General features: G+C 38.2%; 2 protein-coding genes across 4 annotated transcripts; one reads left to right on the top strand and one right to left on the bottom strand.

Moving 5' to 3' along the window:
- Positions 1-3,452: 3,452 nt before the first annotated feature.
- On the bottom strand, positions 3,453-19,021 carry CHAC2 (ChaC glutathione specific gamma-glutamylcyclotransferase 2). The gene is made up of 3 exons (XM_070947689.1): positions 18,872-19,021; positions 9,748-9,783; positions 3,453-3,833 (listed from the first exon to the last, which is right to left on the bottom strand). The coding sequence occupies exons 1-3, from the start codon at positions 19,004-19,006 to the stop codon at positions 3,453-3,455; spliced, it is 552 nt and encodes a 183-aa protein (XP_070803790.1). The 5' UTR covers positions 19,007-19,021.
- Positions 19,022-19,379: 358 nt separating this feature from the next.
- On the top strand, positions 19,380-53,473 carry ASB3 (ankyrin repeat and SOCS box containing 3). 3 transcript variants are annotated; one of them, XM_070947676.1, is made up of 10 exons: positions 19,380-19,454; positions 22,252-22,448; positions 24,237-24,395; positions 28,865-28,977; positions 30,522-30,657; positions 31,385-31,562; positions 38,518-38,715; positions 39,494-39,742; positions 44,985-45,118; positions 52,587-53,473. In XM_070947676.1, the coding sequence occupies exons 2-10, from the start codon at positions 22,253-22,255 to the stop codon at positions 52,832-52,834; spliced, it is 1,611 nt and encodes a 536-aa protein (XP_070803777.1). In that variant the 5' UTR covers positions 19,380-19,454; position 22,252; the 3' UTR covers positions 52,835-53,473. The 3 variants fall into 3 exon arrangements, with proteins under 3 accessions (XP_070803777.1, XP_070803770.1, XP_070803763.1); XM_070947669.1 differs by lacking the exon at positions 19,380-19,454 and adding an exon at positions 19,888-19,975; XM_070947662.1 differs by lacking the exon at positions 19,380-19,454 and having other exon boundaries at positions 22,217-22,448; positions 52,587-52,846; positions 52,950-53,473.
- The last annotated feature ends 18,616 nt before the right edge of the window (positions 53,474-72,089 follow it).

The raw sequence follows: 72,089 nt of genomic DNA on the forward strand, positions 1-72,089 counted from the left end.
TCCCAAAATGGCATAGTTCCAAGATGGCACCAAGCCAGTATTATATAGGAAGGCTGCATGATGCATCAGCTATTTTTCTTTGGGAAAGGCAATCTTTGAAAGAGGTAAGTGCATGATGGCATGTGGGACCCAGCAAGATGGGAAGCAGGCTCATGTGAAACAGTGGGGTGGATGGGAGGAAGATAGGCAAGTAGGGGCAACTGCAGCATCCCTGATGTTGATTGTATGGGTGCCTGAATTGCGATCCCATGACCATGAGGCACTGCAGTGGCCATACATTTGGGTATAGGTCATAAGTCCCTTTATTCAGCGCCATTGTAATTCTGAATGGTCACTGAATCGTCAGAAGTTGAAGGATACCTGTAACTCATTTAAAATATGTAAGTGCATTTATCTTCTAGTAAAATAAGCCACCTTCTGATGCTGAAACAGGTTCCTAAGAGCGGTGCTGGCTTTTCAGTGTACATCTAATTTCAAGTTTAAAAGTCACTACATTTGACCTATAACTTTTTGCATATTTATATCATAGTACTGCATCACTAGTGTTGATGGCTGGGATCCAAAGATTTTCAGAATGCCCAATGGAATTGTATATATATTTTTTCAGAGCAGCAATCTATGGATTACAAACTTATTAAAATTCCACTTAATTTTTAAAGAAAGTACTTGACACGCAACATGAACTGCTACTTGGGAAATGAAAGTCGAACATTTCGTTGATTATATAGTACAATTCACATTTACTAGTTGCTGAGCTCTGCTTAATGTAATTGAATTACAATAAAATTGAATTAAAAATCAGTGATAATTTTTTTTTTGGTAGCTAAGTCCTATTTCTATATAGATGTTTTTATAATGATGTAATAAGAATTAATTATATTTAACCTAAATATGATTGATTTTACTGCGATCTGGAAATACCAGATCAGTTTATGGTTTGTATCAGAATTCCTTTTCATTGTGTAATCTCTTGATTAACTCCTTATTAAAACTATACCCTTCAGATTCAGACTTAGTTGTCACACTTTGTTGAATACAAGTGCCTTCAAAAACACAAACAACAGCACAGCATAACATTTGTGAGTATTTGTTAAACAGAGGAAGAAAACACTGTATGGGCTTAAATCATAGTTGTTGTATTACTAATGCAAAATCATACAAGTTTCATTATGAAAATGACAGAAACATAGAACCAGTTTATGCTTTTGTTGAAAGTTTAAAGAAAAGAACTGAAACTGTGAGATGTACATGCATAGTTGGGACGGAAACGTTTTTTGTTGTTATGAGATCATCATCAAGTTAACGCAGCAGATAACAATTTAGTAGAAGTTGAGAAAGTTTAAAAGTCCCGGCAATTTACTGTGCAACTTACCCTTGAACTCTTAAGTACAGAATCCCCCCAAAAAGAGGTACATTTAGCTAAATCAATCAATTTTATTTACAGCCAAAAGATCCAAAAGCAACTTAGAAACATAATCTAAATTTGACATTGGATATAATAGTTTAAATTTATATTGTGTTTGTAAGTTGCTTATGGGCCTTCTGGATGCAAATAAAACTGGCTGATTTGATTTAAACTAAATCAACGGTGTATGCTTACCTGGTGTAAATTTTAATTTGGACTCTCAAATAAATACTTTGACATGGTTTCAAAAATATTGTGACAGATGGCCTAGGTCTATGTAATACAATCTCAATAAACATCAAGTTCAAAGCACTATGGGAGAGAGATGCACAATTAGAATTTTTAAAGGGTATTTACTGGCCAGCTATAGTTTGAAATCCTTGTCTATGGGGGGAGTTATAATAACATTTGTATATGTCTTTAAGAGACATATAATAGCTCATGTATTTTCTTTTGTTTACTGACAGGTTTATCACTGCAGTGGTTATTTCAGTGAAAAATTCTAGCAAGCATTTCCAAATTGTTAATAGAAAATATAATTAAGTTAATTATAATAAGTTATCCGGTACAACTAAAACTATGCTAATTAATGATAACTAGACTTGGAAATTTGCAGCGTAAATTTTCGTTCAAAACCTATGCTGCAAGTTATGTGCCAATATTTTCTGAGGAAGTTTGACTTCCAAGGGAGCTTATTCCTTATTTAGATGCTTGCCAGATCTCTGCCAGTCCTTATAGAAACAATAATCCTGTTCTTCTGTTTGAGGCAAAAAGGAATTACTATAGAATAAGTGTCAAAAATGTGCTTTTATATTGCAAATGCTGATCCTCTGCTTTTCAAATGGGCTGGGCTACATAATCCATATACTTCCAAATTTTTCCAATTAGAGTATACAAAGAGAAGTGCAGTCTTCATAATGAAAGCTTTACAAATGCATAGAAATTTATAAAAACTAAGGATTGTCACTAAAAACAAAAATTGAAGAAGAAATATTCTTGTACCTCAATGTGTTATTGTGTGTTTAGAAGCAAGAAGTTGTGCATTAGGTATTGGTGACCACATCATGTTTGCATAGTAAAGGTTGAACAAAGGGTTATTGTGAATTTTAATTTATGGAGCTCTAATTACTGGGATAAGGGCAAATTTGACTATCTCTAAAAATGCCCAATGATTATGGATAGGAATTTTGTTACATTACTTATTACTCTAGATTCAAGTTGTTTCCCTGATTACAGTTATTTTCCAAAAAAATGAGAGAAAGCCTTGTGATACCAGTATATATCATCTCTGAAGATATTGAAACCATGAATACAAAGTGCTGTTTCCTTTCATTTGTAACTATTTGATCCTCTTATCACTAAGCAAATAGTTATATATAAATTATTGAATTTGGGCAAGTGAAACGAAATGATAAATATATAATAAGCAATACGTTTCAAACAGGTGTACAAATAATCCAGGCCCCTCATATAGATATAATTGCCATTTACAATGTAATCCCTACACATATTTACTTTGTACCATGTTGGACTTAATCCTAAACAAGTGTACAAAGAATTTTTCTCTCAGTGCTGTAATCCACAAATCCAATTGGAAACATTTTTGAAGGAATATACTGACATTTATGCCAACACACATCACTCAATCCTATGCATTTCTTTCTTTGTTGAAAGGACTTCCTTTTGTGCATAGGACTGCATCCATACCTAAGTGAAGAATCTAGTTCAAAACTTTTTTTTTTTGAAAGGAAAACAAAATCTAATAATTTAAAGTTAAGAAAGGTTCCCTTCAACTTAAATCAGGCCTAAGTTATTCAAATTTGAGAAATGAACAGAAAAGCATTTTTAAAACTTTATGGAAATTCAAAGTTCCTTCTTAAATTTAAATATCATTTTAAAAATCTCTATTGCCCAAGGACAGTGATGCCTCAATGAAATATGAAAATTAATTTTTTTAAAATTTTGATGGCTAATTTCCAAATTATATAAACAATATAAACGGAATAAACTTAGTCTGATAGTGAAGAAACTGTTTGCAAAGTGATTGTTATACAGGTTTGTTTTGCTCTTCTTCCAATAGTTTCTTTACCAGTTTCTCTAAAGTAAAAACATGTTCATCCACATCTTCTGGTACAAGATCCCTGAGGGAATTGCAAAGTTCAAATAGATATTCTGTATTTCTTCCACTAGGACCAACTGCATTAAAAATCTGTTCGGCAATTTCTTCTAGGGGTGCAGGTCCGAGGTAGTTAGGGTTTTCACAGGTTCCAATATATAATAGCACATTAAAAGGTTCCACTGCAGGATCTTTGGGATAGAAGACAATAGTTGTAGTCCTATATCCACCCTTCTCTCGAAAATCAAGATAGGCTTTTACTTCAACTTCTTGTCCTATTGGCAGTTTGTATGCAACACCCCATACACAGCCCTGTAGAAGAATACAACCAGAAAGATAAAGCATACAAAGATCAGACTCTATCAAAGAGTTGCAGAGGTCACTCTTTCAAACCATTATTGTCAGTAATGCATGCACATAACTTCTTTAATGAAAAACTAGAAAACGGGGTATTAATGAGGGAACTGCAAATTCTCAAATCCATGTTTCCAATTCTTCACTGGCTCTCTTCCTTTCTCATATTTTCTTCCAGGGTTTTACTATGGTTAAGAACTCTCTTTCTACTCTCTGACACATCTGTGCAGGTACTTCATCTAACAAGTACTGTTAATTTAGCAAGATAGGTTGATAGAGATAAGATAAAAATATTGCTAATTTCTAGTTATTTTAACTCTGCACTATTAGGATGACTACAGGGTATTGATTTGAAATAACTAGTTTACAATGATTGGAGTTTGTTTTGCAATACAAATGCTGGGGAAAGAAAGAGAAAAAAACCCAAGCTAAACTATTCTTTGCTTATAGAGGAAGCTGTCTGCTAACATAATAGGATCTAACTGCACAGCAGTATGAAAAAACTTACCAGAAAAGTACAGAAGAATTCACAGTGACAGACACTGTGTTGCATTTTGCTGATCTTGTCAAGTACAAAAGGTTGAAATCTGTAGCTGCCATTACTCTGATCTAAATTCGGCAGCATTACAGGACAACTAGTGGTGTTCAAACCTCCTTGTTTTCATGACATTTATATTTATTATCAAGAAAATATAAATACTGGGGGCGTATCACTGAGGTTCTTAGAAAAGATATACACAATTGAGGCTTCTGGGCTATATGCAGTGACCATATCCCTCCAAAACTTGCCTCCAATTGTATTTTTAAGAGAAACTGCTCAGTGCATCATAAGTAAATGGTACATATTTTAATGTAATGTATATTATATCACAATTAAACTATGGCAAAATTATTTTTATTTTTGTCTTAAGACACTTTTTAATCTTGGTTTCACTTAATTTTTTTTTACAGGGTCCCATCTAGCATACCATCTAGAAGTCCTTGGTGTGAACACTCCTAATGTAGAAGAAATAAAGATATATGATAGTAATACAAACTGAGCTTATTTTATTTTAGTTCACAGTTTTTACTTTACAAAACATTTCACATGTATTTTCAGTAATATTGCAATAATTTTGCAACACCCTGTAAGTTTTTATTTTTGCTCTTCGGATTTGAGAACACAAAGTTGAAAATTTAATTCACCTGTGAATTTGCAGCTGATTTGAGGATGGAAGTGAGATTTTCATGGTCGAGATTTTTAATTTCTGATCCTAGGCAAATTTACTTTAGGTAGGTTTAAGTAGGTTTAGTGGTACCTAGCTGTGTAAAACTGTAGTTTAAACATCAGTGTTGTAGTATTTAACAGCTGGACATAGAAAGGGAGCAGTTGTTATTTTCTTTGTACTATAAACAGAACATTACTTTCTAAAAAGATTTAAAATATAAACATTGAAATCAGAGTTAGCAGTTTTCAGCAACATGTTAAAATATAATGCTAATTATTCTGGGAAGGTAAATTTAAAAATAAATCAAGAAAATCATTCAAGTACAAGAGAAATTTACAGCGGCAAAAAGTATATTGAGGACACAACAGAACTGTGAGTTTGAAGGTTTTTTTTGAAGAAATATAATGGAATATGCTCTAAAGAACCGGCACTTCAGAGAGCAGACAATCTTAATATTTAGGGTTTTTTCTATATTTCTTTATTGACATTTTATATTAGAATAATACTGACCAAATATATCTAAAATCAAGTTGTGTTTATATGGGACAGGACACTAATTTCTTTATACAAAAAGTATAAATAGTTGCTTTACCATTCAACTGGATATTACTTCTTGCTCACCTATGGTAGAGTCCAACACAAACATATATACAACAGCAAGAAAATGCCACTAAGAGGGTGAATTTGACACAGGATGTGTCTATAAGCACTGTCTGACAACTTATTTTTCAGGCTACAATGTATCTCATCTGTGCTTTCACCAATCCTGAAAACATAAGATCCACAAGTGGAACTAGACATTATAGGGAGCATATATATTCTCTTCCCATTTCCCCCCCATATCTACTCTGTGAAACTAATAGTAAGCTTGTTTGAAAGTTAAATTATCTTTTATAACAACATCTCATTACATGTAGTACTTGCGTAACAACCATTTGTTCAGCAACTGAACTTTCAACAGCAGTGAATGGTAGTTATGGCTGTTCCTTGAAGTTACAGTTGTTGCAGTGCCAATTTTGAATTATTATTGAGGTTCATTTCACAGTCAACTAGATGTTTATATTGGATTTGGTACTTTTCCTCACTCACTGAGTCCTTCCCAAGGATCCGGGTTAGGCAATTGTTTGTTTATGTTTCATATTTCCTAACTGCCCATCTCACTAGAGCAGAGAGGGAAATGCTATTAGTAGTAACAAATAAGGATGTAAGCTGTTCCAAATAAAGCTGCCTTTTGCAATTGACTAATGGGGATTTTGTCAATGCCAATGTTTTTCAAGTGGTGCTCCAGGTGTTTTGGGATTGCACCCAAGGGTGCAATTGGAACATCTTTGTTTTCTTTTGCCACAGTCATTCTATTTGCATTTTCTTTGTTTTTGCATTTTGTGATTTTATCCAGTTCTTTCACAGTAGTTATAAAGCTAACGCTGCAGTGATTAAGTGAACCAATGGTTTTGCTGAAAATTTGAAATAAATGCTAGTTTTGGGCAAAACCGTCATAAAATGTGGTCATATGACTGCACGGCGTTGCAAATAGCCATAAATGTGACCTGGTTGCCAAGCACCTGAAGTTGTCATGTGACTGCAGGATGGAGTGGGATTGTTGAAACTCTGAATTTGGGTGGTAAATGGCTCCCTGCTAGGTTGATCATAACTTCCAAAGGTCACTGACAAGTCATAAATTGAGAACTAACTGTAAATGTAGAAATGACAGGCTTCTAAGTTTATAAAGAAATTTCCAGAGTGTCATTTGCCTTTCCTCTAATTTCATGAATTTAGTTTACAGGCAAATCTTCTTTGCTTCATAGATTATTTCTTAATTTCTAAAAGGAGAATCAGGATATATTTGGGAAGACATGGAGGAAAATAAGTGGGTGGGCCAATTGAAGTCAAAAATTCTGGTCTCAATTCTGGCCATTAAGTAAGGTCTACCTGTATCTTGGCAAGTATAAATAGAGAATTAATTTATATCTAAGAAAGTACTGTGTTTCCCCGAAAATAAGACCCTGTCTTATATTTTTTTGAACCCTGAAATAAGCGCTTGGCCTTATTGCCATGCGCTCAAAAGCCCGATTGGGCTTATTATCAGGGGATGTCTTATTTTGGGGGGGGGGGGGGAAACAGGGTAATTCTAACAATACTATCTGTCAAACACTAATGAACTTCTTTCTTCATTTCCATACCTCCATACCCTCAAAACTGTATGGCAATTACAAGAAACTGTATTGCAATTAGTGGTCTCATAAAAGTTATTTTTACTATTTAAACAAAAGGATTCAGTACCTCATTTTAGCATCTCCTTATTCTCAGCTATTTTCCAAGAGTCCTGATGCACCTTTCAGTACAGGTAGTCCTTGACTTACAACTACAATTGAGCCCAAAATTTCTGTTGCTAAGTGAGATGTGTTAAGTGAGTTTTGCCCCATTTTGTGACCTTTCTTGCCACAATTAAGTGAATCACTGCAATTGTTAAATTACTGTATTTTTCAGACTATAAGATGCACTGGTTTATAAGACGCACTAAGATTTCCAAGAAATAAGTAAGAAAAAAAAAGTTTTTGCCTTTCCCGGCCCCCAGGAGCACTGTGCAGGCCTCCCAAGCCCTCTGTGTGCCCCAATTTTCACCTGCTTTTGCGAAAATGGGGCGCACAGAGGGTTTGTGAGGCCTGCAGAATGCTGCTGGGGGAGGGCAAAAACGGTCCCGTTTTTGCAAAAAATGGGCAAAAAACAGGCCCATTTTTCCGAAAAATGGGGTGCACAGAGGGTTTGGGAGGTCTGCAGTGTGCTCCTGGGGGCTGAGGAGGGCAAAAACGTCCCTGTTTTTGTCCTCCTCAGCCCCCAAGAGCACTCTGCAGGCTTCTCAAACCCTCTGCACACCCTGTTTTTGCGAAAAACGGATCCATTTTTCACAAATATGGGACAAACAGGGCGGTGCTTTGGGAGGCCAAAAATGGCTGTATTTGGTGTATAAGACGCACCAACATTTCCACCCTTTTTTTGTGGGGGAGGGAAGTGCGTCTTATACTCCAAAAAATACAGTAGTAACATTGTTGTTAACTGAATCAGGTTTCCCCATTGTTTTTGCTTGTCAGAAGGTCGCAAAAGGCAATCTCATGATCCTGGGACTCTGCAATGGACATAAATATGAGTCAGTTGCCAAGCATCTGAATTTTGATCACGTGACCATGGGGATACCTCAATGGTCATCTGTGAAAAACACTCATAAGTCATTTTTTCCAGTGCTGTTTAACTCTGAATAGTCACTAAATGAACTGTTGTTAAATTGAGGACTACCTGTACAGGTAGTTCTTGATTTGCAACTGTTCAAAGTTAAAATGGATTGCAAAAAAAGGTACTTACAGCTTGGATTTGAAGTTTTAATCGCCACCCTCATCCATGGTCACATGCTTGCATTTTTGGCACTTGGCAACCAGCCCACATTTACAGCTGTTTGCAGCGTCCTGCAGTCACATGACTATGACTGATGATTATTTTTGCTGGAAACTAGCTTTGTTTCTGGTTTGCTGTAAAAAAATGCCCATTGAGGACAATTGAATTGTTTAATGATTGCAGTGGCCACTTTACAATTGCTGCTTTAACAACTGTTGCAAAAAAGGTCATAAAATCAGGTGCAGTCATGTTATTACTGCTTAATAGTGGTACAACTTGCAACAGTAACTGAGGACTAGCTATAAAAGCTGAATGAACATGGGGCAGGAAAGAAAAAAGAGATCTTAAAGGTGAACAGGAATCAATAGCCTCCCACCGGCCGGTTCGCTCCCACAGAGAGGGCCTCCTCAGGGTGCCGTCGGCCAGACAATGCTGGCTGACGACCCCCAGGAGGAGAGCCTTCTCTGTGGTGGCACCTACCCTATGGAACAATCTACCCCCAGAGATACGAGTGATCTCCGACCTCCGGATTTTTCGTCGGGCCCTAAAAACTTATTTTTTTCAGTTAGCCGGTCTGTCCTGATTTTAGGGTTAGTTTTAAAATTTTAATATTTATTTTAATTAACAAGTTTTAAATTATGGGCCAAATTTATAAATTATTTTAACTTTATTTTTTAACTGTGATGTTTGTATAGATGTTTTTTACCTGGCTGTTCACTGCCCTGAGTCCGAAAGGAGAAGGGCGGTATAGAAATTCGATTAAATAAATTTATTTGAAACCAGTATTAAGCATATTAAGAGATTTTTTTCAGGAAAATGGAACTAGTTTCTTCAAATGAATGATTTATAAACAGCTGTATACTATTTTGGCTGCTTCTCTATAGGAACAGGGCTTTTCTCTCTCAGAATTAGGAAGGCAGATGCTACATGCCACTATTGGCAACAATAATAACAATAATAATAACAATAATAATAACAATGTCCAGTGTGTGTCCCCCCCCTGTGAGTAGAGCCATAAATTAACTGGCTTTTAAATTGGGTTTTAAACCTCTTTAGATAAATTTGGATGTTTTTAATCTTTGAGCCTAAATTATTTAATCTGTTTCTTAATAGTTTTTAACTTCTATATGTATTTATATTTATTATGGCTGTTCACTGCCCTGAGTCCTTCGGGAGTAGGGCGGTATACAAATATGAAAAATAAATAAATAAATAAATAAATAAATATTGAGGACAAAACGTAATTTATACAATATGTAAAAATACAACTACTGTACCTCAGGATCTTCAATAAGTGTCACAACTCTTCCAGGCTAAAATTTAAAAACAAAACAAACAAAAATTCAGTAAAAACTTTCAGAACCAGTACAAAAGTGAAGTTTTTTAAAAACAAAAATCCAAACCACAGGATCATTAAATAAATGAAATACATATTTAAAGTATTTGAATTCTGCCATAGTGATGGTATATTTGCTGGCTGAGGAGCTTATATTTGCTAAGAATGCAGATTGTAACATAAATCCATTTGTAATCATTTTATTTATGTACAAGTGTTTTGTGTGCTTTTAGGCTGGTTTAATCAAGCAAAATAATTCACCTCAGTAGTAATAACAAACCACTAAGCAGTACCCATATGATTTTCAGGCACATTTATCATTGGTCCCTCAGCCCTTAAATGCCTGTTAAATATTTTCATAGACTTTAAAATATCAAGATGCTCATCTTATTTTAGAAGACAGCTACTTCCTTAAAAGGAGAGATCCAGGAGAGAATGCTTTTTTTGAAGTCCCTTCTATAGACATTTTTTGGGATGTGTGAATATTCTAACTGTGCTCCTTCTATTTGCCTTGTAGAGGCAGATTCTACCTCTCAAGTAGAAATGATTTCATAGATATCAAGGTCGCTTATCTTTAATTCTTGTAATTATAACTAATTATTAATTATTAATAATGTAATAATTAATTCTTACAGCATAATGAATTGCATCCAGAAATAAACTGGCAACTGTTGTAGTTTTTATAATATAGATGTTGTATGATAATGAGCCATATTGTCCTAGTGGTTAAGGTACCAGGCTAAAAATCAGGAGACTGACTTCTAGTCCCATTTTAGGTATGAAAGGTAGCTGGATGATTTTGGACCAGTCACTTAGCCCAATCCACCTCACAGAGTTATTGCAGAGAAAATAGGAGGTTGAAGGAGTATTAAGTATATTTGCTTCCTTAAGTTATTTATAAAAATAATATGTTGGACATAAATAAATAAAATTTAAATAAAAATAAATAAAAAGCTGCATTTTGTACCAGGGAAAAGTTTTTTTTTATTCACAAATTTGTCCCCAGGCAACTCTATCTTATCTGAGTTTTGTTTTTTTAAAAGATGAAAATGATGATAGTAAAAGCAGGAAGCTGGCATGCTACAAAGCACAAGCCTCTAGAACCATGTAGTCTTTGAGTCACACATATATCTTACCGGAAAATGAAACTTGGCTTTAGGAACTGGCTTGCCTTCTGATAAATGAGTATTGTGAGATTGGCTATGCATACAGTACTATAATAGCTATGTTCTGATAGCTCCCACTATGTTTTCAAAATTTTAAATTTGCCCCTAGCCCATAACTACTAGGTTTGCCTCCTGTTGTGTACTTGTAATAATCAATAAAGTCATATGAGTGATAAGATTTGCCTGAATGCTGTTGAGGTCTGGATGGAGAGCAGCAGGTTAAATCTAAACCCTGGCAAGACAGACTGGCTCTGGGTTAGGGGCTCTTTGGCTCTTGAAGAATGGCCATATTTGGTTGTGGATGGGGCTGTACCAGTGCTGAAATGTAAAATTTGTTACTACTGGTTCTATGGGCGTGGCTTGGTGGGGGGTAATGTGACTGAGTAAGTGTGGCCAACTTTTTTTTTTTTTTTACTTTTAAAACCATTTTTTCTACAACCTCTTTGGCCGAAGAGGTTGTAAAAAAATGCTTTTAAAAGCCTCTGATGATCAGGCAACTCAGCTGGGATCGTCAGAGGCTTTTAAAAGCCTCTGACGATCCCAGCTGAGCCGCGTGATCATCAGAGGCTTTTTTTTAAACTTTTAAAAGCATTTTTTCGGCCGAAGAGGTTGTAGAAAAAATGCTTTTAAAATTTTTTAAAAAAGCCTCTGATGATTGCACGGCTCAGCTGGGCATGGGGGGGGGGGCAGGGATTTTTGCTATCGGTTCTCCGAACCACCCGTCCCCATCGCTACTGGATCGGGTGATCCAGTCCGAATCGGGAGCATTTCACCACTGGGCTGCACTGCCCCGTACTGATCCATTGCATAATCAAGGAGTTCTGGACTCGTGACTCTTGCTTGAGGAGCCGGTGGCAGTCTCTACCCAGCAATGACCAACATGCCCTTCTTATAGTCACCCATGCCTTGATCATCACCCATCTGGACTGTTTTAACGCAGTTTACATAGTACAGTATCCTGGAGCTTCGTTTGGTTCAGAATGTAGTAGCTGAACAGTTTTATGCAAGCCTAAAGCTCTGCATGTATCATCTCTCTTATAGGAGTTGCAGTAGCTGCCAATATGCTGCCAGATACAATTCAAGGCGCTGGTTATCACCTTTAAAGCCCTATGTGGCTTGGGCTTTTTGAAGGACCACCTCCCCAATTATATTCACCTAGCCTTCCAGGACAGGAAGACAGGATATGTTATGGGTCCCATCAGTTGGGGCTGTACTTCTGGTGGGATCAAGAAAAAGGTCTTCTCAGTGGTGACCACCTCTCTATTGAATATCTTTCTTGCTGAGGTATGTCTGGCCCTCTATCCTGTTGCTTTTCTAAAAGGCAACAGGTCTGGGGACGCCAAATGAAGATGAAGCTATCAGGTACAAGAAATTGGGAACCAGGATAGAGTTCAAAATGCTACAAGTTTATTTTATGCTACCTATACATTAGAATCTGATCTATTAACAGTCAAGGTGAATTGGCTCCACGTAAGAGTTAACAGACTTCAAGGTCTTATGGAGGTATAGACATTCCTAACTGATTATATATTTGACCCCACCCTCAGGCTCAGCTGATCATCTCCTACAGGAGCCAATCGTGGTTAATTTGATTGTGTTGTTGCTGCCATGGGAGGAGGGGCTATGTGGTTTTATATTTGTGATTTTTAATGTTTTAAGCCTCTTGGGATCACCTAGATGTGAGTTTAATGGTCTTGTAAGTTTGTTTAATAAATTTGAAAAATGAGACTTGGCCTTAGAAATGTATTCATGTGTGCACTCATAAGAATGACCACATTTGTACGGGATCTTTGTGCCCAGTTGTCTGTCTGTGTTAAGATGAGGCCATCTGGTATCTAATAGCTAGGAAAAAACATTCTATAAAACAAAGCAAAATTATCCCTTAACTTCAATAACTGTTGGCAACCATTTATAGGCAAAGTTTATACATACTGTAGCAAAATTTTGCTATGTTTACAGAAATAAATTTAATTATTTAATAGATAATACAAATGAAAATATTAGAGTGCCTTGAAAATGTACATAAAAAGGGGTAATCAACTGATGATGAATTTCTGTGTAGAATTGACAATACAAAAGAACATGGGCTGTGGTTTCTATAGCACCCAAGTCACAGGGACAATATCTGCTTTCATATGGGGCTTTCCTATAGTTCCTTTAAAAAAACAGCTGTGGGAAAAATGGCATTGTGTTATCTTAGTTAAAAACTTTTTAAAAGGCCTAAGCTAAGGTGCTACTTATTAGTCTGAGTTCATGTCAACAATATAGGAATCTGTATTCATATTACTATTACTGTATTTGTGATTACTATTTCTCAACTTTTAAAAAGACAGAATCATTTACAATCTAGACATTAACTGATAACTAAATTAAGTCACTTTTTCATTAAATATTCAGAAGTACATAGGTACTGTTTTATCCAATCATGAAGATGCTTAAATGATTAATCTGAATGTTGTACATCGATTTTCTAATTTCTGTAGTATATTCCATTATCTACCTTAGTACTAATTTGTATTCCTTAAAATACTTTTTTGTTAATTTACTGTAGATGTTCTAAACTTATGCTGAAATCTTATAAGAAGCATATACTTTTAAATAAATTTTCAAAATTTGTTGTAAGGATTTCAGACTGGAGATGTCAATTTGCATAAAAAGCAAACATTATTTGAAAGGTGTAAGGTCTACTGAATATTAATGTTGTTGCATATTGTCTAATCCCAGAAGAATGCCAATTATTTTTAAGTATTGGCTCATTTATGTTGAAGTCAGTCAGTATTTCTGATGACTGACAAATCTGCTGCATATACAGCAGTAAATAACATAGCCTTGCCTTGTCAATGCCATTCTCCTAGATTGCTGGATGTTTCTGAACTCCATTGTTTCCTCTGCTCCACAAATACTATTTAGAATTTTATAAGCTCTATAATCCTTGTATAGTGAGAGGCACGCTGGGTTTCAAAGTACTGTAAAATTTAATATTTTTGTTCAAATATTTTTATTTTTTATGAAATAGAAAATAGGAAAGGCTTTACTTGTTTTAATCTTAATTCATAGATATTGTTATTAACCTATGGTAGGCAATGCTTTCTGGAAAGCATTTTCAAATAATAACTAGACCATAGCTTATTATCAGTCCTTTATATAGACTACAAATTCAAAATACAGTTTTCTGAGAAATTCCTGAAAATTGGAGAAGTATACATCAGTAGGCAATGAACAGCATATTGTTATAATTATACAGACACCTGCACTAATAACTGAAATCCTTTATTCTGAGGAAATTAATGGTTGTGATTCCAAAAAATATGTTTTTATCCTTAAACAGGAATGATTAAGTATTTGCATAAAAACAAACATTTTAAAATTTGACTAAATATATTTTAAAATCCCCCACACATTAACAGATAATCTAGATCAACACAACCAATTTTTTATAATGTCAAATTATTTAGAAGAGTGAAATCCAGTGCATCCTGGCGGTGCTTGAAATCAGCTATTTAAAATTCTGTTTAACCACAGGTAGCAGATTGTTAGTCCATGCTGCTTGCTTGCTTTGGTTTAACTCCACAGAATTTTGGTTCAAACTAAAAGGCCATTGGGCAATCTAATTCCTATGGGTAGCATATAAAAATGAATAGTAAGACACTTCTGTTGCTATAACTCAGTAGTTTGATTGAGAGTCTTACTTCCATGTTTCTGGATTGTTATAGGACAGAAACAAGTGAAAATTACTGGTTAGCGCACAACTCCATATAAATCATATGTAGAACCTTCAAAATGATTTATCCCTGGTGGTTTGTGGGAACTACCTGTACCACATATTACTCATATGCTATACAGACTTATTTATTTATTTATTTTAAAGATTTATATAGCCTCTTATTTTATACAGCATAATGGTGGACAGTTTACAAATACACAAAAAAACCAGCAGTGGCCCTAAAAATACACCCCTTATATATACCAACAACTTTATCAGGCTCCAGCCAGATGCTATCCCAACTTCGTTGGAAAAACAAAGTCTTCAAGGCTTTTCAGGAAACCAGGTGGGTTGGGGTCTGCTGGATCTCCGAGGGAAGGTTATTCCAAAGGGCAGAAGTACTACCAAGAAGGCAGACTACTTCAATCCTGCTAGATGGCAACATTTAAGGGAAGGAACCTGGAGCAAGACACTCTATCTGATCTGATGGAGAAGGCAAATAACCTCAAGTGGTTCCACAAATAGTCTGGCCCCATGCCATTCAGGGCTTTAAAGGAGATAATAAGAATCCTGAATTGCAGTCAAAAAGAAAATTGAAGATAGTATAGCTTGCATATCATCAGAGTACCATGGGCAAACCATGGGATGCCCAAAACTTCACATGCCACTGCATTCTGGATCATTTCTATCTTATGGGTTCTGTTTCAATGTAATGTTAAGATACAACCACTACGAAATACTATCTCTATTAAAAATGGAAGGAATAAAATAGCAAATAAAACCAATAAAAAATAGAGAAAGGAAGCATACTGGGCAACATGTCCTTGTCTTGGTTATACTACAATAGTAAATTTGTAAACATTTCAGAACTATCCATACTCCTACTGTACTATGAACGGCAATGTGCTTTAAACTTCATATAAGATCTATTAGATTCAACAAATACTTTCTGTACTTTTTGACCAATCATGCACTTTGATTTGCAAGTATTTTGGCCCTTTCCCCTTTACATAACAGTTTTGTTTCATTGGTAGTTTGGAGTTGTCTTAGATGAACTTGTTTTAGGTCAGATATATTTTCAGTTAGGCTAACTGTTGTAAATACTCAGCAGTCTCCTCCCAACAATAAAATTTGCTATTTCCTCCCTAATTATGAATTGCTAGGGTCATAAGGCTGAAAACAGCTCCAATCCATGAAAATTCCCATCACTATGCTTACAATGAACTACTTTTACTGGAATTCAATATTTCACTTCCTTCAAAAATAAAATTTTTCATTAATATCCAAAGTTCTATTTTTATCTCAGTCTGTTCACAGAACCATGTTCCAGTAGCCTACTGGATCATCTTTGGCAAACTTGAAACCTGTGGCATTGAGGGTTTTTTTTTGGAAACCAATGGTTTCCTCTTTGATAACCTTCCATTCAGATCATTCTTCTTCGGTGTCTGTCTAATGGTAGAATCATGAACTCTGACATCAGTGCATTGTTCAGTGCAAGAACGGCCTGATTCTTTGCTGTTCTCTGGGCTCTTTGTGATCTCCCAGAAAATTGAAAGGTTTGGTCTTGGGAAATTTTGTGTTGGATGACCAGGCTTGGAAGTAATAGACATGTTTCATTTTCTGCATTTGTACACTACCTGACTGAATTGATGGAGGCCATTCTAGTCTCATGAACACTAACAACACTTTTTCTTAGGGCTACAAAATTGAGCATGTTTACACAAATCTCGACTGTGAGAAACATTCTGATAATGACAGGCAATGTTTGTTTTATTAATAGGCTTACATGAGCTCTGAGGACATTGTAAGTCAAAGTGTTGCAGGATTATGGATAGCTCCAAAAGATTCATGTACTTTCTCTTCTCTTTTTTTCCTTCCTAGCATCTTTTTGCAAGTGCAGGATCCTGGACCAAATTCACCTAATCAGCCTTCATGTTCAAGGTGGGACTAGAAATCATAGTCTTCTGGTTTCTAGCCTGGAACCTCACCTACTAGACCAAACCGGTTCTTAGACTTTTCCTCATTTTGTTCTGTCGAAAAAAGATACTGAAGGATATTCATTTAATCAGAATTTTCTTATTAATTCTAGTATAATGGTAAAGAAGTAAAAAAATGGAAAATTAACAGCTAGTATAGTATTTTCTTATGATGATTTAATATAGTCAGACGTTAACATTGTTTCAAAGGCAGTCATAGAATGGGTGCAGAAACTGACCTTTCTAATGTGCCACTGAATTCATTGACACTTATTTCTTGGTAAGGATGCAATGGTTACAAACTAGGATGTTTTTAATGAACGAACTTTGGGCTCATATTATTGATACATTTATATAAAAAGGAGAAATGGGGACTGAAGCCGTATAAATGATGTAGAGACAAAACTATCAGTTGATCATGCAATGACATTTATTTAAATTAACTGGCTACCCAATTCCAACTAATTTTTCATTAGTTTTAATGTTGCTGACATATTCATTTTAATTGAAATCTAGTCTGAATTTATCAGTTGATTAGTAATAGATAAATTTATCTATTTATCTATAGATAAATTTATCTATAGATAAATGCAGTCAAAAAACTGAACACCATAGGCCTATCAACTGAAGTATGGAAAAAAATAACATTTATTCAAACAAAAGGACATTCTCTGAGAACATAAAGTGCGTTCAACCTTGGAAATCTTGGAACACTGCTTGGCTGCTAATTTTAGAAGAATTGTGGTCTGTCAGTTCTGTTATAGTATCACTTCAGAAAGTTGTAAATTGTTTCCCCAAATATACAGAAACCCTCTACACACAGGAATGAATTACACAGGACAGTAAGCTAGAAATCCAAGATTCTACCTTCCCATTTCAGAAGATTTTAAAATACTGGATGCACAGCTCATCTCACTACACAGAACACATTATGTTCTTGTTTTGCAATCAAAATCCACATGTAGTAAGTGGAAGTTGGTCTTTTTAAATGTTTGAAACAACTTCTTTCATCTTATATTATTTTATTTACTAGACAATCTCATTTGGCTTAGTGTAGCCTATTCAGAGAAAACATGGAGAATTGAGCTGTGCATCTCAATCCTGTGACACGTTTATTTCTTTTATGAAATAGTCTGAACTTTTTCTCAAATTACATTCAAGAACAAAATGGATGCATCCATTAAAAGACTTGCTGATGGCAAATGCCTTAAGACAATTTTAGAGGGAGACTATACTTTTCTTGATCTTTAACAACAAATATATGCTGCTCAGGAGATGATCATACCTGTTCATATTTGTACAATAAGCTAAATAATAACTGATTAAACTATACATGTTTAGCTAAAACTAAACAAATCCTGTTATGTCTTAGTATGTTGTGCGAATCAGGCCATCATTTTAAGCCATAATGTGATTTCTTTGTTTTGGTATAACATGTTGGAATTCAGCCAGGATTATCCATGGGTTTGGATTTAAATGCAAGGTCAGTAATTTTATTTTTAGCAGAAAATCAAATCTTGCCATTGAAGTTCTCTTCGTAGTGTGCTCAGAAGGAATCTGGGCAAATATAAATAAATTTATAGAAGATGACCCAAATATTGAAGTGTAGTGCAACCATTAAAAAAACGCAAAACCCTAGTTTGGGAACTTGGTCCTTTTCCTTGTTGCCTGCAAGATACACTGTCCTGTCTGCATTTCCCCAACGGGAAAAAAAACCCCCAATTGTACCCAAGTTGCATTGTTAACTATATTAGTATTCGAGGTTTGTCTGTGTATGGATAAAATAGACAAGTTAAAGACACCTTTCCTCTATTATTCCAACAATAATAAGCGCTGGGCTGTGCGTGTGAAAAGTGCACCTGGGTTCTGGAATCGCTCCACCCGTAAGTAAATTTATTTTACTCCAAACGTGGAAGATCTGACTCGGCAGTTATGCACACAAACATCAATCCGACCAGTGGGCACGCAGGCACTTGCCAAGCTCCTCTGCAACAGGATGCCTGGCGGGTGAGCTCTTGTCAGTCGCACAGGTCCACCTCCCCAAACCTTTTCCTTCTCTGGCCCACTTCGATTCCCACCCAGCTCCCATCTGGGAGATAACAAATTCTCCCCACTAACTAAAAGAGAGAGCGAGTCGTGGCATCTCTCAGTGCCCCACTGGCACCGAGCGGGTAACGAGATAGCCCCGCTTCTCCGCTCCGTCTGCCTACCGCAGCTCACCTTGCCCGGCACTCCACGGTGATCCGTGCTGCCTTGCCAGAACCGCCTGCTGTAGCCCGTGATGTATCCTACCATCTTGTCCTCGTAAGGAAAATCCACCTTCCAGATGAGAGAGCCATATCCGAACACCCACATGTTTCTAGCCCCGTCACTCTTTGCTTCGCTGACTGGGGAAGAGGGAGGGGACGGGCAACAGCGGCCCTGGGGGCTGCTAGGGCTTTGCATATTCTCTCCAGCCTTTGTTGAGCAGGCAGAGCACACAGCAGAGCGCAGGGCCCGCGCTCAAAAGAGCCCCAACCTCCGAGCGGGCTCCGCTTCCACTTAACCACGTGCCCCTCCACTGACTGTCTCGCCGGGAGAACTGGGGAGTCAGAGGCGCCGCTGGCTTTTTGCCGTAGACCGAGCTCAAACTACAGCTCCCGGCATCCCCTTCTGAGCCAGGAAAAGAAAGGCTGGGTGTCAGCGGGCTGCTCCTGCTTCGGCAAAGCTTCGGATGCTCTTTGGGAGAGCCGCTCCGAAGCCCCAAGCGCTTTCCTAGAAAGGGAGCCTCGCTCGGCCACGGCAGCCCCGGCGAAGATCTCGGGTGAGAAGAGCGGGCAAGGAAGGGAGCGGGGCCGTGACCGAGTCCATTGATCTGCTAGGCTCCTGCTCTTTCTTTGGCAAAGGCAGGAAGGAGAAGTGGCCGCCTCTCCTGGGAGGCGCGTTGGCTGCTTCGTCCTGCTCGGCGAGGGGCAAGCCGGATTGGCGACGGCTTGTTTGGCGCGGCCTTTTTTTTTTTTTTTTTTTTTAAACAAGACGCCTCCGCCATCTTACGGAATATCCCGCGCTGAGCCCGCCGAGGGAAGCATCTTCACCGCTTTCCCTTCAGGCTGCCCCGGCAACCGAGAGGGAAGAGGAATCGTCGTGGTGGCAAGAGGGTTGCGCCACTTTCCCCCTTTGAGGTTCTTGGGCCAGGCAGCGGGTTTTAACTTCAAAATAGGAAAGTGAGGATCCGGGTCCTGCAGCCCGCTGAGTCTCAAAGGAGGCGTCCTCGCCCTTTGCTTACTTTGCTGCACGAATTTAACCTGTAACTTTAGGCGATACTTGAGCTTTGAATCCAGTTGGGTCAGTGCCCTAATTCATATTCAGTTAATTATTGCATTTCTATCCCCTCTTCCTTCTGGGAGTTAATAAGAGTGCCCGATGTAGGGATCGCTGTTCACCTAACAACCTCTGAGAAAGGCCAATTTGAGTGTGATCAGCCCCAAGTCAGCCACTTTCTGGTCTCTTCAGCCCAAGCCATAATCAGTATTAATTCTTGCCTTAGCTGTGTATTCATACGTTGCACTTAGTGATGAATCAAACTACGGCTGGGTTCCTGGCACACTGAATTATAAACTATATAATTTATTATGTAGTCATGTACTATAGTGGATAAGTATACTGTGAGCCATAATGATTTTGATATTGGGTGAACTCATTCAAAGTATTGTTGGTGACAACAGAATTATTATTAAATGGAAGAGATTTTGCAGTTGTTTGTGATGAGTTTAAAAAGGGTAGCCTTCTAAGTTTTAAAATAAATTTCTAGAAAGCTGAATTTCTGACTTTCTTCTAGTTACGTAAATTTAGTTTATACAGTGTGTGAGTGACCTGTGAAAAGGGCCAGTTACCTCTGTTGATGCTGTGCAGCTGAAGTTCAACTCTCTTGAATCGAGTGGTTTTATTAGCTAGAAGTCATAAAATTCTTCACAGTGGCCCTTTCAGACTTATTATAAAAATTGTCTTTTCTATCTCTAATCAGATGCAATGAAGTGGGCAAAATATCTCAATTTGGTTGTTGGATTTTCACTGTGTAGATGCAAATGTGAACTCTTACTAGTGGTTGGACTCAAAATGGGTCTTCCTCTGTGATTTCATCTTGATAAACTCTTTGGTAAACCTTGTTTGGTAAACAAGGAGCAGTATTGGATCTGGGAGAAGAGAGAGATCACTCCAGTGTAATTTGGTCAAACTCCTCAGCTTCCCCTTTATTTTAATGGATAATCAGTCTTAATTTCCCTCAGATTCTTGGAAAACTGTGCAGGTGCCTTCTGAAACTTCATTGGATCCATTAGGCACCATGGGTTGACTGATCTGATAGATCACCCCTGTGAAGAGATGTTGCACAGCAAAACTCCTAAACAAAGAGTGATCTGAGTGTTGTTCCTTTTTTGTTTTTCATGTTCAGAGTACTACAGTAGCAAACAATGTGATCTCACTGAAAGTCAACAGTCCACAACAGTCCATTTCAGTCAACTTAAAATGTCAGCATGTAGTTGTTTCACTTAATCTTTCACTGTGTTGAACATGCTCATACTTCATACGTTGCATTTCCCACTATAATTCTGTCTTTGTATCTTTGCATTTTCTTTTTCTATGTGGCACCATTAGTGACTAGGTGTCCTGAAGAATTTAATCAATCTGACATGAACACACTGGAAAATCCTTAGCTCTTTCTCAGTAGCATGTTGAGTGCCATCCAGGGTGGATTTGATTTAAATCGAGTTGATTTAAATCACAATTTAAATCATGATTTAAATCACTAGTAAAAAGGCTTGATTTAAATCAACTCGATTTAAATCATAATTTTTAAAGAGCAACTGTCATCTCTGCTACTCCTTTGACCCAGTGTTGACTCACCGATAGTCCCAGTGTTGCAGAATATACAGCCTCATGCTACATAACTAAGCTCCATTTCATGCTGAATAAACAAAATTATTTATGTATCTTAAATAGAAAACTATCTTACGATAGATTTTTACCCCAAAAGTTTTTTATTAAAATAAATTTGATAAAAATAAAAAAAAAATCCGATTTAAATCAAAAAAATCCAATTTAAATAAAAAAAATGATTTTTTTGATTTCTTAAAAAAAATCATTGATTTTTATCCACCCTGGTGCCATCTGATCTCAGAGGCCCAGCACTAGCCTCTATATTGTCAGTCACCATAACTATCATCCAAACTACCCAAGTAGTTTTCTAGTAAAGTACAGGAGTGGTTTACCATTGTCTTTTCTCATACAATATGAAATGGTGCCTTTACTGTTGTTACTAAAGTGATTGTTCTCTTCAGCATTTTCCTACATTGCTACTGCCTAATACATGGGTCTGTTTGCTTTAGCTGGGATGCTCTTCACGCCTTGGTGATCCTGCTAGATGTATATACTCTGGGCATGGCCTTCTGATGTTCTTAATATGTTCTGAAAATAAATTTATTGTAGAGGTGCCTATCAGATATATTTGTGTACATTTATATTCTAATGAGGATAACTTTTGTTGAAATAAAACACTGTTGTATTCTTTTTCGATTACGTTTATGGACAATGCCTCTTCATTTTCTCCTACCCTAATTTGTTAGGATGGATTTTACCGAAGCCTATTCTGATAGATGTTCGGCTGTTGGGCTTGCAGCCAGAAAAGGCAATATTAAACTTTTGAAGAAACTAATCAAAAAGGGATACAGCATTGATGTTCCTGATAACAGAGGTTGGATGGCTATTCATGAAGCTGCATTTCAAAACACAAATGAATGTCTAAAGCTTTTAATTCAAGCAGGTAAGGAGAAATGTATCAGCAGTAGTGATATTTATGTGCTTTCTGTTTCAGAGTAATGGGAATTTTCAGAGACTCCAATTTTCTTCAGTAGATTACCGGTAATTTCTTTAAACAGGGATAGATATTTCAGAAATTACAAAAAGCATAAGATCTGACCCTTAAACCATACTCTCAGTAGCTTGAGCTACTGATACTCAAGGAGCAAAAGGTCAAAATTTGGCATTATGATTTTTGGGTTTTTTTCCTATCCTAAATAGCGAGCAAAACAGGCACATTAGAATTCCAGCATTATTTTAACACATTTAATCTAAATTCTTTCAAAATATGGCCAAATATTTTCCTGTCTCCCTCTAGTGTCATTATTGCTACTATGACTCTTGGAGGCTGAAATAATGTGTGATCTTCATTTCCATGATTGCCTTCTCTTGCTTTTAAAGGTGATTACTGCCACTTATTTTCAAATATAATTAAAATGAAGATAAAATTAAGCCTTATAGTATTAGTTCTCCAATTGACTCCAATTTCCCATCAGATATCTAATTTATGAAAAGTAGATTAATCATATCTGCCAATTGTCTGTGTACAGCATTGGAAAGCATCATTATAATTTACCATCTCTTGACTTACTTTTGCTAGGTCTTGAGCTGTTGTTTATAGCATTCCAGGCGAGAGGTATACTTACTGAAATTTTCAAGTCAATAATCACTGAGTTAGTGGGGTTTTTGAGGTCATCACCCCAACACCCTATTGTTATATTAATGAACAAATCGAGAAAGAACAGCTTCTCTGTTCTTCGGTCAACTATGTTTTTCAGGATAAGAGTTTTAAAATCTGTTAAAAAATCTGGGCAGCAAGAATAGATTTTTTTCAGCAAGATTTTTTTTTAAAGTATGGAAAATGTACCTGTGTTTTTGCTAAGTGCTATTGTTACATGCAAATCAACCCTTTATCATATTAGTAAAATGATTTCTTCCAAGGCTCTTTTAAAGAACCAAGATATATTACTTGAATTATTTTCTTCATGAGAGGTTTTTTGATATGATGATTTTTTGCTAAATTTTAACTTAATAAATGTTGAATAGGAGTAGAGAAACTTGTGTATCCTGGAAGCCACGCTTTATTCATCTTTGGAGATGCAAAAATTGTGGTTGATTATTATGATACTAGAGTGGAGGAGCAAATTAGGTTCACCATTGATTGATTGATTGATTGAAGTATTTAGAAAGTATTTAAATGCCCCACAAATGATTCAACAATGAAATGTTAGAGACTATGATTTGTATACCCTTGGTGTCAAAGTCCAATATTTCATTATATTTCAGTACTATTTCCTGTTGCCAAATAGTAATTGTAAGATTGTATGATATTTGTAGAAAAGAAAATAATTAATAAAAACAGCTAAAATGCAATACTGATCCTAAATTGGCATTGTAAGGGAATGCTTTCTAGGAAAGGGCTGTCTTTACTTTCTCAAGAGAAAGCAGGCAGGATAGGCAAAAAAATGTGCTCCTTTTTGCATATTTAGATTAGCAATAAATGCCTTGTACTAGTTCAGAGTGATTGTCCAAGTAGCTCAGAATTTCTTCCTAGGAACAACAGTAAGTTATGATTGTTTTAAATGAAGATGTGAACTGGAACTTTTTATGTGAGAAGCACATGCTTTGCCACCATGTTGTGATTCTGTTTATTTATGTAGATGGACTGCAGTTAGGAAGGGGTGGAAAATGGCAGCTTCTCCAACTTTTATGTATTATTCTTTTACTCAGTTTACTCTATTACAATTTGCAGCATCCTCTGCTAACTACATAAGATCCAAAACATTTGAGGGTACTTGTCCATTACATCTTTCTGCAAGTAGGGGAAATCTGGAATGTACTGCTATTCTTCTGGAATCTGGTGCTGATCCTAATGAAGTCACTAATGATGCTACCACACCCTTATTTCTAGGTGAGTATATTGTTATCAAAAAGTTACAAGGGAGAAAATTCCTCAAACATAGATGTTTAAGATTTCTTCTTTTCATAACTGATCATCATCACTTTAATTGTTCTAGCTATGTGCTTTGGCATAAACAAATAGAAATATAAAAATAACAAAAATGCCATCATTACTTTATATTAATTCAAAGTTTCAGCTAGTCATAGTTCTTGAATATACTGCAAATATAGCTGTTATTGGATTGCTTCCTTTATCAGTGTGCAGGAAATACAAATCCAACTATGGCAAGTGCATGGACACATCTGTGCAGTTTTGTACTGTGTAGTTTTCCATTTTCCCAACCGGTGTTGTCCAGTGCTCTTCAGTTTGAAGTTTGGGCAAGTGGTTCACAGTTGCTTCTCTTTTAGAAACGTTTTGCTATATGTAGGTAAGATGGATAGGTCATTTGGTTTCATATTTTCAATATAGCTGTTCATTCTTGAGAGTAACATTCTTAGGCTTTTGAACAGTTTTTGAAAGCAAGATTTGTGATTCAGTACATATGCGTGTGTTTTACATTATGATTAACTGTTTAAAAAGGCGAAAAGCTCACTGTAGCACTAGGACTGTGAAGGAATGATTGTGCAAAGTAAATGGCATTTTATATATGGTCCAAGCTTTTTGTTCTTTTTCTTCTGTTTTGAAGATCCTTCTCTCCCCCCCCCCTTGTTTGAATAATGATGAACCTATTTTAACACTTTGATAATTTTTGGATATTTCCTGTATCAGGGTGCCAGACCTAGGAGTCTTTGGAAGCTGGGGACAGCAAAAAAAGTCACTTCCTGTCCAACCGGGAGTTGGGAAATGGGCCATTTCAGGCCTCCGGAGGGCCTCAGGGGGTGGGGAAGGCTGTTTTCGCCCTCCCCAGATGCATAGAGAGGATCTGGAGCTAGGTGAGAAAGAAAAACGGGCCTTTCCCACCCATCCCCAGACCCTCCGGAGGCAGGAAACAACCTGTTTCCCTACTTCTGGTGGGCCCAGAATGCCTGAAAATCAGCTGGCCGGTGCGCGCATGCGCGCCAGAGCTGAGGTAGCATGCCCACTGATATGGCTACACATGCCACTTGTGGCATGCGTGCCATAGGTTCGCCATCATGGGTATAGGATCTCCTTGAGCAGGGGCTGGACTAGAGAACCTCCAAGGTCCCTTCCAGCTCTATTCTGATTCTGATAAGGAAGGTGCTTATTTTGCTTTGAACCAAAACCAGGATAGATTATTCTCATCATCTTTCAAATATGTTTCTTATTTTCCACATGTTGTTTAATACATTTGTTGCTATTTTTCAGGCAGGAAACTGCCTCCTTACAACATCAGTTACCAGTTCCTTGTACAAATGGTCAAAATTCTGTTGGTCATTTAGTTTTTTAGCTGAAAGGGAAGACAAGGTGTCTCATTTAAGTTCTTAGGCCCATACACCAAGATTTACTCCCAAAGACTGTATTGGAAAGGCAAGGTTGTGAAACATTTGGAGGATTATTCAGTAATTGAGCAAGTCATAGGACTAATGGAAATGACAATCTTTAAATAGGGAGGAATCAACTGCTATGTATGAACCAATAGGTGTCAGTGTTATCCAAGGAGCAGCAAAATGTTGAATTGATTTTAAACATCGTAGACTTCAGTGTGCTCTTATAAATTACAGCACTTGTTTCAAAAATTCAATGATGCTTTGACTAAGGAAGAAATCCTTTACTGGAAACTCAGAATTGTGTAATTGGTCTCTGGATAGGCTGCAAAATATCAGGATATCGGCAATGAGTAGTGGTGTAGGGAAATCACAAGGCTAGGGTTGAAAGTGATTATATGCTCTGGAAGGAATAGAATTTGCCTCAGTGCCTCTTGGACTGATGGTTGGATATGTTTGCATTATGTCTTAATTTTTTATTGGTTATCACTCTGATCTTTGGGCTAAAGAATTAGATTTATTGCAGTGGAAATAAAACAATGGGTTTGGAGGCTGCCAGGAGAAAAGACTCATTAGCCATACTAGCTTCAGAATTAATAATTCTTTACTTGTCAAGCTGAATTCAAGCCCACAGGCTAGTTTTAACTTGCTAGAACTATATTTCTCTATTGTGAACAATTGTTTCTTAAATAATTAGAGATTTTCTGCTGGATTAGAGATCTGTTATAGATTAGAATATTCTTACACAGAACTTTTCAGTTTATCCCCAATGTCAACATTGCTAGCTGGTTAGTATAGAGTAATATCGCTGTACATCGGTAGATATAAAAGAACTCTTTTTCTTTCTTTTCCTCAGAGTTATAGTAAAGCAAACACATATTCATTCCCCAATCTAGAAATCAGGGTGCTGATCTGTGTAAAGTAGCTATGGTACTGGTCTGGCTTATAAAATATGATAGTAGAAAATATATAATAAACTCCCCAAAGGTTCATTTTATATTGTGTGTACATATTAGTCAGTTTTGAATTATGCAAAATATGCCTGGGTTTCAAATTATTCATTAAAAGGAAATTTGATGTTTTGATGTCTTTTTTTTTGTTTCAAAAGATAAAAGAAGAGTATTGTGTTTGTTTGAAAAGAGAAACCTTTTTTTTCAAAACTCCATTCAGAGCAAAGCATTACAAGAGTGCTCTAAAAATCAGCCTGAAAGCCACAGCTCTCAATTGAACTTGGCTACTTCTAGAAATTCTGTCCAACATCTCTTTACTGTTGTAGCTTTTGTTGTTATTTGGTCTCAGCCACAATAAAATCTATTTTCAAAGAGTTCCTGACTTTGCATCTTCTTGATGCGTGAGGATTTGGGATTATGGAGTTAATACATAAGTGGGAGAGTCAAGTCTACATGGAGAATTATAAGTGATCAAGGCAAATTCCTGGCTTAATGTGAAATAGAAACTGTCTTGGCAGTGCAATAATCAGACAGGCAAAAACCTGGAAAGAAATAATATATTCTCACTTCTCCTTTGTTCAACTTTTTAAGATCATGCAAGTTTCTTTAAAAATGCTGTTCTTAACAATGCCTTTTAACCTTTTCCACCTGTATAGGATAGTAATGAACCTCCACAATTTATAAATTAAATGATTCATTAGAAGCTGCTACCACTGTTGGACCTTGTATCTTTAATCCTCTATTCACCACTTTTTCACTGTACAGTAATTTTGTTGCTGTCAATGAAGCATGCTTTTCTTAGTATTCATCCCTCTGTTCCTAGAGTTATGAATTTATATTGCAATAGACATATATCCATTAGATATATAATGCAAACTATCCAGAGTCACCTTGCAGTGAGATGGATGGCAAACAAATTAAATATCTGTCTGTCTGTCCGTCTGTCTGTCTGTCTGTCTGTCTGTCTGTCTGTCTGTCATCTATCATCTATCATCTATCATCTATCTATCTATCTCCAACATGTGCTGCTTGTGTATATCAATTTCTCTCTCTTTTCCCATTCTGTAACTCCCATCTCAATTCTGATCTGGAAGATCATCCGTCTCGATAAAATTTGCTGTATTGGAGGGAATAGAATAAAAAGAACCTTTCCAGTTACAAAATTTCTACTACTGAATTGAACATTGGGTGCAATCCAGAGAATCCACTTAACTTTTAAGTGCATATGCAATATAGCATTTTCATAATTTTTAAAAAGAAGTTTTCATTTTCTTTTTGTGAGAGAGAATAGCACAGATAATACAAGCATTCAGGATTTTTTCATTTTAGAAAAGTATTTGCACATTTCATGTAATATACATTATGTGTAAGATATTTAAAACTTGTTGCTGTCTGATCTTGAATTGCTGATGAAGCTACAGAAAATAATTGCAGTGATGCTGATGTTTCCAAAACTGCCTTAGCACGAATGAAAAACTATTGAATAATAATTGCATTTGTTGCCAGAGATGAAATCTATAACGTGCTGTTAGGAAGATAATTTAATATCTCTTTCTAGTTTTTTTTTAATTAACTGAAAGCCTAATGAAAGATGAATATTAAACAGACTTTTAAAATAATATATGGAGGTCAAAATCAGCTGAGAAAGTGATGCTTTCTATAGTGTGGGAGCAATACAGAAAAAAGAAAAAAAGAAAAAAAAAGCCCTTTCTTATTAACCATAAAAATGGGCCTCCTTTAAAAGGCATGTCTTCAGAAAGCCATCTCCCACATTTCTGAATAGTCTGACAAGTTACTCTTAAATAGTAAGGCCCTAAGAAGGAAGGAAGGAAGGAAGGAAGGAAGGAAGGATGGATTTCCAATGCTCTCTACCAGATTCTTACAAGGAAACTCAATGGGGAAGCTGCTTGAAGTTAGAGGTTGTTCTTACTCCCACTGGGTTTTTTTTTTGCTTTTTTTTTTTGCTTGCTCTTGGTCATTCTTTTTCTCTGTTTAGGTAAGAAAATATGTCTGAAATGATGACCCAGAGGGGTATGGGTTGTCTAGTATATAATAACAATAGCTTTTAACCCACTCTTTGAAGCTGTTGAAAACGAACATACTAATGTGATTAAGCTTCTCCTTCAACATGGAGCCAATCTTAATGGATCCCACTGCTGGTCTGAATGGAATTCTTTGCATCAGGCTGCTTTTCAGGTAAGCTATAAATCCATAATTTCATTTCCTCATGAATAAAAGTTTTACTTTTGTTCTATTTAAAGAACAGGTTTGTGTAATTTTTGCAAGCCATTTACTTTTTGATCTGTGACAGTGTAGTAAACTCAGTTTAAATGCAAATGATCATCCTCAATATGACAAGAGCTGAAGAGAGTATGAAACTATGCGTTTTAAATGATAAAAGTATTACACATATTTAAGAAATGATCAGATGTAACATGGGTCATAAATTTGTTATTGTACAATAATTCACTTGAAATACTTGTTTTATCCCATTATTCTGAGACCTTCAAATAAATGGCATTTTGGTATTTAAAAGGTGAGCACCAGCCTATGGTTCCTTGTATAGATTCTCCATCTCTTTAGTTCTTTGGTGCAGTAGACTGCATTCCGACATTTACAATACCTTTTTTTTCTCAGTTCTAAGTATGGTAATAGTTTTAATAATGACTTCTTTGGGTTGTGAGGGGCAGATCTTTTTGAAATCAACTGTAATACCTAAATATTCATGTACAAGTGGGAAAGGGCTTCTGCTTTCAAAAATCACTGTGCTTCCTTATCTTGATTCGGCCCTTTGTTTCTGATCCTGTCCTATTTTGAATGAAGAAGCTGTTAAGGGAATGTGAAGGAGGAATTTAAAAACCCCCATTGCATGAGCAAAATGTCACAGAAACACCTCTGGATTTAAACCAGTGAGAATTCTAAGTAATGGGGACTTTTTGACTGGAAGTTATAATTTTGACGAAACCCCTTTCATTTAATGCCTTTGTTTATTTATCTACCATGTATAACTTTAAGATCTTCCTGAGAGATAGAGTTTTAGTCATCCCACATCTGTAAAAAGTCAAATCCTGCTTTGATTTAATCTATTGTTTTGATTTTTTATGGTTTTATACTGTGTTAAAAGGTTAAAATAAGACCTCCCCCGAAAATATTTAAATGCATGCGCAGCCGGTCCCCACCATTTCTTCTGGTTAGGGAGACAGAGCTGAAAATCAGGTAAGACATCAAGAGGAGCCCCGTCTTGCTCCACGTGCTCCAAAATAATAAGACCTCCCTGAAAATAAGGCCAAGCGCTTATTTTGGGGTTCAAAAAATATAAGACATTTTTGGAAATACGGTAGCAAAACTGGGTCATTTCTTCAGTTATCCTGAAGTCCATCTAGTCTTTAAGATCTAAAAAAGCCAAAAAAATCTTATGGAGTCATTTTGTTTGCTTTTTTGTCCCTTGAGAACTGCTTTAAAAACTCTTTTATAAATCAGTCTTTCACTTGAGCAGAATTAAATGTTACAAGAAAAAAAAGGCTGCATTATAAAATGGCAGTCCTGTAAATCTGTTTTGGCTTATATTTTGCTGGTATCCCACTGTGTGTTTTCAATTGTCACTGGCAATATTGTAATGAGCTAGCATCAGCTGAATTTAGCTTTAAGGGACCAAGGAACTGGCTACAAATAATAATCAAAGTGGAAAGATTTCAGTTCTATAGCTATATTTAACAACCTATCTTTTCTTCCCATTTCAGAATTATTCTGAAATATTGAAATTACTCCTGGATGAAGGAGCCAACAAAGAGTCTGTAGATGATTTTGGGATCACACCTTTATTTATTGCTGCACAATATGGAAAACTGGAATGCTTAAGGATACTTATATCGTATGGTAATTTCTGCAAAACTACAATCATCATGGCTTTCATTAGTAGAAGCTGTGGGTGAATTGTAGCAGATAGATTATACTATTAGCTGCGAATTTTCTGTTACGATTCCTGATCTAGGGACTGACCGGCAGAATAGAATGCCATGTGAAAAATAGTTTGAGTACATCTCTTCCACTGAACCCTGGTTGAGAAACTCTGGGTTAGACAATAAAGAATTAAGATGAGAATAGACAATGACAATAGCAACAATCAAACAAAAGACAATGAACAGTTGAGTCAAACATGAAGTAATTAGAATTTCTTAAGTCTTTTATCAGAAGTTATGTACATTTTTCGCTATAATGTTCATAGTATGAATATTAGTCTTGCTAAATTTTACTGTGTTAAAATAAATGCCTAACTGAAGCTGGAAATAAGGATGATTCTGTCCCTATGACTGTTCTGGTGAGCAGTAAAGATCCAGCTCTTGTGTAGGGCTTTTGAAGAGAATAGAGTGATGAACATTGCTCTTAATGGAAATGAGGCTATATGTTTGAATTGCATTTAATACCTGGTGTTTGGATAGAAATAGGTACATTGCTGATTTTAGAAATCCCTAAAAGATTCAGCAACATTATTGTAATTCTAGTAGTTATACTAGTTACTGTCTAAGCATAGAGTATAAAAATAAGGTTTAGTGAGCCATTAAAAATGAGGAACATTATGAAATTATTAAAATTCTCTTATCAGGAGCAAACATCAATTGTCAAGCAAAAGATCAAGCCACACCCCTCTTCATTGCGGCCCAGGAGGGCAATGACAAATGTGTGGAGCTGTTACTAGCCGAAGGAGCCAATCCAAACCTATACTGCAATGAAGAGGAATGGCAGCTACCTATCCATGCAGCAGCACAAATGGGACACAGCAAGTAGGTGATATGAAAAAATTGCTCTAGTTTCTGTTAAGCCTTAAGCCATAAAGGAAGAAAGGCCGAGCATAAATTATGAAATAAAAATTAATATAAGATATTTTGAATAATGGAAATAAGACATTCCTATTTATGATTATATTTTCTAAGCAATATTAGAAATTACTTAATCTTTCAGAATTTTTACAGTTGATGAATCAGTTTTGTATCTGCTCTGATTTTGACTGGTAGTAAAATTTTACTTAAAATGTTTTTCTAATATATTTCACTTTCTTCATTGTTTTTTATATATTTAGCAATGGCAATAACACTTAGACTTACAGTCATGACTGTAAATGTTGGCACCCCTGAAATTTTTCCAGAAAATGAAGTATTTCTCACAGAAAAGTATTGCAGTAACACATGTTTTGCTATACACATGTTTATTCCCTTTGTGTGTATTGGAACAAAACCAAAAAAGGGAGGACAAAAAGCAAATTGGACATAATGTCACACAAAACTCCAAAAACGGGCTGGACAAAATTATTGGCACCTTTTCAAAATTGTGGATATATAAGATTGTTCCAAGCATGTGATGCTCCTTTAAACTCACCTGGGGCAAGTAACAGGTGTGGGCAATATAAAAATCACACCTGAAAGCAGATAAAAAGGAGAGAAGTTCACTTAGTCTTTGCATTGTGTGTCTGTGTGTGCCACACTAAGCATGGACAACAGAAAGAGGAGAAGAGAACTGTCTGAGGACTTGAGAACTAAAATTGTGCAAAAATATCAACAGTCTCAAGGTTACAAGTCCATCTCCAGAGATCTAGATTTGCCTTTGTCCACAGTGCGCAACATTATCAAGAAGTTTGCAACCCATGGCACTGTAGCTAATCTCCCTGGGCGTGGACAGAAGAGAAAAATTGATGAAAGGTGTCAACGCAGGATAGTCCGGATGGTGGATAAGCAGCCCCAAACAAGTTCCAAAGCAATTCAAGCTGTCCTGCAGGCTCAGGGAGCAACAGTGTCAGCGCGAACTATCCATCGACATTTCAATGAAATGAAACGCTATGGCAGGAGACCCAGGAGGACCCCACTGCTGACACAGAGACATAAAAAAGCAAGACTACAGTTTGCCAACATGTACTTGAGTAAGCCAAAATCCTTCTGGGAAAATGTCTTGTGAATAGATGAGACCAAGATAGAGCTTTTTGGCAAAGCACATCATTCTACTGTTTACCGAAAACGGAATGAAGCCTACAAAGAAAAGAACACAATAACTACAGTGAAATATGGTGGAGGATCAATGATGTTTTGGGGTTGTTTTGCTGCCTCTGGCACTGGGTGCCTTGAATGTGTGCAAGGCATCATGAAATCTGGGGATTACCAACGGATTTTGGGTCGCACTGTAGAGCCCAGTGTCAGAAAGTTGGGTGTGCGTCGGAGATCTTGGGTCTTCCAGCAGGACAATGACCCCAAACATACATCAAAAAGCACCCAGAAATGGATGGCAACAAAGCGCTGGAGAGTTCTGAAGTGGCCAGCAATGAGTCCAGATCTCAATCCCATTGAACACCTGTGGAGAGATCTTAAAATTGCTGTTGGGAAGAGGCACCCTTCCAATAAGAGAGACCTGGAGCAGTTTGCAAAGGAAGAGTGGTCCAAAATTCCAGGTGAGAGATGTAAGAAGCTTATTGATGGTTATCGGAAGCGACTGATTTCAGTTATTTATTCCAAAGGGTGTGCAACCAAATATTAAGTAAAGGGTGCCAATGATTTTGTCCAGCCCATTTTTGGAGTTTTGTGTGACATTATGTCCAATTTGCTTTTTGTCCTCCCTTTTTTGGTTTTGTTCCAATACACACAAAGGGAATAAACATGTGTATAGCAAAATATGTGTTACTGCAATACTTTTCTGTGAGAAATACTTCATTTTCTGAAAAAATTTCAGAGGTGCCAACATTTACGGCCATGACTGTATATACCGCTTTACAGTGCTTTACAGCCCTCTCTAAGCGGCTTACAGAGTCAGCATATTGCCTCCAACAATTTGGGTCCTCATTTTCCCTACCTCGGAAGGATGGAAGGCTGAGTCAACCTTGAGCCTGGTGAGATTTGAACTGCCAAATTGCAGTCAGCAAGCAGTCAGTAAAAGTAGCCTGTAGTACTGTAGTACTCTAACCACTGCGCCACCGTGGCTCTTTATGATTTAAAATGTCTTTGTAGTAGCTCAGGTTAGACGTTTTCTAATGTAATATGTGGGATAATAGTAAAAGAAAGTTTATTTTTTATAAAATGTAAAATATTTTATAATATAAAAATATTTAATATAAATAAAATAATCACATAAAAATTAAAAAAGTTGATATTTCTCTGAAATGAGTCAAGGTATCATGATTGCCTTGATGACTCCTGAATGACCCAATTTGCCCTTGAGAATTCCAGAAAATAGCAATGTTTGGATTGAAAATTTTAAACCCTAAATTTCATGCTTTTAATCAGAACCAAAGAACAAACCAGCAGTTCGTTATGAGGCATTGACACAGAATAGGAAGAAAAGCAGGATAAAGAAAAAGAAACTTTTGTATGAGGGGCAGTTCCCTTCTTCCTTTAGGGCATGGATGTCCAACCCTCTGGCTTACCTGGGAGGAAGAGGAATTGTCCTGGGACGCATATAAAATATGTAATGAGCTGGCTTGAATGAGCCGAGGTGGCACAGTGGTTAGGATGCAGTACTGCAGCTACTTCAGCTGACTGCTAGTTCAGCAGATCAGTGGATCAAATCTCACTGGCTCAAGGTTGACTCAGCCTTCCATCCTTCCGAGGTGGGTAAAATGAGGACCCAGATTGTTGGAGGCAATAGGCTATTTAGTATACTGTCTTTGGTGTAAGCCGCCCAGAGTCCTCGGAGAGTGGGCGGCATAGAAATATGAAAAATAAATAAATAATGTAGTTAATGTATTCAAATAACAGGGGTCCGATTGTTAAAGAGGCTGAGTTTGTCAGCTGGGAAACTGACAGCCCAGGTTTGAGACCCGGTGTTGCGCGACACGGTGAGCTCCCATTACTTGCCCCAGTCCTGCCCACCTAGCAGTTCAAAAGCATCCAAATATGCGTAGATAAATAGGTACCACTTTGGTGGCAAAGTTGCAACATTTTGTGCAGTTCAGCTTATGGTCATTCTGGCCATATGACCACAGAAATGTTTTTGGACAACGCTGACTCCCTCAGGTAAGAAACAGATAAGCACTGTCCCCTAAACTGGATGGAGAAACATTTACCTTTACCTTTACACAAATAACAAACTTCCATTATTTTTTATTTTCTTGTGGGACTGCATAACTAGCTGTCTAGGGCTCATGCAGCGCATGGGCTGCAGGTTGGATATACCTGTTTTGAGGTATTCAATGTACTTTCATGTATTTGTGAACCAAGTGGGAAAGTTACACATGATAAATTATGAAAAAAAATCTTCTGTAGATAATCACCTAGCAACAGAGAAAAGTATAAACCTTTAGGAATATAGAAAGCAGTTTTTCATCAGATCAGGTTATTTATCTATTGCTAACTGAGAAGCAGCAGCTTTCTACCAAAACACTTTCTTTCCCATTTCCTGACACTTCATTTTTTAAATTAGAGCTGTCAGAAATTGGACCATCTGCATGCAGAGCAGGTTCTGTGCTTCTCAAATGTGGTTACAGGAATCACAGAGGCAGTCTTAATAGTTCAAAACACTAAATGCATCATTTTTGCAAGACCTTGGGAAGAAATAATGGGTTATTATTATTGTTATTATTGACTTGGTTTTTTCTCAGGCTTTGGGACAGATTGATGTTTAAACCCCTGTTAGATGTATTTTTCATTTATTTGTTTGAACTATTTTTATTTCAATTTCTGCATTTTTCTTATTTTTTGATAGTAAGTTGCCCTTACTTACTGATAGTGCCTTACTATCAGTAAGTAACCAGGACTTGGGCAGCTTTTAAATCTGTCTGTCTGTCTTGTCTGTCTGTCTAAATAATCATGACAGTAATGGAGACTGTCCATTAGGGTCAGAGTTTGTGACAGTCATTAAGTGAGCACCCATGTGATTGCTTCGCTTTGGACTGTCCATCCCTGATCTTCTCGATGTGGTTGTTAAATGTGCAAGATGTTACATGGTGTGCCTCATGGGTTCCTGGGACCCCGAAGGCCTCCCCCACCCTATGAGACAGCTGGTGCTCTGCTTCTCGCCCCTCACAGTGCTGCTCCACTGGGCCCAAACCCTCCTGCTTACCCCATGTTACCCGTTGCACACTTACTTAGCAAAAATTTTTGGAATTCAGGGAAGCAAAGCAAGCTGCTTTGTTGCTGGGCTGCTCAGCACAATCCCAGGAGCAGTGGCAGCTGAGAAGATGGTGGCTCTTCTGGGATTGCACTGTGCAGCCCATTAACAAAGCAGCTTGCTTTGCTTCACTAATCAATGGAGTTCCAGAGATCTTCAAAAAGTGACCCCAAGAGTGACGTAGAAGATGTAGTCTGGTGGATGGGATGGGGGGGATAGGTGGGGGGTGCTGCAGCAGCCGTAACTTTGGGACCATGTTGTTGGCTTTTAGGGAGGTCTGCCATAATTTTGAATGGTTGCTAAGCAACTGGTTGTAAATTGAGGTCAACCTCAACTTAAAATCAATTGAATTTTGTGTTAAATTTGTATTTTTGAGAAACATTCGGACTACCATGGCTTACAATAAAAAAGTATAGTAGAATAGAAGCAACCCCAGTTAGGAAAAAAAAAATACAAATATATTTGCATAAAAATAAAAAGCATCTTAAAATCATTGTTTCATAACTTCAAAATTCCAAGACAACTAAAAAACCCAAAGCTACAAGAGTAAGAATAAAAAAATAAAAAATAATAAAAAATAGTTATGATTAAGAATCACTTCTCATACTCTCGCTCGCATTCAGCCTTGGCTAACTTCTGGAATATTATTACTGGAGGGGCCAATCAAACATCTGGAGCAGTGTTTCTCAAACTTGGCAACTTTGAGATGTGTGGATTTCAACTCCCAGAATTCCCTAACCACCCATGGAGAATTCTGGGAGTTGAAGTTCACACACCTTAAAATTGCCTAGTGTGCTAAACACATCTAGATGAAGCCTGTTCCAAAGAAAACTTGTTGGAAAAGCAATGCTTTCTAGCCTCAGCCTCCCCATCTCCTGAAAATGGGCACTATAAGCAATATCTAATGGGACAACCTCTCTTTCCTTATCATTTAAAATATCTGTCCTAGATGGGACAGATGTCACTATGACCTATGAGGCAATTTTATTGGGTTCCTCCTCACGTACATTTTATTTAATGCATAACAGGCAGTCTTTTCAAAGGCAAGATTTCTTTCTTTCAGGCTAGGTATTGATTACCTCTAAATTCCAGGGTAGTGAAGGAAATGTGGTTTTGGGATGAATTTAAAGTCTTCTGCTTACAGCTTTCTGTAAAAAGTTCTGGCTTCATATCAAACTTTTGGCTGCGTATGTCTTGAATGCTGTTTGAATGAACACACTAAGCTACGGAACTTGGGTAGATTAAAGCGGGCTATCAGGGAAGAGAAAATAGATTTAAAAATAAAATATCTCTCTGTCACAATGTAAACAATGTGCTAAAGTCTAATGTTATTTCTCTGATGAATTGAGCATGTAACCTCAGTCTTCAAACAATCAGATTGCATATGGAGATTCCAAATCTTCTCTGCAATGTTTATGTAATCTTTAATATTAATTTGAAATACCTAACCCGTCTTCTTTTTTCTCTCAGAATGAGAAACAGCATCTTGCCTGTCTAGAGTATTGCATTATCTTTTGTATTTTTCCTTTTAGTCTGCTGCTTTATTGTAATCTAAACAGGCCTGTCATTTATCTTTCACATTCACCATTTGGATTTTTTAAAAATTAAATAGGAATACATTTTATCATTTCTGTTTTTAAAATAAAATTTCGTTGTATTTTTATCTAGTGAGATTGGTCTATCACCCAAGGAGGAGAGGAAGGGTGGATAATCCAGCAAGATGCTTACATGCTAGATAGCCAGGAGGTTACATTACTGCAATTATGGGCCAAAACTATTTAATTTGATTTTAATTCTACATTTAAATTTTGTATGTATGTGTTTTATTGTTTGGCTGTGCACCACCCTGAGTCCTTTGGGAGTAGGGCGGTATAGAAATCAAATTAAAAAAAAAATATTTTGCTTGCTTGGTTTTTTAAATCTGTTAATTGCTAAAAAGGCAACACTGGTTTGAAAGTCGTATTTTCCACACTTACTAGAATTACACAGAGGACTCAAGATGAAATGTTGCCATTCCAAAGCAAAAGATGGGTCCAGAGCAGTGGTCACCAACTGGTGGTCCGTGGACCACTGGTGGTCCATGAGAAAATTTTGGTGGTCCACAGAAAACTTATTTGCATTTTTTATATTGCCCTAAATATTATTTATCTTTTTTAAAAATTCGTATTAGTGGTCCGCAGGATTTAAAATTATGAATTTAGTGGTCCCTGAGGTCCGAAAGGTTGGTGACCCCTGGTCCAGAGGACTCACCTTTTTACCATATGGGCTCAGTTACCCACTATGGAAGCCCTTGAATCAAGCTCAACTGCTATTAACAGCATGAATGACATTATGCAATATTTTTGGCAGCAAAATTAAGGTTACTTGCCACTGCCTTTTCCAGGATTATTTAAACCAATATATCTTGTCTCAGCACTGGTATTTTTTAAAGGTCTCGTATCCATTAGGCGGATTCCTACTTAGTTTTAGAATCCAGATGAGATCAGCCAGTTCTTACGATTTGCTGAGATTTCAATTTTATACAGAACACATTAAAAGGTAGCAAATAATGGTTTTTGTTTTAAGGTAAGGAAAATGATGTTTTCATCTCTAAGATACATAACAAAGATTTTTTTTTGCTTGCACAGTAACATCCATTTTACTTTTTTGCAGTATATTGCGCATGCTGATACCAGTTACTGACCGGGTTTGTGGTAGTGCTGAAGGCAAAGTGAGTCCTGTCTACTCTGCAATCTACAGTGGTCAGGAAATTTGCTTGGAACTTTTGCTTAAGGAAGGTTACAGTCCGGATGCTCAGTCTTGTCCTGTTTTTGGCTGCAAATCGCCAATGTCTCTTGCTTTTCAAAAAGGGTGCGTATGTTCTTTGCAGTTATTATAGGACAAGAAAGTTATGGGAATTATAAACCTGTGATAAGATGGGCGACCAATAAATTTTAAAAATAAACAAACAACCTAGCAAACAAGGTGAATATTATGGGAGCAGTAACTGATTTATATTAAAGGTTTTTCAAACTTTCTCCTTTCAGATAATATTTCATCTTTCATCTTTAGATGCTTGGAAATGCCTTAGAGTAGCACTACACAAACATATTGGCCTCAGGACCCCTTTACATTCTTAAAAATGAGGATTCCAAAGAGCTTTTGTTTATGTGGGTTATATCTTGCAGTATTTATTGTATTAGAAATCAAAACAGAGAAATGTTAAAATATTTATTTGACGTTGTGACATCTGTAAAGATCTCAGGGACCCCTAGGAGTTCCCAGACCTCACTTTGAGAACTGCTGCTTTAGAACATACAGCTTCACATTTCAGGAGAAATCAGCCAATATGGTCTAGCGTGGTCCTTGTTAACCCGGGTGACGACTGAGCCAATATGGATTTCTGCAATTTATGTTTTACCATATTTTTTAAGGGGGAAACACTGTATGTCTGACTCCTCTGATGAGACCTGCCCAGTATGGTTGAACCTCTGGCATAGCTCTCATCTTCCTCACAAGCCCCACAACCATGTCAAGGTAGTGTCTCACTGGGGTTATTATTAAATTTATTTGCTGCCCATCTCACCACAAGGCAACTCTGAGTGGCTTGCAAGGTGTAACATGTATATGTCTTGTACATTTTTTGCAGAAGTGAAATAATTCTCATTCTTCTGAAATACGGAATCAAAATTCTTGAAATAGATTTAGGCCTCTGCCTCCTACATAGAAGATATGGTCTATTTCGGCATTTCTTGAGGAAGGATTGCAAGCTCCTATGTCAGCAGCATCTGGCAGAATTTTCAAAGTATGCAGTCAGTGCAGGACATGACTACAGAGAATGGCTGCCCTCACTTTTGCTAGCTGGGTTTAATCCTGTGAATCTTCTCTTTCATGATTGGTAAGCAAGGCAATATAGGCATATAAATATACTGTATGATTGTGTATGCGTACTGGTGTACTGCTAAATGTTTTAAGAAACAGCTCTGCTGGCTCCATTGCTACTACTGTTAGTGGTGGAACAGCTGATTAATGTACTAGGTGTTGAGGTTCACCTCTGCTGTGAACCAGTTCACAAAATTAAGAAAATGTATCAATTGGCTCAGCAAGTTGGCTCCAACTCACCACTATGTAAATTTATTTATTTATTTATTGGTTCGATTTATATGCCGCCCTTCTCCGGAGACTCAGGCGGCTTACAATGCGTAAGCAATAGCCTTCATAGTTTTGTATATACCTGCTTAGTAGGGCTTTCGCCCCCCCCCAGCGGTGTTCTTTTTTTTATATTTACATACATCTTTATAAGCTGACTTTGTATATGTTTAATTCATTTTAAAATTGTTTTTATATTTTGTATTTGATGTTTTTTACTTCTGGCTGTTCACTGCCCTGAGTCCTTCGGGAGAAGGGCGGTATATAAATTTAAATATTAAATTAAATTAAATTAAATAAGTCACCAGAGAAATCTAAGATGTATAAAGGCATTTCTAATCAATGTTGGAAATGTGAAAAGCACAAAGGGACATTTTTTCATGCATGGTGGATTTGTGAAAAAGCAAAGAAAAACATGAATACAAATACAAATGATGATTCAAAGAATTTTAATAATTAATATTCAGATGAAAAAAGAATTTTTTATTGAGACTTTTGGCATCCAATTAGGAAACACTCATAGAAGATTATTTTTGTATATGGTAATTAGCTGGATACCCATGGTTCGCTACGAAACTATGTGATGGGGCTTGATAAATCGACACTTACAGCTTGACAATTAATGAGTAGTTACAATCAGCCTCTCCTGTCCCCTTCTCTCCCTCAGCCTTGCCCCACAGAAACATCTACCCTATCCCCTTCTCTCCCTCAGCGTTGCCCCACAGAAACATCTCCTATCCTATCCCCTTCTCTCCCTCAGCGTTACCCCACAGAAGGTTCCCCTATCCTATCCCCTGGTTGCTGCTGTGAAAGTAAAATTGAAAGTGAAACTCCTCTCCTTTGTGTTTTGCATTTGGAACAGATTTCTTTTCAGGTGGGGAGGGGGAGTAGAACTCCTTAGCATCAGAGTGTGTTAATCATAATGTAGGAAATACTAATTGCTCTGATGGTCATTTTGAAAAATCCTTTCTTAGTGAGCACCTAGAAGCCAAGAGAAATATACGTGGCAAATTTCAAATTTGTAGGTTTTACGGTTCTGGAGATTTCGTGATTACGGCATGAGTGGTTTTCCCTTTTCTATATATAGACTACAGTGAGGCTATTATATGCATAAAGATTATTAAGTGCATATGATGATGTGAAGAATTTTAAAGATTAATGTTGAGATGAAATCAGAATTCTTTTGATATGGATTTGGGATTGTCAATTATAGACAATTTATGGAAGACTGATTTTATATATGGTAATGTATCAAGATTATTATATACTGTATACAAAGATGGGGAAATACTGATATACCCAAAATGGAGAAAAGGATTGTGAAGATGGCAGAACTAACAGAGATGGCAAAACTGACCTACTGTATTTAGTCAGGAACGAGATAATAAGTATTATTTTGACTGATGTAAACATTTTCGTAGATGGACTGGTGGTTGATACAGTTATTGTGTACCTCAGTCTCCCACCTGTCATTTTTCAGAGTATCAGGAATCACAAAAAAACTACTTGGAAGCCTGGGATGAGTGCTTAATTGCACTCTATGAGTATGAAAAGCAATATTATAATAGCAATAACAATAGCACTCAGACTTATATACTGCCCCATATTGCTTTACAGCACTCTCTGGGCAGTTTACGGTGTCAGCATATTGGCCCCAACATCTGGGTGCTTGGAATGGTGGAAGGCTGAGTCAACCTTGAACCCATCAAGGATCGAACTCCAGGCTGTGGGCAGAATCAGTGTACAATACTGCATTCTAACCACTGTGCCACCAGGGTTTATAACCCAGAATACTGCTATCCTGGGAGTCCAGGAGATAGTCTCATGCTATTATCTGGGCTTGTTGCATAACAATATTACTGTTGTTACTGCAGCAAATCAATAGAATGCTCCTTTCCATTTATTGGCTTGTCTGCTGTTCTGTCCCCGTCTCCACACACACACACACACACACACACACAGCCAGCCGAGGGTTAAAGGAAGCACTTGGCACGCAGTTTGTTATCAAAAACTTGGCAGTAATACAAGCACCGACTGCCAAGTGCTTTTTACTTAATATCCCTTCACCAGATAAACAGAAATACACACAGTTCGCAAATAGTCCAGTTCAAAACAAGAAACCTTCGGCAGAGTTTGCAAATAGTCCAGTTCAAAACAAGAAACCTTCGGCAGATTTAAGCGTTGTTCAAAGTGACTAGCCAGAGTTAGTTTTTGTCCGTCACAGAGTCTTAAATGGCCACCACACTCTCTTATATAGTCTCTGGGGTGTGGTCCAGTGACTCAGCCTAATCCCTGGCACGCCTCCTCAACTGCTGCAACCGTTTATCATGCCTTCGTTGGCGTGGATCCAGGAACGACAGATCGCCTCCATCGCTACCATCGGAGACACCTGGCTCCTGGCTAATCTCCTCTTCCTCGGCCGGCACCTGAGGCAGTGCCAGAGAGGAGGGGCCTGGAGAGGGAGGCCTGGCCGACTCCTCTCCTTCATGTTCGGAGCCTTCTTCCTCCGATAAGATAGGCTTGGAGGACGGAGCCACAACAGTCTGCCATCTGTCATTTTTGTGGGATAGGGGTCTATATACATTTATCAAATAAGTAGGTTGGCATATTTTGGCATATCCTTCAAACGGTATGAAAATAATACTGGCTTTTCTCTTATCTTGATTTAAACCTTATAGTCTATCCACTCTTTCTGGGATTCTGCTGCCTGACTCTGCTAATACTTAGAATTCAGAGCCTGAGCTAAGATTTAGAATTACAGAATGGAAACTCTATGACCTAAGTAAATAATTATGGTTAAAGCTGTTGGAAGTGAACTTGCAAAGTGCATGTTTTCCCCAGTGGAATAAGCCAGGTTGATAGAGAAGTTAATTCTGTGAACCAGTTTCAGCTTTCAGTGTCAAGCTCTGATAATCAGGTTTTGCATTAATATGAGTGCTGATGTAACACAATACCATAGTTAATGCTGAAAAAGGGGAGAATTTTTACTACAGAGAAAATATGTGAGTTAGAGCAAATAGCATTTGTTGAATTTTAATGATAATTACGACATTAAAGAAAATTATTTCTGCCTTAGGCCTAATGAAGAGCAAACTCGGGATAGCATTTAGCCATGATTATTATGTTAAGCTGCACCACGATTAAATGTTCTAATGGGAGTAGTGAAAAGTTGTAAGGGGGTTTAGAAGAAGCATACGATGTTGTTCCTCAACTCCCTAATACCGGTATTACATCTACACCTTAGAATGTCTTAGATCTTAGAACAAGTTTGGAACAAAAGTGAATTATTGGAAGACAATGAGGTTGGAGGTGAATTTGAAGACCATTGTGCTGTTCCTTCGCAGTTCTGTCTTCTGTGTCAAATTCAAACTCTGTTGATTCCTCAGTGAACGCAGGTGGTTTGATTTTTTTTCCACTGGAAGGGAAAATTTATGCTGCGTTCCTAAAACTTTGAACAAATACAAAAAATGAAACATATGCACACTCCTTCCCATGTAGAAAGGACCAAATATCTTATCTTTGCTTTTAAAGGGCAGAAGTCATCTTGTTGCAAAATACATTAGATTTACAGCCATTTTAAACTAATAAAAAGAGCCTCGTGTTCTGAAGCCAAATATCATCAAAGGTCACAAGAAACATAGGCTCGATATAATTCTCTTAACTGCTTTGATCCTTTGTGGATACTCTTCACTGCATGTGTGAGAGAATGAAACTGATTGATTACAGTAGTTGAACAAAGTTAGGATTTCCAGTTGGCAATATAATTTTTCAGTAATTTACTACATACTCTGTACGTGGAGTATTTGTGTGTTCATTATGTGTTAATATCAGGGTGGATAAAAATCTATGATTTAAAAAAACACACCAGATTTATTTTAATAAAATGCTTTTGGAGTAAAAATCTATCTAAAGATAGTTTTCTATTTAAGATGCATTAATAATTTAGTTTATTCAGCATGAAATGGAGCTTAGCTATGTAGCATGAGGTTGTATATTCTGCAATATTTATATTTTTTTGTAAACTCATTCAATGAATCCAAGCTCTGCAAGCTGAGATAACATGCACTGCATTGATGCATTCACACAATTTCACAGTAACCATGAGATAAATCATAAAACAAAGTTCAGGGATATTCCTTTATCCCATTGTTTTGCAAATCTATGTACACTATAAACTCTATGATTGTTTGAAGAGAAATGCATCTGTACCACCAGGCTCTAAGTGTGAGGAGGCAGGGCAAGTAGTAAAAATGAAAGTGAAACCTAAGCAGTTTATAAATATAATATTAAAGAGCACCTGTCATTTCAGATCCATCATGGCAGCGCTTGTTAGCGGGCATCCACTCACCAGCTGCCTGCCACGTCCCTCACCTTGTTGTGTCACTGCCACATCACCAGCCGTCCCATTAAAGTGAATGGGACTGTCAATGAGTCAGAGGAGGAGCAGCTGCGGAATAGAGATGACAGTTGCTCTTTAAAAATTATGATTTAAATCGAGTTGATTTAAATGAAGCCTTTTTACTAGTGATTTAAATCATGATTTAAATCGTGATTTTAAATCGACTTGATTTAAATCAAATCCACCCTGATTAATATTCAGAATGCAAGCATTCTGTAGTGAAGATCTATTACAAAGATACTCAGATTACAGGAGACCGGTATTACATTCATTTTATTCAAATGAACAGAGTACTAGTAGTAGCACTGGCCCATATGAATTCTATTAAGATATATTTGATACGGCATATTTCCCAGTTAAATAAAGTTTTGTATTTTAGGAGTACATCACTTAATATCCTCTAAAATTTACTTCTATTCATCTTTATATTTCTTTTGTGAACTGTGAATATTATATGTTTATCTGAAAGACAATAATTGGCCTTAAATCACTCAGTTGGTTACATGGCTGATTTGAACTCTTTTACCAGAAGCCGACACTATTCAATATGATACACTGGTTCTTATAGTAATTTATTTTTGTTCACTTCTAGGGTTTTCTCTGTAAGCAGCGATGCTCTGAACTTCCTGCTGGAGTTTACTAATTGGAAGAGGCTTCCGTGGAATGTGGAGCAGGTTCTTTCCAGCCGCAAGGCCACTTCCATGTGGATGCCCTGTGCTTACTTTGGTAAGCAAAGAACGAGCCAGCTTATTTTTGTATGGTCTGTTTATTAATGTCTAAATAACAGATAGTTTGTTGGTCAATAATGCAAGGGATTGTAGCCTTGATATACATGCTCTCAGAGAGCATAATGTTGATTTAAATATACATAAAAAATGAAGTATTAATCATTGTATAATGTGTTCAAAATAGGATAATTTGAATCTGATAATTTTGTGGTCCGAATGAAAAGTCTGGATTGATTTGCTCTGTGATCTAACTCTCCATGGCATTCTCAGGAGTCTTTTCCAACACAAACATTCAAAACTGTAAATACTCTTTGTCTTGCTTCTTTGAAGTCCAACTTTTGCAACCAGAGAGGGTCACAGGAAAAACTGTTGCCTGTACAGTTCTGATCTTGTTATGGCCTCTTAAAATCTTTTTCAAGGCCTTTACTGCTATTCACCAAGCATAAGTCTATGGTGTATTTCTTATAGCTGGTTCCTTAACTGTTGATAATCAATTCTATAAAACAGACTATTTGCCTGTATAACGTCTTCATTGTCAATTTTAAGCTTGGTTGCTGTGCTTATTGTATTAGTTTGGTCTTTTTTAGATTTACGTCTCATTTTTTTCAGTGCTCCTTGACTTTTGTTATTTTGTTTCATTTCAGATCCTTTATTTATTAAGAGTATGTATTAGAGAAGTATCATCATCATAGTTCAGGCTACTGAGATTTCTTCCTCCAATTTCAAAATCATGCCCTGTTCTTCTAATCCAGGCTCTCTCAACATACATTAAGCATACACCTGAATAAATAAGGAAAGTATACAATTTATTTTCTGACCTGGAGACTGCTTTGCTATGGATTATGGCTTTGTTTTATTTAGGTTTTGTATGAGAATATTGAGCAGGTTTTGATCTTTCCATTTTTATACTACAGCTTGATGTAATAGATGTCAATCAATAAAGTACATTATGACTTCTTTTTGATAGCGTTTTACTTTCTTACTTATCCCGAAATAATTTACTTTATTGGCCTTTTCTGTATAAGTTTCCATCTTCAATATCTAAAAATGTGATTGTAACAATCCTTCTTAAGAGTTGTTTGACATTCTTCTTCCCAAGATCTTGTCTTGTCAAGGCTTCCATTTCTCTTTTTTCAGTTTCTGTCATTCTGTTTCCTAGGCCTAGAAACATTCGTGCTTCTTACATTTCAAGTTCTCACTGTAATTCTGTTCATGCAGCTCTGCATTTCCCCGCTTCATGACAGCACCAGCTACTAGACGCTCCAAAGGCTTTAATGTAGCCACATCATAAACACTATTAATATTCTGGCAAACATAGTTCTTCCTCAGTAGTATATTGACTGCAATCTGACCTAAGGGGCTCATCATCTGATACTAAATATTGTCAATCACTTTATATTGTCTGTCTTTGTGGTTTTGTTGATAACACATAGGAGTGATTTACCATTGCTTTTCTTAGCATGGTATGAAACGATGCCTTGTTATGGTACTTAAGTGATCTTCCTCTTCCACAATTTTTCAATATTGCTGTTGCCTGATATAGGTGTCGCCTTACTTTAGCTGAGCAACTGAGATGATCTTCAGGCTTTGAGTGACACAGCTGGGTATATGCACTCTTGAGATTGATTCTTAGCATTCTTTGCACGTTTCTCTCACAAACACACCCCTTGTCACAGTGAGGCATTGTAGCAGCACCTGGGTGCTTTTGTGGGTTAAAAAGCTATACAAAAGAGAAAGCAGATGTATAGATAGTATCTCGGGGTCAGCGTAATGTGCCATGAACACCAATTTATTATTACCAATGAACCAAATGTTTTGAAAATTGAAGGATCCTGGATTTTCTAGTTTTAAGTAGAGAGACCTTGGGAATATCTAGATTATTCTGGGCCATATGCTAAGTGGCTAGAAGATTTCCTAAACAGTGGATGCTAGTGTTGAAGTATTAGAGGCATCTGTGCAACTTGGCTTTTTTTTCCAAATTAGACTTCTGAAACCAGTGTGCTGTTGTGTTTTTAATAAATGATCCTGTGGCTCTGCTTAATCCTGCTCTGGAAATAAAGGTCATCCAATTACTGCAGGCAACAGTGAAGCTGCAGACTGCCTGCCACGCAGGGAGAATAGTGCAGATATAGTCTGCAATCATCAGTTGCTAACTAGATACCCTGGAGACCGAAATACCATCTTTTAATAATGGAAAGGTTAGGAAAGCTTCTGATCAGAAAATGTCTCTTTTCTTTTGTGTTCAAATCCAGCAAACGCATGGAGAGAGTTCTGCCTGAATGGTGCTTTAATTAATCTCACTTTATGGTCTCTTATCAGTTTGCCAGCTAGATCTTTTTTTTTTCCTGTTTAAAAATCTCTTTAAAAAATTCAAACCTACGCTTGTTAGTATGGTCTGAATTGACTTCGTTCTAATATTTTCTTTTTAAATATTAGGATACACAACTTTCTTGGTGAACACTCAAATGGTTGCATTCCAAAATACATTGACTTCAAGAATTAAATGGAAGTATGATAAAATACCATATTTTATGCTATTAGAATTAAATACAATATTAGTCTCTAGTCATTCATTTATTAATTGCCTTTCTTCCAATTCCAATTCTGAAACATTGGAATTTGATAATACTTTTGAAGGTTTCTGGGGCCACATAGAAGCGTTTTGAACATTTTGTGGTGCCTTGAAAACATAAAATATACTACTGTAATGTATAGCAAGAACTGGCTTGATATATCTGATAATCGAGTGTCCTTTACCTGTTGTCATCTAAATATTGCCGGGGGAATTCTTGGCAATTGTTATTCTAGTATATCTAGAAAGCACTGAGTCGGGAAAGGTTTGTGTTGGTTGTTAGATTCTGTGCAAAATAGAATTAATCTGCATTTGCTGTTGCAAAATATGATTGCCTCTAACAAATGCAGATTTAGAGAGCATAAATAGTTTTATTATTATTATATTTATTTGCCGTCCATCTTTCCATAAGCCATTAATTGTTTATAAATGGTTGCTAGCTACCTGAAATGCAAATTTTCCATGTCCAAGTATACCTCTGAATATTATTTGTGGAAAGATAACAGTGACCCAGGATATTTTACTCTTGCACTTCTTAAGAGTCCTTAAGAGTTAGTCCCTGTGGGAAATAAGATGCTGAACTAGATAGGTTTTTGGTTTGATCCTGCAGAGTGCTTATTAAATTATGTTCTAAGGGATCCAAATGTAAGCCTTTATAGAAGAACATAAGAGGAGATTAATGAGAACAAATATTTGAACATATGTGAACCCATAAAACTAGCACCTTTTGCAAAATCTTAGCAATAAATAGGCACACCTGAAATTGAGTATTGCTATCACTTTTATTTTTATTTTTTTCAGTTCCGCCCTGAGTTTCTCCCTACTTCATCCAGGGGGATTCATTACCACATCTTTTGTCAAACCATCGCCCTTATTTTCTACCATTCTTGCTTTTCCTGCTCACTTTTACTATCACTTTCCTTATTTTAAATAACCCTAATAATATGCTAATTTGCAAAGTGAACACTCACAATTAACCATTCCCAGCCAGTTAACTCTGGAGCTAAAAGTAATAATCCCCCCCTCCCCCGAGCACCATTTTAGAGCACACGTCCCTTCAGATACAATGCAGAGGAATCTCAATAAAAGAAACCAAATATATGATCTTGACCAATTTATGTCTCTTTCATGGGTAATGTTCTGAAATGGGTCTCAGTTAACTGCCGCCAATACCACTCACTGTATATACCCATATGGACCTTGGTTTTAAGATGATCTCCCAAAGGAAGAATATGTGCATATATATGCATGGGTCACTATTCAAAACTCCTGAGCTCTGTGTTCTTCTTCCTCATGTTTTCAGTAAAGTGAACTCCAGCTGCAGCCAATCCTGGAGATTTCCCTTTTTCTCTGAAAGTGTGCATGTGTTATGTCTGTATATGTGTATGTGTACATGTGTATATACATGGAGAGACAGGCACACAAAATATGTTTGTGTATATACCTGTGTAGTAGACCCAGCTGATGGTAGACTGGGGGTATTGAAATCAGAAGGTAGGAATTTTATCCCAGCCCTCACCTCCAACTTTGGGATAACAGTTTGGTTGTTCCTACTGCTACCATTTCCTGACAGTTAGAACAATTAATCTGAACAGCTTGCTTTCAGAAGTTGTGGGTACTCCATCACTGGATTTTCAGAAGGTTTTTAAACCATTGTTTTCCTGAATGAACATTATGTGAGGCATCTATTCTTCTGCTTCACCTTTGTTCTTCCCGCTAACTGGGATTCCAGTAGGTTAAATCTGTTATAATTATAGAATATATGGAAGGAACTGTTTTTCTAGGCTTAGTATACAGTTTTTGCAGTTTTCTTTTTAATTCTGCTCCTAGAATTAAAGTAAGCCAAGTTTTTCCCCTATATTCAGGAGTGGGAAAGATGAGATCTGACTCTGGACCCCAGCACAAAGACAAGTTTTATTATTATTATTTATTAATTTAACTAATTATTTATTAAGTTAACTATCATTTGGGGATGGAAAGGGAAGAATGTATTATATCGGGGTGTCAAATTCAATTTCAATGAGGGCCACATCAAGGTTGTGTTTGTCCTCAGGGGCCTGGGACGGGTGTGGCCAGGGTGGGTGTGGCCAGTATGATGTCACTCGTGTTGAGGGCACTTGGGGTGCAAGCGCTTTGCCAGTGAAAATGGGCTCCGGAGCTCTGTTTTCGGCTGCAATGGCCTCCTGCAATCCTCTGCCAGCGAAAACGGAGCTTGCGCAGCCCTCCCGAGCTCCATTTTGGCTGGCAGAGGCACCATGGACTGGTCCTTCACTGTTTCCAGGGCGGCACTGTGGGCCAGATCTAAGCACCCCGCGGATCTTGAGTTTGACAACCCTGGATTATGTTATCCTCAGCCCACCTCAGCCTGCTGTGAACTCCATCCAAGTTTCTGCATGCTATGCAAATTTTTCCATTTGAGTTGGTTAGTGTGTGATTCGGGTGGTGGTTAACCATTTGTTTAGCAACTGTTCAAAATTACAACCTGTGTCTGATCATGTGGCTGTTATAGCACCCCTTGCATTCACGCAATAGTGATCTGGGCACTTGGTAACCTGTTTCAACTTAAGGCGGGCTGCCAAGCTCCCTATGATTACGTAGTCACCATATTTAGTCTTCCCTGCCAGCTTCCCCAGGAAGTCAATGGGGAAGCCAGCAGGAAAGGTTGGCAGCCATGGCCTCTTGCTCAGAAGACGCCCTCTGCTTCTTGGGGGCTGAGTGAAAAAGATCCATTTCAAATGTGCTGCATGGTGGAGAGTCTCTGTAAGGAGGCTGAGTGAAATTGTTCCTCCCAAAATCCAAGCAGGATTTTGCAAAGGGCATTTAAAGCATAAGGCATTTCCAGCCAGCTTCCTCCAGAAGTGAGAGGATTTCCTCATTTCTGGGGGCTGGTTCAGAATGCACCATGCTGCAAACACTTCATGCCAAAATCCTGCTTGGATTTCAGGATGGAATTCTCCAGCCCAGTGCTACAGTTTCCTTCTGCTCACAGAGGGGAACTGCCTGCCCCCCCCCACTTCCCCTTTGGCAGGTAATTCTTTTGCTCTGCTTAATGATCCACAGGATCACTTAATCACCACAACAGGGAGAGTCAGGATTGTGGTTTTTGAGTAAGGTGATCATGTGGGGCATCTTACTTAGGATGACTTATGGCTTAAATTGTGATAGTAAGTCAAGGACTATGTGTAAAGTTGTGTTTTTAGGGTGTGTAACTTCCAGCTCTGCAAAGTAGCTTCCCTATCAGCATTCCCACAGTTCCTGTATAAACAGAAGAAAAGTCTTAACAAATGTACTTGTTTGAAGACCAAACTATTTTTGATCAGTATGTAAAGATTCCTGCCTTCCTTATTGTTTTCTTTGTAACCAAAAGCTGTTGGAAATAAGTTGTTCTTCAACATGAGCCTGTTTATTTGAGAATGTTAGCCAAAGCACCCTTTTCCTTTTCCTTCCAACCAATGTAAATATTTTTCATAACTTCTTTCAGTGCAAATATTTTTCCATTCCCATGATAAAATTGGAAGAAGCTTTTGGGGCCATCCAATCCTTTGCTCAGTGCAAGAATCTAGACTAAAGCATTCATATTACATGTCTATCCAACTCCTACTTGAACATATCCAGTGAACCAGAGCATACCACCTCTTTCAGTAATTGGTCCCAGTTGTCAAAATATTGTTAGCTTTACAATTTTCTTAACATTTAAAAGGAATCTTCTTTTGAGTTACCGGTAAATTCATTTATTGTATCCTACACTCTGGGACAATGGATAATAGGCTTCTCCTAGGCGAATCTTTTCATGTATTTGAAGTGAGTCATCAAATCCCTCCCTAGCTGGCTTCTTTCAACTTATATTTCAGCTTGGTATCTGAAATTTCAGTTCTGTTTTCTTTCATATTTAAAAACATTGGAAATGTAAGTTTTACACATCTAAATCTATCTTTTCCTTCCTTCCTTCCTTCCTTCCTGCCTGCCTGCCTGCCTGCCTGCCTGCCTGCCTGCCTCCCTCCCTCCCTCCACACAGATAGAACCATACCACATATAGTACATACATGAAATAGAGAAATAAATCAGAAAACCCAAAGGAAAAAGAAGGAAAAGAAAAAAGAAAAGTTGCTATCTCAACACTTAGGCCTGCTGCTTACACTTATTTCAGGTCCTGATTTAAACCTGCTCTGCTTTGTTAGTGGCTGTCCTTTGATCTTATTTTATTTAATTTTAAAACACTGTTTATTCTTATTGTTTTAGTCCAGAATGTAGCTTTCTTTGAAGATTAGGCATGACAAAGTCAAGGATTTCCATTCAGTAAATAATTAACAACCCCCTTTTTCCTAATATTATCAAAGAGGAAATATAAATATACAAATTTTTATTGTAAAACAGTAGGAAATCCAGGTACCTGTCCAGAAGACTGTCTGTACCCCCAAGAGAGACAAAGTCAAAGAATGGCTGAGACTAAGAGTAGGTCTTTCAATTCATAAAGGAATACATCAGTTCAAGACACTAGAAGTTTTGTATGGAGCCCATTGTTATTTTCTTTGTAAACTACAGAAACCAGCAATTTCCCAAAGTCCTGGTTGTATCCCCCAGAATACAAAAAATTGTTATCAAATGGTAACAGTGATAATTTTAATGTGACAGAAAAGTAGAATTATTACATAACTTATCAATAATTATTTTCTATATATAAGTTGGAATTAGATGAAATAAAATCTAATTTTGTTCTGGACTCTGTTACTCTGTGGTGTATAGCTGGGGCATCAGAAGCCAAGTGTAATTCTTGAGTATTGCCTCCCTCAAAGGTATTGGCCTCCTTCTGCAGGCCTTTGGCACTAAAGCAGAAGGTTCATGAAACACTCAGTTGTTTTGCTCCTGATAAATGCATGTTTCTTTCTTGTGACAGAACATATCCCATCATTGTCTCATCTGTGCCGCCTGGAGATTCGGTCACTTTTAACAAGTGTTTGTTTGCAATCAGACCAGCACATCCGCCAGTTGCCGATACCTACTTGCCTACAAGATTTTTTACTTTATTTGGATGTATTAAGAACATACTCCATTTCAGAATCTTGGCTTAAGGTGGGAGAAGACTATGAAGAAAGGACCCTGCCATCTTGTTCTAATTCAGAACATAAAGAAGAGAAAAAATAGAACTGATTCAAGGTCATCTGAATGTTTATAGAGTTTTTCACTTTTATAAAGAATGAACTATGCTGTTTGATGGTTGTTGCAAAGGTATTCATTTCTCTTCTGTCTTTCACGATAGGATAATTTCATTCAGCAGTCCAGAAGGAATTTCCTCATATGTCTCTCAGTTGTGTTGGCCCTAAATTACTTCTGGTCAGCAATGTTTTGAATGCAGCTTGGATGCTTCCAGATAAGTTGCACCTTTTGTACACCTTTTTGTAAAACTCAAAAATTTAGAATTTAAATAAATAAAAATGGCATATAAACATAGATCAGGTCAATGATAGCAATAACATCTAAAACAAGCTATGATGACATTGAAATGTCAAACTGTGTGATTTGACCTGATGGCATGGACTTTTCATGCTACCATGATATCTGATACAACTACTTCCTGTGTATAACAGAGTCATCATACATGTGTTATTCATTTGCCCTCCAGTGGACACCGATGGCAGTGGTCATTCCAAAATTAAAATAAGTTTCTTAGAAATATTCTTAGGAAATTATCTTGTTGTTGCCTTTGCTCAGAATAATATGAATTTATTAATGATAATAAAATGAAATTTATGAAATGAATAAATGAATTCATGTGTTGCCAGAGATCTCACTATAGCAAGCTCTGTCCTAAATATCATGCTTTCCCAATCTGGTACTCTCCAGAAGTGTGGGACTACTACTCTCTCACTGACGGCTGGCATGGCCACTGGTATGACAGGGAGGATGGGAATTGTGATTCAGCAAATCTGAGGAGGGTAGGCTTTGGGAAGGTTGCCATTCTCTCAATGAAGGGAGCCTCTTAATTAAAATAATTTTGGTTCAAGAGAAGGATTAATCCTGACTGGGACCCTGGAGAGATGCAGCCAGCCAGAGGAGACAGTATTGGCCTAAACGGATGACTGATCTGATTCATTGTGAAACAGTTTTCTTCCTCCCATACAAAATAGTTCATCCTCGGAAATTCCAGCCCTTGAGGGATAGTCAAAACCCATGAATACACAGTATTTTCAGGGATGTCTGCAGGAAGGCAGGATGGAAAATGCTGCATTGTGATCAAGACCTGCCTCTTTTATCTGTGTGCCATGCATTTTAAGAAAAGTGGCAGATCCTTGAAGATGCTGCTGTTTTGTGTGTTGCTGTGACTAAAAAGTGTGGATAAAATGCAGCAATTTAAAAGAAGATTGGAAGGTATCTTCCTTTCAAATTAAGTTATCAACAGCTATTCCCCAAATAATAAAATCAACAGTGCATAGGTCTGCATGCACCATCACAGCTAAAAAGAGGCCAGCTGTCTGTACTTGCAAAGATTGTGTGCTTGTGCAAGACATTTGTAAAGATTGATGACACTCAGATTTTACACTACTTTGTAGAATTACTAGCATACATATGGCAAAAATTAACACAGAATTCCTGGTTTATGATATTCCTGTCAGGTTCTTTCAAGCTTTGTTTTTTTTTTAAAAAAACATCCTGTCATATTTCCAGTATTCACTGCTAAAAGATATGCACCCCCATTCCCTGGACAAATTATATTTCTAACCGTTTTTTTTTTCCAGACACCCTGCTCAGACTATTTCCCCTGCCTCTACCTTGCTTCTCATCTTACTACCCTGATTCTTTACTGCTGGATTTAGATCACAAATGCTTCCCAAATTTCTAAATTTACAGATCAATTTTTTTTCTTTTTTTTTTTTTTACAATGCAGTTTTACTCCAGGGAAAAATGCAGTGAGGCCACTTTTGGGCTAACAGAAGTGAGCATAAATATTTGATGCCTCATTCCGACTGAGAGCATAAAAGGTGGAAGCAGAGGCAGGAACAATGTCTCTATATTTGCCACACTGCAGTGATAGTGTGCTGTGAAACTACATTTTTGTCTTTTAAAAATCAAATCCATTTCATTTTGATTCCTCCAAAGAGACAGCAGAGGAGGATGACTGCTGTGTGTCCACATCTAAATGATACCTACTTGATTTTTTAAAATGTAAGTTATGCTGATTGTATGGCATCATGTTGCGGCATGTGGCAGAGTGTCAGAGGAGATTTATTTCAAATAGTCATGGATCCAGGAGGTTCAGTGAGAGGAAAAAACTCCAACTACTCTCTCTCACAGTAGCTGACTTCATCTGATTGTTAGATAAAATAGCAGGAAGAAGAATGGTCTATTCTGAATTTCTTGGATGAAGGCTGGGATAATTGCGCTTAAGGCACCAGGCTAGAAAGCTGGAGACCATGAGTTTGACTGAGGCATAAAAGCCAGCTGAGTGAACTTGGGCCAATCACTTTCTCTTAGCCCAACCCACCTTATAGCAGGGGTGAAATCCAGCAGGTTCGGACAGGTTCTGGAGAACTGGTAGTGGAAATTTTGAGCAGTTCGGAGAACTAGCAAATATCACCTTTGGCTGGCCCCAGAGTGGGGTGGGAATGGAGATTTTGCAATATCCTTCCCCCAGGAGTGGGCTGGGAATGGGGATTTTGCAGTATCCTTCCCCTGCCACGCCCACCAAGCCACACCACACCAGGTTCACCAAGCCACGGACACAGAACCGGTAGTAAAAAAAAATTGGATTTCACCACTGCCTTATAGGGTGGTTGCTGGGAAAATAGGATGAAGGAGTACCATGTATGTTTGTTGCCTTGAATTATTTATAAAAATAACACACACACACACACACATACACACACATTCTCTTTCTCATACACACATACAAACACAGAGAGTCCCCGAGTTAAAAACATTTGACTTAAGGACCATCCCTACATATAAGAAGACTGCCGATTACTAAAAATGGCAGACAACATTCTCCTTCCTCAAGATGATAAAACTGCTGAAGCCACTTTTTATATTACCTATAATTATTACAAGCCAGTTTTATAACTACACAATTATTAAATCTTCAAACTAAATTCTATTTTTTTTCTGTTTCAAACATAAAAACCAGAAGCAATATCCCAATAGATAAAGATCTTTCTTTAAAAGTTTATATTGCATCTTAACCATTATTCTGTTAAATCCTCTTAAGTCCATTTTTCCTCCTTTTTCCCAATGTGGGAAATGATATATATTTCCATTTTTCATTTATTAATCTTTCTAAACCACCATCATCTATATTAACAAAAAATATCCTTTTTCAAAACACTTTTCTATTTAAGACATACATGCACAAAACAGTGTGTTTGAACTTTAAAGTTCTTTTGAGTTTAAAAGCAGGTTATGTGCTTATAAAAATGTGGTTGAGAAGGGCTAAATTCATATGAATCCTCTGGCTGCGTTGATGAACACACAAATACAGATAGTTCACAATTGAGCCCAAACTTTCTGTTGCTAAGTGAGATATTTATTAATACCTCAGCAGATATATTTATTAAGTGAGTTTTGCTCCATTTTACTTTCTTGCCACAGTTGTTAAGTGAATCATTGCAGTTGTTAGTAACATGGTTGTTAAATGAAAGCTTTCCGCTTTGACTTTGCTTGTTAGAAGGTTGCAAACTGGAACCATGCAACTGTCATAAATATGAATCGGTTCCCAATTATCTGAATTTTGATCACATGACCATGGGGATGTTGCAATGGTTGTGTGACAAATGGTCATAAGTCATTTTTTTTCAGTGCCATAACTTCAAATGGTCACTAAATGAACTGTTGTAAGTCAAATACCTGTAGTGTCTCAGTTTTAGTTGCTGGCATGCCTTGTAATAGAGCTTTGCTAAGTGGACAATAAAAAGGCAGGGATGGGTGCCTGACAACATTCATTCCTCTCTAGTACTGGTTTACAGTGGCAATAGATCCTTTGGTTTTACTAAAAAGACAAAGGTTCTCCTAGCACATATGTGCTAGTTGTTCCCGACTCTAGGGGGCGGTGCTCATCTCCGTTTCAAAGCCGAAGAGCCAGTGCAGTCCGAAGACATCTCCGTGGTCATGTGGCTGGCATGACTAAACGCCAAAGGCGCACAGAACGCTGTTACCTTCCCACCAAAGGTGATCCCTATTTTTCTATTTGCATTTTACGTGCTTTCAAACTGCTAGGTTGGCAGAAGCTGGGACAAGTAACGGGAGCTCACCCTGTTACGCGGCACTAGGGATTTGAACCTCTAAACTGCCGACCTTTCTTAGCCACTGAGCCATCGCGTCTTACTACTAGTAACCTATTCTCCGAGGATATGGCATGATTGGATTGATGCTGAAAAGATGAGAAGATGAAACTGCTTTGTTGGTGTCCTGACTAGAAAGTTCAGACATAAGAATCAGTGAGGGAAGATGGGCAAAGACATTTAACTCAACAGGAAACACAGTGTAATAAAAGAGTATACTGCTGACTTGCTTATTCTACTATGTCCTTCCGTTTGGGAGTGGGTACCTAGTGGCATTAGAGACACCAGGAATATATTCTGAAATAAGGACCAAAATAGAAGATAAAAGTAATGAATACCTGCTGAACATAAGTCGGGGGATAAGTTACTGTTTCCATACCATCTTATCTCTTTCCTTGTATCATAAATTTTTGCGTGTTTAGAATCTATTTACTGGCACAGTGAATTTTTTTTTTTTATCTTCCTGCTAGAAGGTGAGTTGCTTATTGACTGACAATAAATCCTCTTCAGATGCCAGATATCAAGACAGTTAAAACTCTGTTCTTGCAGTTGAGGAATGTTCAACATTTGGCCAGGGAATAAATTTCACAAACTCTTTATGTCAAGTCAATAAAGGTCTTCAATTGTATAGGGTTCCCCATATTAATACATTGCTTTGATGGAAGAAATACAACACAGAGGTGCCAGTGAGCTGTGGGGCAGTTATTGATGCGGTAACATAATTGAAAGTTTTTTGGAAAATGACTGGAAATTAATGGCATAATTAGCCTAGAAAATCACTATTGCTTGCACAGTGGTGCTGTAATCTTTAAAAGCTATTTATTGTTACTACGTGTTTTGTATGGAAGGTTGGTTTGAATGGCAGAAGGCAATGTAAAGGAAGTCTATGTGTATATATTTTTCAAATGTGCATCAAGAATGATTATTACTTTCCTTATTGATAGAAAGGTGGATTTTTTTTCACCTTTTACTAATTTTCTTTTTCTTTGATTTCTATGTTCTTCCAAAAAACCTAGAGTCCTTTGCAAGAAAACAATAAAAATGTCTTAAATAAAATTTGATAATGTTTAGGTACAGGATGTGTAAAAACTTATACAAAACCAAAATAACAAACAGTCAAAAGTGTGATCCTACAATCCCTGCTGTCGTATGAGTGCCTGAATGAATAGTTCTGTAATTCCATAATTGGAGCTCTGCCACTGTCTGGTAAGTCATTAGGAGAAGTCCATGGACAGAAAATGCACTAAAATGAATATATGCACAGATGCATTTGTATATGGCTAATGTCTGGTTAAATCTAATGGTGAAATGGGTTGGTTGTCGGTCTTTGAATTCTGTAATGGCAGTTTCATCTCTAATTACTATTTATGTACAAGAGTAAATATCTCTAAAAGTGGAGGATTTTTAGCAGGTAAATAGCAGAGAGAAAGAAAGCAGGTGTAAAATCATCCATTTTGGATCTCCCATGCGGCATTTCATAGGTGAGTTCACCTGCACACTAGACTAGACTAAAACATGTAATTTAGAGTATTGTAGGGAACTCAACCACAATCTCAGCACTGTATGAACCAAGCTATTCTATTATACCATAAGATTTAATGGGAGGGAATACATACAAGACCATTTCTCTTTTGCTATCCCTGGCTTAAAATTTAGCATGTTGAGTTGATGGGACTGGTGTGTGTGTGTGTGTGTGTGTGTGTGTGTGAGAGAGAGAGAGAGAGAGAGAGAGAGAGAGAGAGAGAGAGAGAGGGAAGGAGGGGGAGAGAGAGAGTGTAGAGGTAATAATAGAGTGGAATATCAGCAGGGACTAAATTAGGAATCAGGATACTATTCAACAGTGAGACGCAAAGAATGAATGGGCACTCACAGGGTATATCTAAGGATGCTTAGAGTACAACCCAAGAGTCAGGATCAAAAGAAAAACCTAAGAAGACAGAGGCACACTAGAATTCAAAATGATTCAAGAAACAACAACAAAAAAAAGGTGTCGCGGTGGCAGAATTGAGTTTACTTAATCAGAAGTGGCATAACGTCTATGGTTATTTGGTGGATAAATACACTTTAATAAAATGCCCAATTTACAGAAGACCAATTTATAAGCAATTAAAATTTTATTTACCAAAAACATTTCATGATGAAATAATATAAACGTTTTCTGATTTGAAGAGTAGTACTCCATGCTTATTTATTGAATAATACTTTACTTTTTCAGAAGTAAACTCTTCAGCTATCAATTGTCTCTTCATTTCTTTTATATAAACTTGATTTTTTTTATTTCTCTTTCTTATTCAGTAGGTTGACAGCTACCACTTTTCTCACTTTTAAGTTCCTTTAATTTTTATCTGCAGACTCTCTATTAAGTATTTTATAAAGATGGGCTTCGTTAATTGTTTGCTTCCATTACACTAAAGAAACGATCAACCACTTGATCATGATTACTCCAAGCAACCTGGTTGGGAAATAATGAAGGGTCATCAAATTATTTGTGATTGAATTTATTTCTGCATTTTTATTGCCAAAGAGGGGGGAAAGTGCTTGAGGGGATTCTGTTGGCTGATTTCACATATTATACACACATACGTGCATACACACACACACACATATAATTTTATTAAAGGCTTTTTTAAAAGGAAGATAAAAACTTATACAAACCAATATAAAAGAAAAAAGGAAAGTGTTTTTCTCAGTGATGCACAGTGGCCAGGGAGGAGGGGGATTTGTGATTCCACACAATTGGGAAGCACAAAGTTTGAGGAGTTAGCCATCATCTCAGTGAAGGAAGGAACCATAGTTAAAGTAACTTGGGATTTAGGCTCGGCCTAAATGGGTGAGTGATTTGATTCATTGTAAAACAGTTTCTCCCATGTTGGAGCATTTGAATTGTGATTCAACAGATCTGGAGTTCCCAAAGTTTGAAGAGGCTGCTATCCTAGCTATCATCTTTGGATAAAGGACCAAGGCAAATTCCGGCTGATCACATGGAAGAAGCTAGGTCTCCCCACCTGTCTACCTACAAATTCAATGGTTTTTAATAACCATGAAATCTTCACTTAACTTTGACTGGCTTTTAATTTACAGAGTATATAGCTGTTAGATAAGAATGTAATTGCATTAACCCTGAGACTTGGAGGGATAGAAGTGATAATTTTGGACTTGCTTTTCAATTTATGGCAGTAGGTGTTGAGTGCCAATGTCATACCATTCCTTTGATTAATAATTATATACATAGGGTACTCATGAATGCATTAGTGCTATACAGTTCAATGAAATGAAAATGAATTTTCAATTCTGACTAACTATAAATGCAAAATCTGATTGCCCACCAGAGGATGCTGTTTAGACATTATTGCAAATGAGCATATCTGAGCTTTGCCTGATTCGCTCTTTGAGCTCTTCTGAGTCTTAAAGGTAACTGTGTGTGACAATTAAATAATAAACAGGGTTTATCCTTTCATTTAACTCTACTGTTTTTCAAATTTAGCAACTTTGAGATATGTGGATTTCACCTTCCAGAATTCTCCAGCCAACATGCAATCTTAACGTTGCCACGTTTGAAAAACACTGATTCAAGTAATGAGCAATTATATTTTTCAGGGGTTCCAATCGGGTGAAATGCTCCTGGATTGGACTGGATCACCCTGTGGTTTGGTGATCTGGTAGTGATCACCGCCCAGGTGTCATTACTTCCTGGTTTTAATGCTTCTGAACTGGTAAGGAAGGTAAGTAGATTTCACCCCTGGTGCCAATACTCAGTGCTTATAGAAATGGGCATTATTATATTTTGATACAAATGACAAGAAAGCTAGGATCCACCAATATAACTGGTGAAATCAGACTGCAAATATATGATCTGTCATTAAATACTGAAGATTTCTATTAGCCTAGGACAGGGCTGTCAAACTCATGGCCTGTGGGTCGGATGCGTCACACGCTGGCCACGCCCACACCCGGTTTATCAAAGGGGAAAAAAAGTCATGATACGTCATGTGACACTGCTGTATTAATAATCTACCCAATTACTCGGGTTTTCAGATCGTACTAACCACTCTTTCCCCCTGCCTCAAACTAGTCCGGGTTAGAGTTTGTAAAGCTTTGTACTTCATGCAAATGTGATGACTAGACTCTCAATATGAGAGTCGAGGTGGCACAGTGGTTAGAGTGCAGTACTGCAGCTATTTATTTATTTATTTATTTATTTATTTATTTATTTATTTATTTGTCGCATTTTTATGCCGCCCAACTCCTGAGGGACTCCCGAGGTACTTCAGCTGACTGCTAGTTCAGCAGATCAGCGGATCAAATCTCACCGGCTCAAGGTTGACTCAGCCTTCCATCCTTCCAAGGTGGGTAAAATGAGGATCCAGATTGTTGGGGGCAATATGCTATTTAGTATACTGTCTTTGGTGTAAGCCGCCCAGAGCCCTCGGAGAGTGGGCGGCATAGAAATATGACTAATAAAAATAAATAAAAATAAAAATAAATATGGTTAAACATTCTGTGGAAATACAGCCATTATGTCCCAAGGCCAAGATGGGCTGTGGTTTCAAACCACAATTGGTTTGAAACAATTGTAGCCAGCCAACTAGATAAATCCTTTGTGTTTCGTTTCTTTGAAATTAGAAATATTAAATACTTGCACTGACCACCAGGCAAATTTAAATATTAGCAGGAAAGAAAACAACTTGATTCCCTTCAGACCATGTGGAGTTCACCCAGTTAAAATTAGGGCTAACTCTAAAATGATATTTGAACATCTTAATAGTACTGGACATGCTCAAATAGCAAGAGCTTTTATGACATTGTAACAGGATTTGATGAACTTTGCAAGATATTTATTTATTTGGCTTATCTGGCTTTTCCCTTCTGATGTCTCTGACCAGAGTACAGTTTGCTACATATTCTGGCAGTCTATTTTATTTTTTTAAAAGAAGTACTCCCTTTTCTTTTTCAAATGGAAAGAAAATAGTGAACTGGATTTGTACAATAGCAATGTTTATGATTTGGGGACGGAAGGGAAAAAAAAAGGTTGTTCCAGTTGTAACAGTAACAATTCCTTTGAATTGTTGAAACAATTCCTTTGAAGATGTAACAGTTGTAACAATTCCTTTGTAGATAGACACATGGTCTATCCCAGCTCAGATCTAGTTACCATAAAGGAATTCTGCTTTATCTGGAGAAGCCAAAAGACAAACAAAAGGCCCTCTTCCTAAAGTCTGCTGGCATTCAGGAACAAATCCGAAACACGATGCGCCCCTTGCATCTCCTGTCCTTTGCTGCTGAGCTTCAAAGGACCCCTGAGTGCTTTCGTTGATCCAAGCCAGGGGTCCCCAAACTTGGCAGCTTTAAGAGCTGCCAAGTTTGAAGACCTCTGCTCCAAGTCCTTCCTTGCAATTCTCCAGTCTTCTCCCTCCACTCCACTTGGCAGAACCACTTGCCTCTGAATCAATGGTGGGTTTCAGCAGGTTCTGATCAGTTCTGGAGAACTGGTAGCAGAAATTTTGAGTAGTTCGGAGAACCGGTAGTAAAAATTGTGACTGGCCCGGCCTCCATCTATTCTCTGCCTCCCAAGTCCCAGCTGATCGGGAGGAAATGTGGATTTTGCAGTATCCTTCCCCTGGAGTGGAGAGGGAATTTAGATTTTACAGTATACTTCCCCTGCCACGCCCACCAAGTCATGCCCACCAAGCCACACCCACAGAACTGGTAGTAAAAATTTTTGAAACCCACCACTGCTCTGAACGTTACATCCTGTTGATGTCTTTGGCTCAGAACTCACAGTATTCGCTACCATATATTTTTCTCTTTTTCAATACATTTCGCTATTTTTTCCTTTTAAAAACTTTGGTTGGCTTTGCCTGCTTTTGTCTGAGGGCAGAACAAGAAGCCATGCGTGGAAGCTCATTAAAGAGAGATCTTACTTGGAACTAGGGAGAAATTTCCTGAGAGTGAGAGCAATTAAGCAATGGAAGAACTTGCCGCCTGGAGTTGTGGGTACTCCATTGCTGGAGTCTCAAAGGTGCTTTTTTTCCCCAGGGATTTTCTTGTGGGTTTTTTTGAAGATATTTAGCTTCTCATCCAAGAAGCGTTTTCAGCTCTGACAGGATAGTAGGGAATGGAAGGATTTATATTCCGTGCAGATGGAATATAAATCTGCAAGGAATATAAATCCTTCCATTCCCCACTATCCTGTCAGATCTGAAGACGCTTCTTGGATGAGAAGAGAAATGTCTTCAAAAAGAAAAAAACCAGAAAGTTCAATTGCCTCCTGAAAAAGCACCTTTGGGACAACCATGACCTGAGAGACTGAGAATCTCTAAAGATTTTTAGCTATACAATTTGGGATGAACTCCCTTTGAATTGTGTGGGAGTAGAAATGGATTACATTCTACAGGACTACAGGAACCAGGAACACTACTCAGGTGACTCTGAGGACACAGATAAACATCCAAGTCAGTGGTGGGTTCCTCCTGGCTCCTCCTGGTTCCGCCGAGCCGGTAGTGGTGACAACATGACATCATCGAACTAGTTCTGCCCCCCCACTCCCCCACCCCTGCGTTATTCTTATTTTTTTATTTGGCCCCACCCCCAATATATTGCTGCCTCCCGAGTCCCAGCTGATCGGCTAGAAGGAAAAAGCTGTTTAAACTCTTGCCGCGGGGCTTCAAAAGGCTGCCCTACAGCTGATCAGTGTTAAAAGGCAGTGTGGTGGTAGACCGGTGCCTCCAAAAACAAATGAGTAGACTGGTGCCTGCAAAAATACATGAGTAGATCAGTGCCAACAAAAATAAATGGGTAGACCAGTGCCTGCAAAAATAAATGGATAGACCAGTGCCTCCAAAAACAAATGAGTAGACTGGTACAGCTCTTCAAGCAGTTAAAAGCCTGGTAGACCAGTATCTCTGCTAAATCCTAAAGAATTATCACATGACCATCAAACCACGCCCACAAAATAAGCCATGCCCACAGAACCAGTAGTAAAAAATTTTAGAACCCACCCCTGATCCATGTGCTTTAATGACCCTCTAACTAAGGATGCAAATGACCAGCTGTCTGCAAGGAATATCATCCTTCCATTTCACTCTATCCTGTCAGAGCTGAAGAAGCTTCTTGGATGAGAAGTGAAACATCTTCAAAGAAGAAAAAACCAGAAAGTCCAATTGCTTCCTGAAAAAGCACGATGATCTGTCCCCATCCCCACACACACACAACACAGCCAGCCGAGGGTTAAGGAAACACTTTGGAACGCACCCAGTTCTTATCTCCCTCTTGGCAGCGATAGACACACCGTCTGCCAAGGGACTTTATTTTCACAAACAGACAGATAAGATACGAACGTTCAAGAAAGTCCAAACAGAAATAATATTCCTCCCAGCAGTTCCGGACGAGGCTTTAGTGACTGTCCAAGGTTTACTTTGTTCGTCACAAGGATCCTTTGACCACTACCCTCTATTATATAGTCTCTGGGGTGTGGTCCAGTGACTCAGTTCTAATCCCTAGCACGCCTCCTAAGCTGCTGCAAACGTTTATCACGCCTTCGGAGGCGTGCGTCCAGGAATGATGTTTCCTCATCACTCTGATTTGAATCAGCTGTCTCTTCTCCCTCGGCCGGCACTTGAGACAATGCCAGAGGGGAGGGGCCTGGAGAGGGAGGCCTGGCTGACTCCTCTTCCTCATGCTCGGAGCTTTCTTCCTCCGATGGGACAGGCTCAGAGGGCGGGGCCACAACACACCTTTGGGACAACCGTGACCTGGATGACTGAGAATCTCTACAGACTCCATTGCTGGAGGTTTTCAGGAAAAGATTGAACATTCGTCTGTGATAAAATAAGGTCGTGATGGTGAACCTATGGCATGCGTGCCAGAAGTGGCACATGAGCCATCGCCCATTGCTCTTCCGGGTTCTAGTGCGCCAGCCAGCTGGTTTTCATGCATGGGAGTGCCAGAAACTGGAAGAGCAGCTGCCCTGGTGTGCATGTGCACACCAGGAAGATGATCTTCCAGTTTCCAGCACACGCATGTGCACTGGCCACCTAATCTTCCAGTTTCTGCCACACGTGTGCATAAAGACCAGCTGGCTGGTACGCATGCATGCACCAGAAACCAGAAGATCATTTTCCCGCCATGCGCATGCGCACCAGGTGGCTGCTCTTCCGGTTTCTGGCACATGCGCATGCACATGCTCCTGTTTCGGCACTTGGTGCCAAAAAGGTTCGCCAACACTGGAATAACCCCAGCCTTGGCCAGGGGTTTGGCGTCAAAGACACCAAGGTTCTTTCCAGTCCTATGATTCTTATAATGATTCTTTGGCAAGTACAGTTTTCATGGGCTGTTGAATACAATGAAGATCACCTTCACAGAGAACCTCTCTGGTTTCTAGCCTGGTGCCATACATCAAACTGGCTCTACAAATAGATACTTATGGATTATAAAAAATTAATTAGTCAATGCTAACTGATGCTTACGATCAATCTTTTGTAAGGATTTTCATTTGCTTTTGAATTTGATATTTTGATGAAAGAAACATTAAAAAAGAAGGAAGAAAAGCATTAGATAGATAGATAGATAGATAGATAGATAGATAGATAGCCTTCTCTCTTTCATTCTTTCTTGTTATTTGTTCCTGCTTCTTATATTCTAAACTCCCTTAAACTTTATTATTAATTTTAAAATGGTTTTTTTAAAATAAAGCTAACCATGGCTATGAACCTGTGCAGCTTGAAACTCAATAGATATTAAAACTTTTTTGGGGGGAAAGAGAGGGAATCTCCTTCATGTGAAGGTTGTTCAGAGATGTGTCTCTCATTGGACCTGATCTCCAGAGCAGGTTGGCTGCAACTACAAGGGCAGAAAAGGACCATTGGTCCACTGTCCTGGGCAAAAGGAGCTCCTACCAAGTGACCCTCACTACTGCAGTTAAGTCAAGGTGCTGAATACTTTTTGTGCAGGACTCTTTGTGGGTTGTGACTGGCACACCCAGAGGTTTATGCAGTGGTGGGATTCAATTTGTTTTACTATCGGTGTGGGTGTGGCTTGGTGGGCGTGGCCAGGGGTGTGTGACAGGCAGCACTTGGCCTCCTACACCCCCCTGGATGTGCCACCCCCTGCACCCCATTTTGGGCCTAGGAGGCCTCCCTGCACTTATCTGGGAGCAAAAATGGGGCATGTGGGGACTCCTGGAAAGGGTGGGGCAGGAATGGTGCCTGATTAATTAATTGGTAGTAACTTAATTTTATCTGTACTCAACATTTTACTATCTTCACGTGGTAAAATGTGTGATAGTACAGTTCACCCACATGTGCACACACATTAGAGGGAACATAGCATGCACACACCCTATTTCCTAGCTTGTTTTAGAAGTCTGATTTCCACAAAACACTCTTGGCTCCCCTATCTTTTATTAATGCTGATTTGAAAAACGTTCCCAGTTCTTATCTCGCTTTTCAAAGAGAGACTGTAGATCAGGGATGGAGCATATGCTTTCCAGGCAGAGGTTCTCATGTCCAGTCCTCAGTATCTCCAGTTATCGACTCATTCTGTTTTGTTTTTAAAGCATCAGATAGCAGGAGATGTGAGAGCCCTTCTCCTGGATTGCTGCAGCCAATAATGGAATTAAAAAGCAGATAGTCTGACATGAGTGATGCAGCTTCCTCCACTCACTGTGCGAATGGACTGTTGCTGATCTGATAGGGAGAATCAAAGATCTAATGAAACTGTAAAGAGTGAGCAGATTTAAACTCTGCTTGTTTTAATCTATGGAATGACATCACCTTGAACGATGCTGCTCTTGAAGAGTATTTAGAAACTCTAGTGAGTGCAAAATTAAAGTATATTGCATCGAGGTTGATATTATATAGACCTGTGATGGCAAACCTATGGCATGCATGCTGGAAGTGGCACACAGGTCCATCTCTCCAGGCACGTGAGCTGTCACCTGTTGCTCTTCCGAGTTCTGGCATGCCGTCCAGCAGGTCTTCATGCGCATAGGAGCACCGGAAACTGGAAGGGCAGCTGCCTGGTGTGCATGTGCACGTCGGGAAGATGATCTTCTGGTTTCTGGTGCGCGCATGCGCACAGGCCACCTGGTCTTCTAGTTTCTGGCATGCATGCACACGCGAAGATCAGCTAGCCAGTGCACAGCGCAGATCATTGGGTGGCTGCACTTCCGGTTTCCAGCATGCGTGTGCGCTCCCATTTTGGCACTTGGTGCTTAAAAGGTTCACCAATACTGATATAGATTGAGGTTGATTTTAGATAATTGTATTGCATTGTTTTGCATCAGCTAAGCAGTGGTGGGTTTCTACCAGTTCACCCCGGTTCGGGCGAACTGGAAGCGGCAGCGGCAGGAGGCTCTGCCCACCCATCCAGACATCATCATGGATGCTTTATGCATGCACAGAAGTGCCGTGAGTGAGCGTTTTCAAGGAAAAAAATGAAGAAAGTCCAGTTGCCTTTTGAAAAACACCTTTGGGACAACCATGATGGGATTATTGAGAATCTCCATAGACTTAAATGACCATTAGAATACTATGGTATTTAGTGTTGCTATGGTTTTCACATGGATTTTGAAATATAATTGGTATGTTTGGTGTTTTATTTCTCTGTTGCTATAAATTTTATTTATTGTCTTTAACCTTGTCAAGTGAATCCTGAAGAAACAAGTCAGAAATACCTCTATAAATAAGCATAATTCTATGAGCAGTATTTGCTGAGTACAACTGTTGCAATGTGCTAGCTTCAGCTGGATTCTATTCTTTGCCATTTTGGTCCTTTCTCCAGCAATCAATTCTTCCTCAATAGCAATACCAATAGCACTTAGACTTATATACCGCTTCACAGGTCTTTACAGCCCTCTCTAAGCGGTTTACAGAGTCAATATATTGCCCTCAACAATCTGGGTACTCCTTTTACTGACCTCAGAAGGATGGAAGTCAACTTTGAGCTGGTGAGAATCGAACTGTGGTAGTCGGCAGAATTAGCCTGCGATATTGCATTCTAACCATTGTGCCACCATGGTGCAATCCCACTGACTTTCTTAGTCCTTTCAATATTATTACTGGATGTCTTTCTTGATAGACCCTCCCCCCTCTGTTTTTGGTAAACTTTGGGGTTCCTCTCAACCTGCAGTTACCTAGCTATTATATATATTATATATATACCCATAGACCAAGTCCAATACACATGACAATCTCCAGACACAGCCCCACCCACCAAAAATTGCCCACCCCTAAATCACCCAAGCATCCACACAGCAGACCAAGTAATGCTGTCCAACAGCTCACTGATGGTGGCCCTTTAGTTCATTGTTGAGTGCAATTATAGCTCTGGGATAAAAACTATTCAGAAAAAGTGTGGTCCGAGTTTTAATTGTTCTGTATCTCCTGCCAGAAGGCAACAGTCCCAAAAGATTGTAAGCAGGATGGGAAGAGTCTCTGAGAATGTTGTGCATTGATGGAAAGAAGGACTTTGAGAAGAGAAGTTAGGCTTGCTCTGGCTAAAAACTTTCAATCATAATAATAAAAAATATTTTTCCTCTGGGACAAGTAGAATCTGCCAGAATAGGGTCCCAAAAACTTTTGTAATAAAAAGAGAATGAATTTACATTTGGGGAAGGAAACAAAATGGATCTTAATAAAATCCATAGATTCTACAGATTCTAAAATCCATAGATTTGCCTCTTCTCTATTTTTTTTTAAAATGTAACTTTGGCCTTCTAAGGAGATGCTTGGAAGAAGAAGGTATCTTGTCAGGGTGACATGGTGATTAAACTATTCTAGGAGTCTCAATGAAATCAATTGGATTTATTCTGTTTCAGCATACATAGGGTTGTGCTATTGTGTTACAGAAATTAGAAAACAAAGGAAATAAATTTTATCTAGTTTTCCACTCTTGGTAGTGGTAAAACTATTTTTATTGTATTCCTGCCCCTCCCAATGCTGAGCTCACATATTTTTCTTTTGATTTTGCATCAAAGGATTCTCTAAGTAGAGGAGTGTACTGCCAAGACATTTACACAATTTTAATTACGTCCCTTTGTTCAGTTTGTGAACTAATACTTTTTTTCTATTCTGATATGCATATGTATGAACATTTAAAGTTTCCTGTACCCTGATGCTTAAAACGACCATATTAGACCCATGAAGAGTTTTTTAAAGCTGTTTTTAATTCTATAGGAGTTGCCCCTTGGAATGTAATTAAATCTGATCTCTTTCACTTGAAGCCAAATGAATAATTCATAGGTTTTAATCAGCTTTTGTGCTTTGTGAAATTCTCAGATGATGCATGGAAAGGTTTTTTTTTTTACTCTTGAAAAAGAAAAGAAGAAATATTCTGTTTCCTTTTCAGCATACAGGTCTGTGTATGACTGCATATGTACAGACCTATTCTCTCAGATGTACAACAATGCAAACTGTGTAGAATACTGTATTATTGGGTAGCAAGCCTTGTGTGTATCACTCACTGCTCACAAGCAATTTTCATAATGTTAGATAAACAGAGCCTCCATGTTTAGTGGCAGGCTGCTGCCTGGCAACAGCAGGGGAAAGTTGACACCATCAAGTTATATTTGTTGGATTCTTGGTGGCATTTTGTCGCTATAATAACAGAAATGCTGAATTAAAATGAATACTGATGTATTTGTCTGGTTTTGTTATGTAATTACCTTTTAATAGAATTAAATTCAACATGGTATACATTCATAACCTCCTTCACTCTCTCCAATTGTTATGGTACTTTTCATGTCTTGGTCTATTTAGATACATAAAGAACAACATCCAGAAGATACTGTTAGTATAAATAAGGCTTGTATGCCTATGGGCTGCCTGAAATTGTGAGCTGTTTAGTCTTGCAGAACAGCCAAAGGCTCTGGGAAATCACCAGAACTCACCAGCTAATTGGTATCTAAAGAACCACTCAGATTTTTATTTGCACACTTTGAAAGATAGATCAAAACCAGAGTGCCCCATTCTTTGCATCTAGACCGGGGTGTCAAACTCGTGTCATCACGGCATTGTTATGTGATGTATTGTGACTTTTCTCCCCTTTGCTATACCGGCCATGGGCGTGGCCAGCACATATTGCATCTGGCTTGCAGGCTGTGAGTTTGACACCCTGATCTAGATTACATCTTCTTCCCTTATGTTTTCCCAGTTTTGGAGGACTCCTTGTGCCTCTTAGTGTTGCCTTCAAAATTTGACTGCTGTCTCATACAGCCATTCTGGATATTGGCCAGACTATTTTGTGTCATTCACATATTTGACTAACAGCCTATCAATTCTGTTCTCAAGACATTAATAAAAATGTTGAGTAACATTGGTGTCTATATTTATTTATTTATTTTATTTTATTTATTTATTTCTTAAAATTTATATACCGCCCTTCTCCCTGAGGACTCAGGGCGGTGTACAGCCAGAATTAAAAAACATAAAATACAAATATTAAAAAACAATTAAAATATATATAAATTTGGCCCAGAATTAAAAATACAAACCAATTAAAACATTTAAAATTTCTTCTTAAGCCAGCCCGGCTTGCTGGAAAAAGTGGGTTTTAAGGGCATGGCAGAAGGCACTAACGTCTTGGATTCTCCTTATCTCTGGGGGCAGCTGATTCCAGAGGGTAGGAGCCCCCACAGAGAAGGCCCTCCCCCTGGGGGTCACCAGCCTACATTGATTGGCTGATGGCACCCTGAGGAGGCCCTCTCTGTGGGAGCGCACAGGACGATGGGAGGTCGTCGGTAACAGCAGGCGGTCTCGAAGATAGCTAGGCCCGATGCCATGGAGCGCTTTAAAGGTGATAACCAGCACCTTGAAGCGCACCCGGAAGACCACCGGGAGCCAGTGCAGCTCGCGCAGGAGCGGTGTTACATGGGAGCGCCATGCTGCTCCCATCACTACCCACACTGCTGCATTCTGGACCAGTTGGAGCTTCCGGGTGCTCTTCAAGGGGAGCCCCATATAGAGAGCGTTGCAGTAGTCAAGGCGAGAGGTGACGAGGGCATGAGTGACTGTGCACAGGGAATCCCGATCAAGAAAGGGCCGCAACTGGCGAATCAGGCGAACCTGACAAAAGGTCCCCCTGGTTACAGCTGTCAGATGTTCCTCCAAGGACAGCTGATATCCAGGAGAACTCCCAGATTGCGAGCCCTTTCTGTGGGGGCCAAAGACTCGCCCCCAATAGTCAGTGATGGAGTCAACTGACTATATCGGGATGCCGGGAGCCATAGCCACTCAGTCTTGGAAGGGTTGAGCTTGAGCCTGTTCCTCCCCATCCAGATCCGCACAGCCTCCAGGCACTGGGACATCACTTCAAGGGCATCATTGGGGTGGCCTGGGGTGGAGAGGTACAGCTGGGTGTCATCAGCGTACTGGTGGTATCTCACCCCGAAGCCACGGATGATCTCGCCCAGCGGCTTTACATAAATGTTGAACAGAAGGGGCGAGAGGACCGATCCCTGCGGCACTCCACAGATGAGAGGCCTCGAGGTCGACCTCTGCCCCCCTGCCAACACAAACTGCGACCGGTCGGAGAGAAAGGAGGAGAACCACCGCAACACGGTGCCTCCCACCCCCAACTCTTCCAGCTGGTGCAGCATGATACCATGGTTGATGGTATCAAAAGCTCCTGAGAGATCTAACAGGACCAGAACAGAGGAGCAACCCCTGTCCCGAGCCCTCCAGAGATCATCAACCAACGCGACCAATGCCGTTTCCGTGCTGTGCCCAGACCTGAAACCTGACTGGAACCCCATTGGTTACCATTCTCTAACATGCGGTAGAAACATTAATGTTGACTTTGTGAGAGTAGTTAGCCAGCTATTGCAGGTGCTCAGTTTATAGCAATGTCAAATTGTCAATTTGTGAAAAGGCATTTCCTTATTTTTCTCAGAATTGGCTCATCAGTTAGCAGGAAGCTTTGATCAGCCATCTATAACAGTATAGCATCAAAATATGTCAGCAGAAGTCAACCATCTCCTGCTCACTGCTTCAATGTCTGCAACTGTTGTGCCTCTTTTTCCAACAGAGAGGAAACAGCAGGATGGAATAAGATGGAAAAGCTCATGTCATGCAACTTGAACATTAAATAAATTCCTTGAGTGGATACATCATGTAAATCTATTAATAATAATA

This window comes from Pituophis catenifer, unplaced genomic scaffold, assembly GCF_029215685.1.
Source record: "Pituophis catenifer annectens isolate HBS135680 unplaced genomic scaffold, rPitCat1.0.hap2 SCAF_1, whole genome shotgun sequence".
Classification (NCBI taxonomy): Eukaryota; Metazoa; Chordata; class Lepidosauria; order Squamata; family Colubridae; genus Pituophis; species Pituophis catenifer.

What these genes read in the sequence shown, in the direction of transcription:
- ASB3 (XM_070947676.1), top strand. Translation starts at nt 22,253, where the DNA reads ATGGATTTTACCGAAGCCTATTCTGATAGATGTTCGGCTGTTGGGCTT. An exon ending in GCACAAATGGGACACAGCAA is followed by an intron (nt 31,563 to 38,517) that starts GTAGGTGATATG and finishes ACTTTTTTGCAG; the next exon opens with TATATTGCGCATGCTGATAC. An exon ending in AATCTTCTCTTTCATGATTG is followed by an intron (nt 39,743 to 44,984) that starts GTAAGCAAGGCA and finishes GTTCACTTCTAG; the next exon opens with GGTTTTCTCTGTAAGCAGCG.
- CHAC2 (XM_070947689.1), bottom strand. Translation starts at nt 19,006, where the DNA reads ATGTGGGTGTTCGGATATGGCTCTCTCATCTGGAAGGTGGATTTTCCT. An exon ending in ACCGTGGAGTGCCGGGCAAG is followed by an intron (nt 9,784 to 18,871) that starts GTGAGCTGCGGT and finishes TTTAAATTTTAG; the next exon opens with CCTGGAAGAGTTGTGACACT. An exon ending in CACTTATTGAAGATCCTGAG is followed by an intron (nt 3,834 to 9,747) that starts GTACAGTAGTTG and finishes ATTCTTCTACAG; the next exon opens with GGCTGTGTATGGGGTGTTGC.